This window comes from Magnolia sinica, chromosome 16 (genome assembly GCF_029962835.1).
Source record: "Magnolia sinica isolate HGM2019 chromosome 16, MsV1, whole genome shotgun sequence".
Taxonomy (NCBI): Eukaryota; Viridiplantae; Streptophyta; class Magnoliopsida; order Magnoliales; family Magnoliaceae; genus Magnolia; species Magnolia sinica.
Window position 1 is genome coordinate 4,120,713 of NC_080588.1, and position 72,089 is coordinate 4,192,801.

The 72,089-nt window shown below is 40.5% G+C and overlaps 3 protein-coding genes and 1 pseudogene across 8 annotated transcripts; 2 read left to right on the forward strand and 2 right to left on the reverse strand.

The window, feature by feature from the left end:
• Nucleotides 1–6,613: 6,613 nt before the first annotated feature.
• On the reverse strand, nucleotides 6,614–29,511 carry LOC131229705 (zinc finger CCCH domain-containing protein 18-like). 6 transcript variants are annotated; one of them, XM_058225694.1, is made up of 9 exons: nucleotides 29,346–29,511; nucleotides 27,557–28,541; nucleotides 26,902–27,069; nucleotides 26,609–26,788; nucleotides 10,983–11,059; nucleotides 10,369–10,539; nucleotides 8,887–8,995; nucleotides 6,954–7,055; nucleotides 6,614–6,873 (listed from the first exon to the last, which is right to left on the reverse strand). In XM_058225694.1, the coding sequence occupies exons 2-8, from the start codon at nucleotides 28,525–28,527 to the stop codon at nucleotides 6,980–6,982; spliced, it is 1,752 nt and encodes a 583-aa protein (XP_058081677.1). In that variant the 5' UTR covers nucleotides 28,528–28,541; nucleotides 29,346–29,511; the 3' UTR covers nucleotides 6,614–6,873; nucleotides 6,954–6,979. The 6 variants fall into 6 exon arrangements, with proteins under 6 accessions (XP_058081677.1, XP_058081675.1, XP_058081679.1 ...); XM_058225692.1 differs by having other exon boundaries at nucleotides 6,954–7,058; XM_058225696.1 differs by having other exon boundaries at nucleotides 6,614–7,055; nucleotides 8,887–8,986.
• Nucleotides 12,417–13,874, forward strand: LOC131229266 (probable pectate lyase 5). The gene has a single exon (XM_058225170.1). The coding sequence runs from the start codon at nucleotides 12,417–12,419 to the stop codon at nucleotides 13,872–13,874; it is 1,458 nt and encodes a 485-aa protein (XP_058081153.1).
• Nucleotides 29,512–56,116: 26,605 nt separating the features above from the next.
• Nucleotides 56,117–57,680, reverse strand: LOC131229837 (pentatricopeptide repeat-containing protein At4g26680, mitochondrial-like; annotated as a pseudogene).
• Nucleotides 57,681–66,143: 8,463 nt separating this feature from the next.
• On the forward strand, nucleotides 66,144–68,602 carry LOC131229867 (pentatricopeptide repeat-containing protein At4g26680, mitochondrial-like). Its single transcript, XM_058225910.1, has 2 exons — nucleotides 66,144–66,318; nucleotides 66,942–68,602. Exon 2 carries the CDS (start codon nucleotides 66,954–66,956, stop codon nucleotides 68,544–68,546), a length of 1,593 nt encoding a protein of 530 aa, XP_058081893.1. The 5' UTR covers nucleotides 66,144–66,318; nucleotides 66,942–66,953; the 3' UTR covers nucleotides 68,547–68,602.
• The last annotated feature ends 3,487 nt before the right edge of the window (nucleotides 68,603–72,089 follow it).

The window sequence follows — 72,089 nt, forward strand, 5'->3', positions numbered from 1 at the left end:
TCTTAGTAACCCAAGGTATTAGATATTGATACGATAAGATTGGGTTGGATCAGGATAACACCTATAACTAATAAACTGATATAAAAAAATCAAATATCTAGCCTGCAAATAATATTGTTAAAGTAGTAAATGTGGGAATCATGTAAGACCATCTGGACCATCCAAATTGTAGGGAACATTGTGGATGAACCATATCTCCACAATCAAAGTGATCAAGTAATCGTAACCATCCAATTGATTACTATTAAATGGATGTCATAAGTGAAATAGTGAATGGTCCAAATTCCAAGGGCAAAATCAGATGATCTTGTAGCCCTCGAAATTTACCAATTTACCACTCATGGCTATGGCTTCCAATTTATTTGGGTCTGGTCTAAGCCCAGCCTACCTTGGCCTGAGCTTAGGGTGAGAATGGAGACCAGTTGGTTCGACTTCCACAACTACATGGGCTTGAACTGGACCACACCTGCCTAAACCCAAGCCTAGGAATTGACGGGCTTGGCCCGAGAACCCGACGGAGTGACTGACTGCCTTCAGCACGTGTATGTGAGGTGATGTGTTACCTCGGCACGTGTGGGATGAATGCCGATGCGTGGACCCCACTTTCACCAGGCCCACCTGGAGGTGTTGCTAAGTAGACACCGTGGCTTATTTGGGTCAGTTGAATTTTGATACCATGAATGCCACGTGTCCAGTGAATAAGTGATTGCGTGTAGATCATCGAGAATCATGCAAGAATATATTTAGGTACTGAGTTTTTACAGGTGAGGAACATTGCTACTGATCCAGACCGTTGATCTGATATACCCTAGTCTGGATAGAGTCATAACCTGATCCAGACCGTTGATCTGATATACCCTAGTCGGGATAGAGTCATAACCCACTTCCAAAAAATCGGTCATATTGGAAGGTTGTAGTAGTCCAATCTTTGTGTTTAGTGTAGAATGCGGGCCACTGATCCAACGGCTAGGATTATTCCTTCAGGAGTAATTTGTACGTGATCAACTATCCAAGGGGAGACACATCAGATCAACGGTCAGATCACCAATCCATGGGCCTCACCTTAATTCCTCTTTACAGTAATCTTTTTCTTACAAGGAGCGTGTGGAGGGGTTCGATACCGCCACAAATACCCGTCCGTGAGGACATCTGATCCGTTCACCTGGTGGGGCCCACCGTGTATATGATCTCTCCAGAAACTCGGGATGTACCAAACTTGTAGGAGAAAAAAATAGTTGGCTTAGAACGACTTGCACGTGCTACACGTGCGTGTAAAGGTACGTGTGCAGCAAGCAACTGTTCCAGATTACGTTGTAAAGTAAGGTGGTAGTTAGTTCATCTCAATGTTTAAAGTTGTGGTGTCTCACTACCTTAAGGTGGCACATGCGCCCATCAATCCGGCCCGTCCAAATATTTCACCCATTCATGTACGTAGAGTAACATCAAATCGACTTTGATCGAACGGTTCTAAATATCTATATCCACTTGTGGATTTGGACAGCTGCAGATTTTATTTATGACCATCCGTTTGAAAGGAACAAATTACAAGGCAACGAACTGTCAGCCCACACTCCATCCAAAGTTTTTCCTGTGGTTTGGATGGCCAGATTACAATACATGTGTACCAAATTTGTGGTGCGTGACACACCACCAACTAAAGAATGGTAGCGGACTAGCTCCGCAACGTAGTTGATATATAAATATTAGAAAAAATTAGCACTGTAGACGCTTACCTTTTATGTATTTTGTTTCTTAGCCGCTGAAAACTTATGTTACCAAATTAGATTATTTAGATTAGTAAAAGAGAATTTTAGACAAAAATACTCCTGATTTTCAGGTAAAAATAACTATAAAAAGTAAGAATATTTTCATATTTATTGGTTCGTTCGTATAGGTAAGAGTCTAAATTATTAAGGTAAGTTTTGTTCAAATCGAAAAAAAAAAGGTGGGCGGAAGGTTGTGTCCATAGTAAAAAAAATTACCTATTTAAATAGGGTGGTGGACAGAGCCACAGAGACATGTAGCAAGAAAACATGCATGAAATCGAGGTGGGCCACGTTCTCACGGGTGAAGCATGAAGGTTAATGCACTGGCAGTCAAACTGGTGGGGGCCAGTAGCCTCCATCTCTCACCTTCGAGATCAGTGGCTCAAAGAAAAGAAGAGATGATCTCCTGCACATGGCCCACTCAGGTAGCCAATCCTTAACCGTTGATTTTGTTTCTTGTTTCTTTACATCATCAGCATGTCGATCTTGTGGATTTTGTTTTGGAAGATCAAGAACGTCCCATCTGTTTCTTCACCGTCATTTTCATGCATTTCACTGTCAATTCTCTTCACTTGATGGTCATTTTCATGCATTTCACAGTCAATTCCCTTCACTTCACGGTTATTTCCATGCATTTCATTCTGGCATCATGCATTCAGGTCTATTTCGCTTATTCACTGGCCATTTCCATGCATTTCACGGTCAATTCGCTTCAGATTCCATGGTCATTTTCATGCATTTCACGGCATTTCATAGTTAATTCCCTTCATTCAATTCCCTTGACTTCACGGTCATTTTCATGCATTTCACGCCATCTCAATTCCGTTTGGATTCATGGCCATTTTCATGCATTTCACGATCATTTCCTTCACTTCATGGTCATTTCCATGCATTTCACTGGCAAATTCTGCTTCCCTTCACGGTCATTTCCATGCATTTCACGGTCAATCCCGGCGATTTCGTTTTGATTCATGGTCATTTTCATGCATTTCACGGTCATTTCCCTATACTTCACAGTCATTTCCATGCATTTCACGGTCAATTCCCTTTACTTCACGGTCATTTCCACGCATTTCACGGTCAATCCCGGCGATTCCGTTTTGATTTACGGTCATTTCCATGCATTTCACAGTCAATTCCCTTCACTTAACGATCATTTTCATGCATTTCACGGTCATTTCCCTACACTTCACGGTCATTTCCATATATTTCAAGGTCAATCGCTTCACTTCACGGTCCATTTCCATGCATTTCATGCAATTATTTCGTGTTGATTCACGTCATTTCCATGCATTTTCACGGTCATTCCTGGATTCACGGTCATTTCATGCATTTACATGACTTTATGATTCACCATCATTTCCATGCATTTAACAATCATTCCTTCACTTCAGAGTCATTTTCATGCATTTCACTGGCATTTTCACATTCACGGTCATTTCCATGCATTTCACGAATCTTCATAGTCATGTTGATTCACGGTCATTGTCATGCATTCACGGCCAATTTCATTACACGGTCATTTACTCATGCATTATGACCTGTAAATTGACCTAATTACGGCATTTCATGCACTGAATCAACACAATCCGCGATGATGAATGCATGGAAATGACCTGTGAGGAATTGAACATCTGCCATGAAATGGCCTTGAAGTGAAGTTAATTGACCATGAAATGCATGGAAATGACCGTGAATCAAAACTAAATCGCCATTGACCCTGAAGTACATGGAAATGACCGTGAAGTGAAGGAAATGACCGTGAATCAAAATAAATTTCGATGATCGTGAAATGCATGGAAATGACCGTGAAGTGAAGCGAATTGACCACGAAATGCATGGAAATGACCGTGAAGTGAAGGAAATTGACCGTAAAATGCATGAAAATGATCATGAAGTGAAGGGAATTGACTGTGAAATGCATGGAAATGACCGTGAATCAAAACAGAATCGCTGGGATTGACCATGAAGTGCATGGAAATAACCTTGAAGTGAAGTGAACTGACCATGAAATGCATGGAAATGACCGTGAAGGGAATTGACCATGAAATGCATGAAAATGACCGTGAATCAAAACGGAATCGCCGGGATTGACCGTGAAATGCATGGAAATGACCGTGAAGTGTAGGGAAATGACCGTGAAATGCATGGAAATGACCGTGAAGTGAAGGGAATTGACCGTGAAATGTATGGGAATGACCGTGAATCAAAACGGAATCGTCAGGATTGACCGTGAAATGCATGGAAATGACCGTGAAGTGAAGCGAAATGACCGTAAAGTGAAGGGAATTGACTGTGAAATGCATGGAAATGACCGTGAATCAAAACGGAATCGCTGGAATTGACCGTGAAATGCATGGAAATGACCATGAAGTGAAGCGAATTGACCGTGAAATGCATGGAATTGACCGTGAAATGCATGGAATTGATCGCGAAGTAAATGAAATGAATGAAATTGACCGTGAACTGATTGAAATTGATCGCGATGTGAATGAAATGGATTTTTGACCATAGACCTGATGGAATCTTGAAAAATAACCAGGTTGGTTAGCTAAAGTAGCTTCTCCTACCCCAAAATCATATAGGGTACGTCAAGTAACTAATTTTGGTTTAGAAGATATTCTTGTTAAATGAAGAAAGAAAGAAATGAAAAAAAGAAAGAAAAAAAAAATTAGATGTTTATATATGCATATTTATATAAATATGTATTAGAGAAAATTGTAGGTAGAATAAAGTTCTCCATGTAGAAAAATAAAAAAATAAAAAAATTTCATAGACTGGTACAGACTACAGTTATAGCTATGGTTATAATCTGTAGCTATTAGTCAAATCACCTTCGATACATATCAAATACACTTCGATATGTATCGAAAATTGCAGAATTTTTGAGGCAAACTCGCTGAACAGGTCTGGAGCTTTTTTGATTAATCAAAAGACATATCGAAAGACCTTCGATACATATAAAAGGGTGTAGCAGAGGCTACGGTTATAATCCGTAGCTATAGAAAACACCGTACTCCTTTTTCTTTTTCTTTTTAAATTATTTTATTTTATTTTATTTTTTGCTGTTGGAATCCCCACTGCTTTTTGTGGGTCCTATTATGAGGTATGTGTTATATCCAAACCGTCCATCTATTCGGAGAACTTGTATTAAGGCTTGAGACGAAAAATAAGACAGATCTAGCTATCAAGTGGACCACACTGTAAAAGGCTGTGGAGGATTGAACGTCTACCATTGAAACCCTTTTAGGGGTCACAGAAGTTTTGGATCATTATGAAATTTGTTTTTCCTCTTCATCCAGGTCTTTGTGACCTTATGAATAGATTGGATGGAAAATAAATGTTATGGTGGGCCCTACAAAATTTTTAACGGTGAAAATCAATTTTCCCGCTGCTCTTTGTGGTGTGGTCCAGTTGATCTTTGGATATGATTTTATTTCTTTTTTTGATAATGCTCCGAAATGATCTCGAAATATGGATGAACGTTGTGGATATAATAAATACATAACTGTGGGGCCCATGTAACTTTGATATCTTTTGAACCGTTCGTACAACTCGGAGTTCGAGGAGCGTCAGCGCTCGTCTTCGAGCACCACCGATCCGCTTGAAGGAAAAAGCAGGGGCATTTTCGACCTTTGGCAAGCCGTCCGTACATCTGGGGCTTATTCTTGAGAGGTAAAAAGAAGTGGGCTTTAAAATGTAAATGGGCCATATATGGGTCGTACAGTTGTAAATTTCTCAAAGACAAATGGATAGGGTGGATTTCCCACAAACGGCATGGTGCCCCCACCTAACTTTTTTGGACTTAGGAACTTGGGAACTTAAGTGCAACGCTCATAAGGTGAGCCACCCTTGGGAGGACACTGCACCATATGCACTACGGACGCCTGTGAAGGGAGAAGCCTCGCAATAGGGCCCATGAATACAGGCTTTGATGCCATGCGCCAAGTGTTATTGGATCGAGCTTTGCGCCTATGCATGACATCCAATCCATCCAACAGGGTCGTCCCATCGTAAAAATAGTTAGGCCCAAAAATTGTGTCAATCTAGTCATCACATCGGCCACATGGAAGAAAGCAATAGACAACATTCATGTCCTCAAGGTGGATGTATTTTTATTTGAATTCTGATGATAGCTTTGGTAGATTTTTGAGACTATAGCAGGGTATTTTTTATAAGCTTTCCAACGGTACCATGATCACTCGATCCCATATATGCACAATCGGTTGCATTCCAAGCAAATAGCCATACAAATTTTATTTATTTATTTTTGTAGGATTTTGCTGAAATTTTCTGAAATGTACTTCTGATTTTACAAACCTTGATGAGATTGCTTCATTTCAAAACTCAAATATACATGTTGAAATTGCCCTTGATCATGTTTTAGTTCCCTCCTTTGCCATTATAATTAACTTGGTTATGTGACATTACCATTTCTCTCCAAAACTTGAATTTTGATTAAATGATGTTCTTTATAGCTAATTTTCCTTCTTTCGTGATTTGAATTACTGTCTTATACTTCAAACTAAGGGGTCCTTACTCATGCCTCAATGGTAGACTCACAAGAGTTTCAACACGAAGTCATGGGTTCAAGTACCTATTGTGGTGAAAACCCACAATAAGTGTGTGTAGGGTGTGAGTGCATGTATAAAAAAATCAAAATAAATTAAAATAAAAGGAGTCATTTGGATGACTGGAAGTGATAAATGATTTATAAGAGTAAATCATTTATGGCTCATCTTGTTTCGCTGTAAGCTGTGATTTACATGAGATGAAATCATATTTGAGTGGCAGCCAAACAAGGCTTAATTCAAGGCATTCTGCGACAAACAAACAGACCAATAGCATTTGTGTAAAATGGTTGTTTCATATATTTCTCAATGTCACAAAGATTCAACAAGTTTTTCTGAATCATTTGCATATCTGTAGTTTTCATTTTTCCCATCCCACTAAGGCAAACAATATATTACAGATTCTCATTCTCTTCTAAAGAGACTCAAAAGACATTTCTCACCTGCTTCTGTGATTACAATCATGGTATGGGATTTCTAACATGTATCTTCTTCTTTCCTTCTTTGCAACCTCTTGGGCTGTTTGGGTTAGAGCTCGGTTGATTCAAGACGAGCTGGGGAATTTGAAAAAGGTGTTGTATTGAAGCGAAGGAATGAACTGAATGAAAGATTCTACCTCTGTGATTTTTACTGTGTTAGGGATTAGTATAAGACTCTGGAAATGCTGTTTACTATTGCAGATGATGCGAATGGGCTTTCAGGGAGATTGATTCCTTGGCTGCTGCGATAGAATAAGAATAGAAAAAAAACAAAAATAAAAACAAAAAATAAGAACCAACATCAGGAAAGCAAAAAAGAAAGCAGGCTGTGTTAGTATGTGCAAAGGAATTGCAAGCTACAAAATGATGTTGCTAGTTGCTACAGTCCATGATGATGACTGTTGATGATTCCCTAAAATTGCAGCTACATTTCCTTCAAGTCCCAACTTTTGAAAGTATCATAATCGTAATTATGGAAATTCTGCTTTGGTCATTTCTATTTTGTTAGACTGGTAATGTGCAATTCAATCAAATAGTGAATCCAAACACGCACTTGGGTCTGCCACGAAGTGGGTGTTGGCAGGGCCTTTTAGGGGTGCTAGTCCTACAGGCATTTGTGGGTGTGGAAAACAGAAACCATTGATCCTGCTTTCTCTGCCACAAATCAATATCAGCTCCCTCGAGGCAGCTCACAAAAATGAAAGTAACGAGTTTGAGATTACCGCATCTGACCCATACCGAAATAGCGGAAACACCTGAAAAATACCTAAGTTATTTAAGATTGGATTTGTGAGTAACCCAAATGATTGTCCATGCCAGTGTTTGGACAGCCAGGTTACACAGGCATTTTTTGTGCTTTCTACAACAAATCAAGATAGGAAATGTTCAGTCGCACTCAAAATGCTGCTAATATTGGTTTCATTAGAAAAAAAATCCTGACATCGAACACAGCCCAAGCCATTCAACCGAAGCAAATGGAAAATAACACAAGTGAAATTTCTCAAATTGGAAATGGGAAATCGATTTCCACATCTTTTCAAGTAAAACCACTGAAATAGAAATCAGTTTCCTTACCTACTTTTCTTTTTTCTCCCTCAGATAGGAGTAAAAATCCATTGAAATCGATTTATTTTCCAAGTTTTCATCATCACAAAAATGCCCCAAGCACCTGTTTGGATTCGTGTAAAGCATCGAAAATGAAATAGTGTTTCTTGGGGAACTTTATTTTAAGGAAACTGTGGGAAAGGAAACATTCTTTTCCTTGTTTGTTTTTCAATAAGATTTTCTGAGAAAATTGGAGCATGTTTCCAGATACCGTTATTTTTCAAAATAAAAAATTTCTTGGGAAATATTTTGCTAATAGTTACAGGCATGTGCTACAATAAAACATGTGGCGCATGTCAGACGCTTGAGTATGAGCGATGGCATGTAGCATAAGCCGCACATCTAGGGCATTTGAAGTTGACCTGCGGTACACATGCACATGTGAGGTACTTGAAGCTATACAGTGGCACTTGTGGCACAGGTGATGTTTATGCATTTGACACATGTGGCACTTGTAGGTAGATGGTGGCACATGTATATTAGCGCACACATGGAAGGATTGAAGATGGACGATGGCACATGTGGGACCCCTTGCACATGTTGAGTGCAAGCGAAGATGGATGGTGGCACATGAGGGGCGCAACTGAGGGGTGCAACTGAGGATTGACAATAGTTCATGAAGGACATTGGCACATTCGGCAAATATAAGGTGCTTGAAGATGGACGGTGGTAAATAAGGATTTAAGTCCTGAGAAACCCATTTTCCTTCTACAGTGGAAACTGCCTTTCTCAGGGAGGAAGGTGGGCAAATGAATTAGCTGTTTTTTTCCAAAAATGGGGAAGTGGGAAATGGTGTTTCTCACAACTTTCTGCAAAGAAAATCTTTACAAACAATGTAAAGTTAGTTTATGAGAAATGGTGTTTCCTTTCCATGAATGCAAATAGGCCCTTGGAAAAATGAAGTTAGAGAATTTATAAGAGAACTGGATTTCACATTTTCTCTAGTCCTTTGTGTTTTGATTTTACCTGTCTTGGTCATTGCAACTGCTGTTTGTGTGCCTTGCTTTGTCATCGCTTGTAGAACCGTTGCTCGAAACATCAAGCAGATAATTGAACTCGTTGTCATCTGCACAAGCTTTTTGAGATGGAGAAATGAATAAACAATTAAAATCCAAAGGAGATTGGTGCCCAGTAATTGGGATTTTTACACTCCCAATTGGTTGATGAAATACAGGAACACCCATAGTTAGCAAAACGGCATATGGCAGTAAGGGAAATGTTCATGTTGAATTCGGCACCGATCATTAAAAAAAATTTTCAAAAATTAAAAAATAAATGGTAAAAAAACAAATCCAAAAATTCGATGAATGCAGACTTCAGGTTTAATATGGTCTGGATTAAAAAATGGAGTAAGAAGAAAAAAAAAAAAAAAAGGGCTTTATACGCTCATATTCGTGTATATCCCATATATAAATAAGGTTTAAATAGAAATTTTTAACTAAAAATTATTAGACTTATTATAAGTATGAACAATAATGCATATAGAAAGTAGAATGGTGTTCTCGGCTTCTCCCAAATCCGTCCTTTTCTAGTAATCATCATATAAATCAATCCATCCCTATAAAAATACTTCAGTTTCTATCAATTTTATCAATGGGTGATGACCACCCATCCCTATTTTTGAATTGACCCCAATTTTTTATTTTTTTTTTATAAAAATTGTTTTATTGAATATATATATATGTGTGTGTGTGTGTGTGTGTGTGTGTGTGTGTGTTTAATTTGGTACTGAGTTTTGTTTTTTTTTCCCCTATGTTTCGAAATGCATGCAGTTTTCAATGGTTGATCAATTATACAAGTATTTTTCAAAAATACAGAGTTTAACAGAGTTTTGCTAACTGTGGCCACAGTGCCACACCAACATGGGCCATCCCATCATTTTTAAAGTTAGGGCCCATGAAATCACCAATGGGTGTACTAGGGCTGTAGCTCTTGCCAAATTGCATGCCTTTCTTTCCCATTTGAAATGTGTGCCTACATGCACACCAATTTGAGCATGTGAGCATGTGTAAGAGATCATGCCGAATCATCAAGCAGGCCATGCACGTATTTAAATATGGTTGGTCAACCTGATGACCAAAGTGGCCTGATTTCTGGGCCATGACACCTAATGGGGCCCACTTGATGAACCAAGGTATTCAATAATGGTGACAGTGGCCCAAACAGCTACAGGCTATTGTGACTGTTATCGGCCCCTGTAACGGCCATTATTGCCCCCGTAACAGCCGTTACAACCCTGTAACATTCCAAAAATGTATCAGCCCTGTACCAACCCGTAACAAGTTTCCAAATCATGTGTTACGGCCCCGAATTGCATAATGGGCATCACCATATCGTTACGTAATGATTATTGCAGCTGTAACATGACTGCTTTGAATACCATGTGATGAATGGCTCTAGTTTGCAAACAAGCGCCTACGATTTGCAAGTGTGAGATAGATGATAGACCTTCTGTAACTTTTGATTCCTCCATCGAAAAGCTTAGAAGTGGCTGCTGAGTCAGTTGCTTGGGTGCTAACTGCAACTCGGAAAGGCGCCTCGTCTCAAACTCTAACATCAGTTCATGCTCTTTAATCAGCTGCGTACTAAGTAATCTAGAACCGGGGCAGACTCTCGGCACTAAAGCAGGACAAAATATCAAAAGTCAATGGACATTATAGGAAGATGAGAACGGGACTTGCTCGAGGTGAAGAACTGAATCCACCCACACACATGCTGACATAACAGTCGTGTGACAGATACAGGCAATGCATCAGGTGGGGACCACCATGAACATGCACTGGTCTACAAAGAAGGAAGTTCCACTCATCAGGTGGGCCACAAGTGCAAGTTAAATATGGAATACAGCCTACTAGTCATATTTTCCAACTGCCCATATTTCTGGTACTACTGTGGCCCACCCTCATTGTACACCAGGGCATGTTCAAGGTGATTCCCACCTGAGGAAAGCCCTGATCTCACACATGGGGCGCGTAGGCACGTGTAGAGACAGGTCCTGACACTGAATGAATCCTCCAAGGAAAATGATTGATTACATCTGCATTGGGTGCATCCATACTCACTTGAGTGAAGTTCCGCGTCTATATCTACAAAGTGAGAAGGACAGCACATTGGAGGGTCGGTTTTCCCTGTATACTTTCTGCAGTGTAAGAGAATATTCAAGAGTTACAATTCAACGGTCTGAAAATAAGGGACCTAAAATGAAAATGAAGCCTAATTCAATGTTGAGGAATGCAACTTCCACATCCCCTCTTCAATAGGGCCATGAATGGGTACCCGATGGACCCGACCCGACTTTAACGGACCCAAGTCCCCTCTTTTGGACCTGTTAAGAAATTGGATCTGGGTCAGGCCTTACATTTTTTTACCCAGTTAAAAATCAGGTCTAGTTGGGCACGGGTCAGGTCCATGTGATGGACCTGGTTAAAGTCGCACCAAGTCCCAGGTCAGGTCCAGTTAGTTTTTTATAGTAAAAATATATACATTTAATATTGATGATTTTAGAAACAAAGCCACACACATGTAAGAGAGACCATTTACACACCATACGGGTGTCAAAGTGGCACTTGTGTATGATCTAATTCATCCATCGGGTGGGCCCAACCATGAAAATGCTCTAATTTTTCCCAGGTTGAAACCTAGATCCAAAGATCTAATGGGTACCAATGAGTACCCGAACCCAATCAGATCTGGATTTTGGTATTCAAGAACTAGACCAGACCCAGAGGGCCCAGACCTAACAAGACCCAAACCCAATTATAATCCAGGTGGGGTACCATAAGGCCCGACCCAAAGTGACAGCCCCAATCTTTGGGCACCAAATACAAACACACCATACATGCCAACATGGCGCATGTGGCATCCAGGACTTCCATCCGAAGGTAGATAGCTACATGTCTGATGCTAAAAGGACAAACAACTGATTTGTTCAAGGCTGGGCTTAGGTCAAGGTCATTGGTTTGTGGCATCAAAGGTCAGGCCAGGCCTTGCCCATCACTGTCATATAGAAATTTTATATTGGGCCAGAATCAGTGCTGATAAACTTTAACTGGGTCGGGCTTAGGCATAAAGGGCCGTGTTAGGGAGTTCCAAATCCGATATGTTTAATAGCTAGGTATATATTTCAGGTCCTGAATCCAATCCGTTTAGTAATTGCGTCTATATTTCAGCTAAGACCCAATCAATTAGTATATGGGTCAGGTTTTGGTCAAGTCCAAGTACAAATCAGTTGGTTTTGGGTTGGGTCTGGATCAATCATAGACTAAGAGAATTCAGTCCTGACCCACTTCTCTATGGATTGGGTTTGGGTCGGCTTTAAGTTGGTTTGGTCTAATTTATAATTCCCTATTTAATATAGACTCCAGTTAACCCATTTTCCCAAATTATTGAACACCCCCACCCAGTTTCCAACCTTCCCTTTTAAAGAGTCAGGAAGAAGAAAAGGCAGAGGTTAGGCTGCATCATCCAAGATGCTCCTCAACACCTACATTCTGCTAATGTGGCTTGCAAATGCCTTTGCTTCCTCCTCTGCGGCGATCCCTCCCAACTTCACTCTCCCCCAACCACTGCCAGATCCTGAATCTGTTGTCCAGGACATCCAAAGAAGAGTGGAGGAATCTGTGGGGAGAAAGAGGCGAATGTTATTGGGAGGATATGCAGATTCATCTTCGTCGTTGTCGTCGTCGTGCCTGACTGGAAATCCAATAGACGACTGCTGGAGGTGTGACCCCAACTGGCAGAGCAGCCGGCAACGACTAGCTGACTGTGGGATCGGATTCAGTCAGAATGCGCTGGGGGGGAAGAATGGGCAGGTCTACATTGTGACCGACTCATCGGACCACGACCCAGTTAATCCTACGCCAGAGACACTACGCTATGCGGTGATCCAAACAGAGCCACTCTGGATCATGTTTGCGGGGAACATGCTGATTCAGCCAAAGGAGGAGCTGATTGTGAACAGCTTCAAGACAATTGACGGGCGTGGCGCAAATGTGCACATTGCAGGTGGGGGTTGCATAACGATGCAGAACGTGAGCAATGTGATCATCCACAACATCCACATCCACCACTGCATACCCAAGGGCAATGCGAATGTGAGATCAAGCCCCACACAGTATGGGTGGCGATCAAAGTCAGACGGGGACGGGATATCCATATATGGGGCACGGGACCTATGGGTTGACCACTGCTCTCTGTCCTACCGCACGGATGGCCTAATTGACATGATCATGGGGTCGACAGGGATCACGATATCAAACAATTACTTTTCCCACCACAATGAGGTGATGCTGCTTGGGCACAGGGACAGCTACCTGCCTGACTCGGCAATGCAGGTGACAATTGCGTTCAACCATTTTGGGGAGGCCTTGGTACAGAGGATGCCGAGGTGCCGGCTCGGGTACGTCCACGTTGTGAACAATAACTTCTCTCAGTGGGAGATGTACGCAATTGGCGGGAGCGCCAATCCCACCATCAACAGCCAGGGCAATCGGTACATGGCCCCAACCAACCCCTATGCCAAAGAGGTGACAAAGAGGGTGGATACAGATGAGAAAAACTGGAGTGGGTGGGATTGGAGAATAGAAGGGGATATAATGGTGAATGGAGCCTTCTTTGTGCCCTCAGGGGAGGGGTTAGGGGCCAGGTATGCCAAAGCTTCGAGTATGGAGCCCAAATCCGCAGCACTCATTGACCAGCTCACAATGAACGCTGGTGTCTTGGGCGGGACTAGGGATAACAGCACGAGCATCGCATACCCAGGTTTCAACAGTGATGGGTCCGGCACTAGTGTGGGGTTGGGGAGCGGCGGTGATGGTGGAAGTTACTTTGGAATGGTATTTGGGAGTGGGACTAGTAGCGGCGCCCCACCACCACCTTCCTTGTTTTTGTCTTATCTAATTATTGTATGGTTTTCCCTAATGATTTTGTACATGAGCTCCACACCATGGAAATAGAATTCAAAAGGTGCGATAATCATCAGGTCGGAAAAAATAAAATAAAATTAAGCAGGCAGCTGGATGTTTTCTTTCTGAAGGTCTTTAGATTTTAGTTAATTGCCTTAATTGAAGGACTTTTAAGGGCCGTTTCTAGACAGATACTAGTTGGTGGTCTAGGACAGTTTTTTTTTTTTTTTTGGATGGTCCAAATCCAACCCATTTAAAAGTTGAGTACAGGGATGGTCAGATCGGGCCAATTTTGAGAGGTTCAGACTTGGCTCATTTGATAATCAGAGAGTTGTTTTGAACTTAGACCTGACCCATTTAACAATCAGAGTGCAGTTTTGGACCCAGACCCAACCGAATGGAGCCAATTTAAGATCTGTTTATTATCGGATTGGATCCAATTACACATCCAGTTGACCCAAGTAATTTGCACACCTAGGTGGGCTTGGGCCTCAAAAAAGGACCACCTTTCTTGGTTGGCAGCTCAAGCATGGATTTACATTATCAAGTCAGGCTGAGGCTGACTCCTAACCCATCCCTACATACATGTATTCGGGCAACATCGATAATAAACATACTCATCTAAAGCATTACAAGCATGCATGTTGAAAATATGAATGCAACCAAGCTAAGCTAGGCTTCCCTAAGAGAGATATATAAGTAAACATACAACACAATCATATAAGTCATTGCACAAAAGTTAATAAGAAATTAGTTTTGCAACTTGAAATTCTGATGGTGCAACTTTCACAGAGATCAAGAAGATGACTGTGAAGCACCAGCCGCACCTACTAGACTTTGACAAAGTTCTTAAAGTGGTGTGTGATTCTTCTCACGTGGGCAATGGTCGTGTCCTTACTCCTTTGTCAAGAGTCGGGAAGGGCACCCAGTTGCATATTTCAGCAAGAAGCTCAATGACACATGAAAATAGTACTCTACCTATGACGTTGAATTCTATCCTGTGGAACAAGCCTTAAGCATTGGCGGCAATATTTAGTGAATTGATAGCTCATAGATCTTTTCTTTTTTCTGGGCTTTACCATTTTCGAGCTTTAATTGACCTTACGGCACAAAAACAATACTTATGACATCGAGTTTTATCTTGTGGTACAGGCCCTGAAAAACTGGAGGCCCTATTTGGTGCATCAAAAGTCTGTACTCTATTCTAACCATGAGCATTGAGGTACATAAACTCCCAAAAGAAGTTCATTAACGACACACCAAGTGGAGTGCATGCATTCAAGAGTTTACTTTTTAATTAATCCTAAACATCAAGAGGGCATATAGAACAGGGTAGTAGATGCACTCGGTAGAAAACATAGCTCTCAATTACACTTCCAGGATAGATTACATTGTCGATAACGACTATGAAGATTTTCGCCATTTCATTTGCTAGGTCAAATGATGAGTATCCACAGTTTTCCCTACATGAAAGTTACTTATTCTACAGTACAAGGTTATGCATTCAAAACGGCTCTTTGTAACAGCTAGTGGAGCATGAGCTGCATTCTGGTGGCCTTTCAGGTCTATTTGGGATTTTACAATAGTCGAAGATCAGTTCCATCGGCCAAGAATCAAGAAAGACATTACAACTATTATCTAACAATGCCGAGCATGTCATCTTGAACCATGGGAAAACCTTAACATAGACTTTTTCTTGGCGCTATCAAGATAGAGTGTGGCCATGATTCCACCTATGTAGTAGTCTATCCAATCTCCAACATGGTTCATTTTATCTCATGCAAGAAGACTTTAGATGCCATGGATATCGCAAACCTTTTTTTGAGGGATGTAGTCTGACCACATGGCGTTCCTAAGAACATTGTGTTTGATTGAGATACTAAGTTAATGAGTTACGTTTGGAAGAAAATCTGGGAAAAAGATGGGAACCGAACTAAAATTCTCAAGTGTGAACTATCCCTATTGACTAACAACTAGAAAGAGGTGGTCAATTGAGGCCTTGGAGAGTTATCGCGATGTCTCACAGGAGATCATATCAATATGTTGGACAATGTTCTACACCAAGCCAAGTTTGCCTACAACTCCTCAATGAACCATATGACAGGGTTAACTCCTTTGGAAATTATCAATTGACTTAAAAATTGGCAGCCTATGGATCTGATACCTCTCCCAACTACTACCAGACTGAATAAGGATTGAGGATTTTGTGCAACATATCAAAGGAATACATTAAGATGTCAAGTATAGGCAAGTAATGAAAACTATAAAGGATACACTGACATGAGGCGACACTTCGTACAATTCAAGGAAGGTGATTAAGTGATTGGAGTTTGACGGACGACGACAGCGACGGCGGTGAGTTTGACGACGACAACGGTGATGGCGACGACGGCGGTGAGTTTGATGACGACGATAGTGACGATGACATAGAGGTAATGTTGTCAAACTAAACAATGTCTATAAGCGGAAGAAACAAAGGAGATGACGGCGTATCGAAAGTTACACCATCAGAGGGCAGAGATAAAGGGAAGGGGCGCCTATTAGAAGCTGGACAATTACCAAACGGTAACAATGAGAGGGCTCCAGAAGTCGTAATCGGAATCCAATGGGTGAGAGTCGCAGGAAGTACGCTTCGTACCCCACCCTCTTCGTTAAAGGTTACCCTCATGGTTGGTTCCCACTTAATCTAGAGAAGATTTTTGGGTGAGCGGGAGCCGTCATGGACGTAGTTATGCCTACAGATAGAGTAACTGGCGTGTATCACGGATTCGCTCTAGTCCGCATGAGTAGCGAAGCTGAACTAGCCAGGGCGGTGGCCATGTTTCATGGAGTCAGCTATGATGGTAAAAAAATGTTGGTTCAAAGGGCACGATTTGGACCGGAAACCCCATCTGCTTCTGCTAACCTGAAGCAGCCCTCCCCCAAGAGCTTCCAAACCCTTGGATCATCAGAGCATCCTTCTAGGGCCGGCTATTCGACCTTCTATTCGCTCCAAGGGCCATTCTTTTAGAGACACTCTTATTCAAGGTCCAAACGGAAATATCTCGCCCACATCGGAGCCGGAAGGGACCCCGATTGTCCCGAACAACTCTGAAAGTAATGAGAATTTGGATGAGCAGTCAGACTTCACTGTTTCTGTCGACCAAGAGATTTTCGAGAAAAATCGAGCAGAATTGGCTAAATCTATGGTGATCATAACGGAAGAGGGCACATCGATATCGACAGTCAGGGAATGGATAAGAGAATGCACAGGCTTCCAATATGGTAACTCCGACATTAAGCCCTTAGGGTTATAATGCCCTTTGGATTAGAGTGTGTCTAGGCCTCAACCCAGACATGTTAACAATGGCGGGTCACTTGCATGCCTCTGGTCCGATTAGAAAAATCATGGCGTGGGATGAATTCTCAATCTTTGGCAAAGAAAACATTTGGATCCTCATTTGGGATATTCCAATGGAGTGTTGGTACAACGAATTCCTCATCAAAGCAGCATCACGCCTGGGATTTCTTCTCGAAATCGACTCCAAGACTCAACTGGGGGCGGAATTGGGCGTTATCAAGGCTCGGGTGAGAAGCGAGAAAGGCTCTCCCCTTCTGACCCACGTTCGTGTCAAGGTGGATAATGGGGTCATTTTGCTTCCGGTCCAGAAGGAATCCCCAGAGTCGATTCAACCCAAATGGGGAGATGTGTGGAGCTCTAGGGATCAATGGGGCAACCCTCGGTGCAGATGCAGGAGAGACCGTGGTAAGGAGTTCAGGCTCCATAATCCAGCAAAGGGCTGTTAGACCGCCTGCAGCGATCATCAATCAGGACAGCATCCAGCCTTTTCAAAGGGTACGTGGCAGCTTCTCCTCTACTTCTGCGTCTCGCCTGGCAAACGATATCCCTGGCGTCGGCGTGAAGATATCAACTGCGTCAGATATTGCGACACGTGTCCGGGAGCCAAAGCTCCCTTCTAGGTCGGAGGACCTTTTCACTCATTAGACAGCTATAGTGCAGACACGTAGCCTCCCATATCATCATATCCCGAGAAACATTAATTACGACGCAGCTTCAGCTAGAGGATCTCGAGGCGGGTCGCCCGATCTCCCAATCAATGGTAGTAGGGCCATCCAGATGGAAGATCGAACGTCATCCCCTACGCTGACATCTCTCATTGATATAGGTTTTGTTGAAGCGGGTTCATTCTCGACCCGAATCCAACTCTCTCCAAGCAAACGCGGCTCGCTCAAAGTATCCGAACCCGTTTCTGTAAACCCCAAACCTATTCTTTTACCACACCCAAACCCCAAACCCGACATACCTCATCATACTACCTACACCCAAACTCATTTCCCTGTTCCAAGGTCATCTTCCCGTAACCTTTCTCATTCGGTGTTGGGCGACGATATCTCCAGAGGAGATATGTCAGAAAACCTGCTCTCCGAGTCCATTTCTACTTCATCCATCCCTTTAACTCCAGCCAACTCCGCGTCCAAGTGCAAAGACTAGGCAGACTTGGGCCCCCTTACTATGTTCCAGGAGGAGATCTCCAGCAATGTGATAGTCGCAGAACCTTTTCAGATGTGCTCCGAGATCCCCCATCAGCAACAGGGAGACAACTCCATGGTGATCATGGAAGGCAAAAGTAGAGAGAAAATTTATGAAGAAATTCATGACAAAAAATGGATCAGAGATGCAATGGGTCAAGTGGGCCGCTCGCTGGGCCTCTCATTTGGTAACAGAGCAGAAGACTTTACTGGCCTATTCCAATACATTGAGAACAGGGGCAGGCCCCCACCTCCAACTAGGACCCCTGCCAAACAAGTCACCCACTCCGTCAGCAACAGAGAGCTTCTTAGGCTTCAACCTTCTCCGGCTTCAGCCTCCACATCTATTGTTAGATGTGGACAGAAGGGTACTCGGGGCATCTCAGTTCCCCAATGATCATTCTTTCTTGAAATGTTAGGGGAGTCGACTCCAAGTAGAAGCAGAGCTTCATCAAAGGTTCTATCAGGAGAGAATCCGGATGTCATTTATCTTCAAGAAACCAAAGTCCCTTCGTTCTCTGATCATCTTCTGGCTACACTTTGGGGAGGTCAGGATGCTAAGTTCGTCTCTTTGGATTCAGTTGGCTCTACGAGAGGCATCCTTATCACTTGGAAGTCCTCCAAATGGGACTTGCAGACTTCCTTGTCGGGTGCCTATTCAAAAGCAGTTATTCTCCAAGATAAGTTCTCCAATTTCCGTTGTATTATTATTTCTGTTTACGGTCCTAGTGACGATTCTTTAAGGCTCAACTTCTGGGACGAGCTGATTGCCATTAGACAGTCCTTTTCAGGCCCATGCTGTAACGTGGGTGACTTCAACGAGATTCGTTTTGCAGAGGAACACTCTCGTAAAAGGAGAACCCTTGTCATACAATCTTTCTTCGATTGGATTCAATATCAGGAACTAGTGGATCGTCCTCTAGCAGGAGCCAAATTTACTTGGTCTAACGGCCGCAGATCTCAGATTCAGTCCAGATTAGACAGGTTTCTCCTATCCACGGACTAGGTTGAGGAGTTCCCTACAGTGAATCAGTTTGCCCTTCCTAGAACGACTTCTAATCACTGCCCTATTCTCCTCTCGGTAATTGATGCTAATTGGGGCCCCAAACCATTCAAATTCAGTTCAGCATGGCTCAGCATCGACGGATTCAAGTAGAAAATTGTGGAGTGGTGAGCCTCTTTCTAGGTAGATGGTTCCGTTGGACACAGGTTCATGTGCAAACTTAGACTCCTTAAGGAGAAAATAAAAGATTGGAAGGAAGAAGATCTTCGGAAGAGAGAGAGCGAAACTGAAGCTTTATTTGTAGAGCTGCATCAGATCGACACCAGTGTTGAAGGCAATGTCCTCCCTATGGATGTTTTATCTAGACGCATTCAGATCATTCAACCCATTTCCTCCAGAACCCTCGGAGATGAATTATCTTGGAAGATAAAATCGAGGGCTAGGTGGATCTCAGAGGGCGACAAGAATACTAAATACTTCCACAGCCTAGCTAACATGAGAGCTCGAGCAAAAGCCATCCACAGCATCACCGTAGACGGCAGACAGGTTGAGGACAAAGAAGAGATATCTAAAATAGTTGTGGATCACTTCAGATCAGTTCTTTCCTCCGAGGGATGGTCCAAACCTCGATTTGACGGGATCCCTTTTCTCTCGCTCCTGAGATCGGAAGCAAATCCTCTGGAGGCTCCGTTCTCAGAAGAAGAGGCAAAAGCGGCCCTTGATGCGATGGAAGGAGACAAATCCCCGGGACCTGATGGGTTTCCCATGAGCTTCTTCCATACTTTCTAGGACAGTGTTCGTCCAGATGTCATGAACTTCCTCAACGAATTCCACTCCAGGGGAAAGCTACCCAAGGGTATCGAAGCTTCATTCATAGCACTTATTCCCAAAGTTGTTGGAGCAAGCTCTTTTTCCAAATTCAGGCCCATCAGTTTGATTGGTCGTCCGTACAAATTCAGGCCAAAATTCTATCCATAAGACTATTGACAGTTATGGAGAAGCTAATTTCCAAGTATCAGAATGCTTTTATAAGGGGTGGACAGATCATCGACGGTGTTTTAATAGCTAATGAAGTTTTTCACTCTTGTCACAGGTCTGGGAAGAAAAGTGTGTTTTGCAAGCTCGACATTGAGAAGGCTTACGGCCATGTGGATTGGGGATTTCTTCACTATATGCTTCTCCGTATGGGTTTTGGAGATAATTGGAGGAAGTGGATCAAGGCCTGCGTCGAATCGCCTCATTTTTCAGTCCTCCTTAATGGTGTTCCAAAAGGGCTCTTCCCTAGTTCGAGGGGTTTACGCGAAGGTGATCCCCTCTCTCCCCTTCTTTTTCTCATGATTGCTGAGACTCTCTCTCAGATGTTGCTAAAGGGTCAAAGCGCTAGTTTTTTCCGAGGTATTTCAATGGCAGGGGTAGTCACACCGATATCCCATATTCAATTCGCTAACGATATGCTTATCATGACGAAGCGGATTCTGAAGCCATCAACAATCTCCACATGACTCTTAGATGCTTCGAGGCAGTTTTAGGGCTGAGAATTAATATGGCCAAATCCAAGGTTTTTGGGATCAATTTATCGGATCTGGAATTAAACGCTTATGCTGAGTACTTGGGCTGCTCGCCTGCCCCGCTCCCGACGCTATTTGTTGGCATCCCTCCGATATCGATGTGGAACAAGGTTGTGGAGAAATTTCAAAAGATGTTGGCCAGATGGAAATGTAGGTACTTATCCATGGGGGGCAGACTCAATCTCATTAAAGCGGCCTTGTCCAACATCCCTACTTACTTCATGTCCCTCTTTATTTGCCCGCTATCTATTTTGCTTCGGATCGATAAGCTAAGAAGAGAATTCTTGTGGTGCGGCAAGGAAAATAAGAAGAATTTCCATCTCTTGGACTGGCAAGATGTATGTAGACATTTCCAGGATGGAGGCGCGAGCATCAAAAATCTGAAGGTGATGAACAGGGCCCTTTTGGGCAAGTGGTCCTGGAGGTTGGGTTCAGAGCCAGAAGCCTTATGGAGCAGTGTTATCAAAGGAAAATACGGATCGTCACCGGGAGGATGGTGGACCAAGGAATCTTCAACCTATAGAGCTTCACGCATTTGGAAAGGAATCCTTTGCTCTAAAAATTTTGTTGTTGAGAATATTGGCTTTCATTTGGGGAACGGGTCGGCGATTCAGTTCTGAGATGACCAGTGGTTGGGGGAAATGAGGTTGAGGGACAGATTCCCAACTATTTACCGCCTCGTCGTCAATAAGGATAGTGTTATCGCCAGCTTTTATTCTCAATCCGATTCAGGCATAGTTTGGGATATTAGTTGCTGCAGAAATCTTTATGATTGGGAGGTTACTGAGTACGCTGATTTAATCAATCAATTATCTAGGGTGAACCCGATCCAGTCTAAGCTAGACAAAATTATTTGGACAAGAGACAAAACTTCCCGCTTCTCGGTTAAGTCTCCCTACGCTGCTGCCCCCCCCCCCCCCCCCCCAAACCTTGGCCTCTCCTTTTATCTGGAAATATCCCGCCCCTCCCGAATTTATCTGTTTTGGCTGGCTCGCGTCTAAGAATCGGATTCTCATGATAGACAATCTAAAGAAGAAAGGTATGCAGCTAGTCAACATCTGCCTTTGCTGTATGGGCAGCGATGAATCAGCTGACCATCTTCTCGTCCACTGTCCCCTAATCTCTCAGATCCGGCAGGACTTTTCTTCCAGATTCAACGTTAGCGGCTGCGTTCCAGCTTCTGCCTCCTCTTTGCTTGCACACTGGCACGGCTTCAAGCTGGGTAAAATCAGATCAAAGGTGTGGAAAATGGCAATCCTTGCTATCTGGTGGGCGGTCTGGAAGGAGAGAAACGACAGATGCTTCAACAACTCTCAATCTTCAGCTCAAGTTGTGGGCTTAAGGGCAAAAAAATTACTAATTGAATGGGCAGCAAATGTTTCTTACCTTAAGGATTTTAATTTTCTGTTTCTAGGCTTGTAGCCTTTTTGGTTCTGCTATCGCAACAGCTCCCCCCTGTACTCTCTCCTTCATTTTTTTAATATAATCCCGTTGCTTTAAAAAAAAAAAAAAAAAGCCTACATGATTTCCTCGAGGAAAATATAACAGGCAACATTTAAGGAATGTGGGTCCCACTATGTCAAGAAGCAACTTGGAGAAAATGCATATCTCATCAAGCATCTGCCTGAATTGAAAATTTAATCCCATCTTCAATGTGGAGTATTTGACCACCTAGGCACATTCTTTGGACACCATCAAAATGAGAATAAAGAAGACCAAGCAATTCAAATACCTAAAGTGCCAAAACAGTGTGATGAAGTGGTCAAAGATTTACTTGATCAACTTATCATGTCTACACATCAAGGTGGGTATCAGTTTGGTGAAATGGAAGTGTGGTCCAATGTCCAAGTGTATATGGATTTCTAGTGATGAACTTCAACGCATCAACTCGGAGCTCATCGAGATAAACTTGTGTTCTTCCAAGCAGGGGGATCTGATGCAACCAACCATTTGGCCTGCAAATGACCTAGAGTGGATATAGTACGCCCACCCAATTACACATGTGAATCCACAACAATCACATGTGAGGATTCCACAACAATCACATGTGTGACCTTTGTTCTTTATTGACGAACTGTATTAGTTCATTTTAAATATTGTAATGACCAGGGTACCCTCACTTAAACTTAGGACATGTTTGTTTCACCAATTAGCCCTGTTATTAAAAGGAAATGTGTCATCATTGCGATTTTACCACCACCAAGCCAAACACGGGAAATGTCGGTCAAATGCAAGATGTATTTAGGAGACGGCTAAAGGAATTTGTAATCATTGCACTTTTTCATGCCATTATCATGAAAATCTCAAATCCAAACAGCAACATTGGTGGGTTTTGGTGATGACTTGACATTAAAGTAATATACAATTTTACCGCTAATACACCAAACGCAGGAATCGGTGGTCAAATGCAAATGTTGTCAGGAGAAGTAATTTGTAATCATCCCTCATTTCCTTTACATTCCCATGGTAATTGGTGAAATAAACAGACCCTAATAGTAATATTCGCAAATGGGATATTTCATCTTTTCTTACTAAGGCTTTTTTTGTCTTTAAGCCTATATAACTCGTTGATTGTAATCAACCTATGTAATAGACTATTAGCTAGCGCTTCATTGTAATCAACCTATGCAATAGTTTATTACATTGCGCCTGTGGGAGCTTTGTGCTCTCGTTGCAGGTCCCCATCCCAGATAAAGGAGGGTTGCATCAGGTTGGTAGCCAATGTCATTGTGCCATATCTTTCATCATGAATATTGTCTTACGCATATATAAAGTCTCCTTAGTGGATGTGTCTAGTACAATTAAGTTATTGGGAAATAAAGTTGCTTTGAGTTCGTGTTTCTTTGCCTTGAAAGAAGAAAAGAAAAGGGGAGCATGGGATCTCTAGTTCTTGACTAAAAGGATTGTTGGATTGTCCCCACAACCTTTATTCAGTTTTTCTTTGATCAACAGGCACCTCTCATTGCATCAAATGAAGTCCTATGTGTAGACATCCTGCTTCTAAACATAAGATACAAAAAAGTCTCAATATATTCAGAATTTCCGGAGTTTGATCTCAGTGAAGTCTGAGGTTTTTAATGGGCCAGGGTCAAGTCCAGGTTGGGTCCATATTAGGTTGATCCAAATCAGACCAATTTAGAAAATGGTCCAAGGCAAGTCAGATCAGTCTAATGTTGAGAAGTTTTGAACCTTTCGATCAAGCAATTGAGGCGAACATTTAGATCCGGACCCTGACCCACTACAATGGAAATCCAGACCCATTTATCATCAGTCACCATTGGGTATGTCGACCCAACCTATTTTTACCCCTAAGCAGTAAGCATAATCCAGGCCATTGATGCGTCATATCTAGAAGGTTCTTTATATAGAGCTCTCATTCTAGGACTTTAACTCCTCAAAATCGTAACAATCTTCTGCTAGCACCATACATGTTCCTTCCCACTCACTTTCGTCTTCTCTAGCATATTCTTGTGCATAGGTCTGGGTCCCATTTAGCAATTGCGGCAAACTTTTGGACTCGGAAAAAACAGGAAGGGTCCAAATTCATATCCAAACCCATTTATCATCGGGTCAAGTCTAAGGATCAGGTCTATTGTCTGGTCGACCCAGCCCATTTTTACCCTAACACATAATCCGTGGCATTGATTTGTCATATCTTGGAGGTTCTTGGCTCTATATAAAGATGAGCTCTCCTTCTAAGAATCACTCTGACTCAGAACTATAACAATTTTTTCTTAGCAGTATACATGTTATATCCCACTCATGCTCATTTTATCTAGCATCTTAGCAATGTTCTTGTGAATTGCATCTAATTGTGCACATGAATGAGGACTAACTCGAATAGCATTGAAGCATTGTGCGAGAGTAGCACGAACAAGGGAACAAAGGAATTATGAGGTCTGTGACAGCATGCTCACCATTCATTCCTCCGTAGATGTTTTGAATGGTCTATATAAGTTTTGCCAAAAGGAGGGAGCATGAGTTGTTAGGTGCAATGTTATGGAGAAGCCCTTGGTAGATAACAGATATAGAGATATGTTTATATAAACATTACCATCATGACTAAACATAAGGGCCTGTTTGATTGCCACTTAAAAATGAGTTCATCTCATTTTCATTAATATCAATTAGGTATTAGAGATGACAGTTATATAAGTTGTTGGTTATATTTTTAATGCCCACCAAAAACTTTGATCTCTAATACGCATTTTACGATTTTAAAAAAAGAAGGAAAAAAACAAAAAAGAAAAAGAAAAAGAGAGAGAGAGAGAGAGATGAACTTAAGGTTGGCAACCAAAGTTACGTAGATCGCGGGCTGCTACAGAACGTGGTACGGGAATGGGTATGCGGTATGCTACTTCCTCCAATGCGTGGTGTGCTAGGGATAGACCATGTGGGTTGCTCTAATAGATACACTAGCTAAAGATCCTGCATGCATAATATTACCATATATGCATGTTGTTGCACATCAAAGTATGATCTCTATGTTCTTAATATAGATTAAGATTACAAATTAATCTACACCAGAGTATAGAACCATAATTTCAGATTGGTTTAAAAAAAAAGCAATCCAGATCGTAAATTACCCATAATCCGGGTCACAGGATTTGGAACAGAAACTGTAGGGGGTTGGCGATTTAGGTAACTTTGGTGGCAACCAAACACACCTAACTTTTTATGACTTGAGTAAATTGCTTAGTGCTATCTTCCAAAGAAACTTTTGCATGTGATAAAGTTTCTATTTATCACTTAGTTTCTGTTTTCCAAGCTTCCTAAAATGCTTAGAGAATTGGTTGCACTAGAAAAGTGAAACCAATCCATACCCTTAATATAGCCAAAAAGATCGAGAATTAATCTCATAGTCATACTAGAAATTTTAGTTCGTTGCTCTATGTTTTGAACACTGTCATAAGCAGAAAAGCAAGGAAGATGCATCAAATGCTACAGGTGAGTTTGGATGCAATATCATATCAAACTGCAATAACTAGTTGATGTAGGACAATTAACCACTTGCTCTAAAAGCTCGAACTGTTAGAGTATCGCAAATTAATCCCTACATCTCATAGGTTAGGACCTCGGCCGAACCCCCCTCGTGGGCCCCAAATCACATGGGTACCGCCTCACATGGGCCGCCCACCCTGAGTGTGTCCCCGCATCCCACAGGCTACGCCACTCAAGCCCGGTGTGAAATGCAGATTAATCACCCCCGGTGAGGAGTCTTGAACACGAGACCTCCTCTGTGGGCCCCACCCACCCTGAGTGTGCCCCTGCATCCCACAGGCGACCCCACTCGAGCCCGGTGTAAAAATGCCCCTGCATTACTAGTTCAATAAAGTGGAACTAACCAGACTGATTTCCTTCCTTTGCATTCAGATTGAGGAACGGGGCTATGAATTTTGCAATTCAAATTTTCTTGTGCATCCAAACACAGCCAAATTGGAATTACCACCAAATTGGGATGGGATCCCCATTAGACCAGTGCCTAACCGCTTTGCATTTGGGGCAAATCAAGAAAACAGAAATGACACTAAGCAGCATTCTATTTTCCCACCCCCAATCCGAATTGCCATAAGAACAGGACCTTGTTATCTCTCTTATCCCTATTGAGATTTGCGCAAGAGGACTGCCAAAGGCATTTTTTATTGCATATTTCCAACCATTTTAAAGAAAGCATATGCATTTACCTGTCAACGAGCCTCGACTTTTCCTTGTAAGGCTTAACAAGAACACGAGAATCACAGACGAAATGTGGATTCCCCTTTTGTAAAATCAGCTTCACAGTCTCCGGAAACAAGAAAGTTACAAACCCAAACATCCGTTTCTGCTGGCAGGGAATCCTTACATCCTGAACGGGCCCAAAGCTCCTGATAACCAACAAAAAGTAAAAATAAATAAATAAAGACGAGCAAACAAATACTAAGAAACCCATCAGAGAAAAGAGCATGATTTCATATGACGGTTATCGATATTTCATTACATGAAGTAGTTGGAGACATCATCCTCAGTGAAGGTGCTTTCGGCAGGAAAAGTCAGATAAATCTGTCTAGACCCAGCAACTACCGCCGCCAGATCACTCCTCTCACTTCTATATTCCATATATTTCGGAGCATCTTCTGCTAAGATTACAGAATGCTGTCCATGTGGTCTGTAATCCAAATACCAAAATCCAACCGTTCAATGTTAGTAAAGGAAATACCATGAGAGAACATTGATGCATCTTATGGCCGAAAGTGATGAGAGGGGTTCTATAATCCTCGTTTTCATGAATACCTATACTGTTCCCGAGTTTCCAGATGCACAAGTGGTGCTCATGTTTTGGTGATCCAGCAAGTCCATCCAACAGCATGGATGGACCAGGTGGTAGATCCCAGACATTCAATCTTTGGCCTGTTTCCAGTTGAATGTGAACAGTTGTTGTATTTCTTTTTTAACCATCTATTTGCAGGCCACCAATGGAAGAGTTAGAAGTTTGTTCCAATGAAGAGATATTCAGGCCATGGCCGATATCCATGGGCAGTTTGAAGTGAATCTGGATACTGAACCATGAGTCCCACTAGTAAAAACTGAATTCTTGCAGAATATATATATATATAGATATATAAGTGACAAAGAAATACGGAGTAGAATTTAACCTGTCAATGAGCCGAATGCTGTTATTCAATCGAGCGAGCAACTTCGTCAGGCTGTAACCTGCCTTCCCATGTCTCTGGCTCTCCGTGAGATACCCCTCAGCTTGTAGAGTCTTCCCGTACTTCTCATAGTACATCATCGGCAGAGAGGCAATCGAGACAGGCATCCCTTTCCTTGATTTCAAGAGCTCCATAATCTCCAATTCCAGTTTCTCGAGCGACACGGGCGGGAAAACATGGTCTTTGTCAACCAAATCATTCGAACTCGGAATAAAGATTTGAGAGAAGCTATCCGGAAGGTCTAGTCCATGTAAGTACCTACAGTTTGTTCCATGCTTACAGTAGCCTTTCTTGAAGTAATGGCAAGCTTTGATGGGGAATTCAGGAAGGCTCGGCGATCTCCTACTCCGTGCACTCAAAGAATCCAATGTCGATTCGGGGTAGCAATAGTTACCCAAGAAATCAGCTCCGACAGGGCTTACATGCTCAATTTGATCCTCCATGCTCAAGAACTGAGCTGGATCATGAAGGAGGTAGTCATCTTCAAGCAAGTCTGCAAACGCAGCAGGATGAACGAAATCGAGGGCGTGAACCTGTTGCTGGTCGACGGAAACAAGCTGTGGCTCCCAATACTGGGCTGCAGCAGCCTGGAAGGTTGTGGGAGAAGAGAACGGACGAGACACCACCGGAGTGAAGGGTGTGAATTGTAGGGGGATATCAGAAATGGGGGGTGATGGCTGGATGAGAGCACGAGGAATTGGAGCCAAGACCGGCAGTTTCGAAGACAACCCAAGATCAGCTTTCGCCTTGCTAATCAAAGATAGCAACTGGGTGTCAGGGCCAAACGCAAGCCGTAGCATTTCCTTTTCACCATGATCTTGTAAAAGGAGGTAGCCGATGATCTTCGAGACATTCTCAGGGTCCAGTGTCTGGATTCTATTGGCAACGATTTTGGTAGACTCCGAGAAATCCATTTTATACACAATCTCTGCTGATACCAGACAATAATTAAAGGGGGGAAAAAAAAGAAACTGAAAATATTCTCAAAAATCAACAACCTAAAACATATTTACGAAACAAAAAAGATTGTTCAAATAATCATAGTTCTATCTCAGATTTTTCATTATTTCAACATGGTAGTAACTACCTAAGCCATGTGAATTAATAGCCTTGGAAATTGCTCTAAAACAGCAAAGAAAAAACACATTTTTTGTCCAAAAAAGGGAAGGAAAGAGATAGTATCAATGACACAACACATGGACTAAATATATGCTATTTCCAAATAAATTAAAAAATAAATGCAGTAAAAATAGTTTAAAGGTTACAATTAGCAATAGAAATCAAAAAACGCCTCGTTTGATGAGTTTGAGCATAAACCCATTTCCAAGAACTGATTTTTATAGAAGTATTTAAGAAAAAATCATTAAAATGGAACTGCATGCAGGACTTGAATAAGAAGGAACAAAAACATATTTTCTGTTGATTTCAGCACAGACCCACTTCAAAATTTCGATCTTTTCACACAAAATTAGAAGAGAAGATGTAAAAATTGGGATTTTTAAAGCAGAAAAGAAAGAAAGTATCACAAATTCACACGTCATATTTAAATTAAAAATACCAAGAAAAGATTGAGCAAAAACCCACATCCAAAAATCCAATCTTCTTATACAAAAACCAGATTTTGACACAGTTATTTCCAGAAATGGATTTTCAAGGAGCAAACATTTCTAGAAATGGGTTTTCAAGCAGAAGTGAATGAAAGTAAAAAAAAAAAAAAAGTGAAGATGGGTACCTTCTTTAACATGGATCTAGAGATATACACAGAATCTGTGTGCATATCTTATGTAAGAAGAACATCTGCTCTCTCCCGTGACTGAAGCTATTATCCTAGGAAAGGAGATATATGGATAGCTATAGAGGCCAAAGGATACTTTGTATTGAGTTCAAACCAACACCTTAGGGCCTGTTTGGCCGGGCAAATCCCATGAGATTAGGAGGGATGGGATGGATTTTAAGGTAATGATGGTGGTGTCAGTGGATTGGTTTAAGATCATGGGATTCCCATATCCCAGGACAAGTTCGCTGGGTCTGTTGGGCACGCCTGGTAAGGATTTTACCTTCCAATCCGTCCTACCAAGGGATGGGATTAATTTTAAGATAATGATGGTAATGTCAGTGTATTTGTTTTAAGATCCACGGGATTGCTTATATCCCGGGACAAGTTTCCCGGGTCTGTTTGGCTCTTCATCCATATCCTGGGGTATGGGGATCCCATCCCTCCTAATACCGTGGGATCGATCAGAGCAGCCAAACAGGCCCTTAGTGAATATATATCCTGGTGGGTTTTTTTTTTTTTTCATCTTGCATTTTGTAAATTTGAGGAAAATAAAAGATAATAATTTCATTTAAAAAACTAAAATAAATAAATAAATAAAAGAGAGAGAAGACATGGTTGCAAGTTGACCATATTTTAAAAGTGGTGGTGATTTGTATGTCAAGTGAGGCAATGGACCATATCAGGTAAGAAATGATCACCTACAAGGGATTATGTGAACTTTCACATGCAGCCATTTATCTCCTGTACCAACATGTATGCAATATATTATTCATGCAGTGGGTGGGCCACGCTATGATTATCACTTATCATGAAAATCAGCTGATACAATGTCCTATTCCCGTGGAGAGTAAGCGACACCAGGCCACACCATCATGATCACTTGGTATGAAAATCGAGTCGGTACAGCTACTGGGTGATGCCAATGGCCCCATATCAAAGGCTTATACCATCATTTAGCATATATTAATTCAAAATAAATCAATTAAATATCTCATCAATATAAGAGTTGTGGAAAAGATGGAAATTTTGATTCATGGCTGCTTTTTTGTTGAAATACTATCGTTTGATTTTATTTTATTTTTCACTTTAAGGGTCCAAAAAATGTCCTTTAATATTATGGTAAGATAATTAAGTAATTTTGTATTCACAATATTTCTAATCGAGACATATAATTTGGACAATTTAATTTGAATTATTTATATGCTAAGCATGCAAATTTTAATATTTGTGTATAGTTCATCACTCTAGTGAAGTATCAAATTTTATTTTATTTTTTTGAGTGCATAATGTAAGAAATTTTAGTACATCTAGTGTTCCAAAGTCCAATCGGACCTGACCCGGTGCAAGAAATGATCACATGCAACATTTATTGGTGAGGACTTTCATGTAAAACCATTGCTTTCAGGCACATGAATGCTGATGGAGCATTCAATGTCACTTGATATGAAAATTAAGGCAATTTACAATGGTAAAACTAGTTGAGATTGCAGTTTCTAACTGCGTATACAATTTTTTTTTCAGGCGCACACACCCAACACATGCATGTGCACTCACATGCCACGGTTGGCATTAGAAACCATGAGCTCATGTTAAAACTCTAAGGGCCTATTTGGGGGCATGGATTCCGAACCCTAGATTTCAAAACTGGGATACAGAACCGTGTTTTGAAATCATCTTGTTGTGTTTGGCACCTAAATTCAGAATTCTCTGTAATCCAAAAGTAGTTATGCATGATATATTTATAAAGGTTTGAATTTAATTACTAAACAAAATTTAATATCTCTAGTTAATGTATGTATGTAATGTTTAACAAAATAGTTGTAATAAGCCTATTGAAATATATATTTTGCCCTAAATGATAAAATTCCAAGTTCTGGATAGGTCACAAGGACAAGATCACATCCGAGTCACTAACTAACGTTTTTATCCATTGATTTACATGGATAATGTTTGGACGGTGTAGATCATCGTAATAAAGTAATTGTAGTGATGCAATTGATAATCTAATTATTTTGAGATATCATTAATGGGCCACGTCCCCAATAGACTAATAGCCTAGTGAGGCAAATATTACATATACAACTCTCGAAGGGATTTTAGATGTAATCCAAGCTTTTTTCTTGGGATTCAAACCCTTTTTTGAGGGATTTGAAACCCCCAATCATTTTATGGTGCCAAATGTTTCAAGAAATTTAAGATATCTTCAAAACCCTCCAAATCCATGGTGTTAAATGACCTCTAATTGCATATGCTCATTCAAAACAAACCATCCAATTTGCAGACCCATTAAAGAGGGATCATCATCATTGTAAATTGATGATCATTCAAATATAAGATTAATTGGACTATCCTATTATTTAGTTATCGGGTTTGTTGAGTATGGACAATTGATCACATGAAAGTAACTAAGGAGACCAATTTGGATTGTGAATTAGGTATATTAAAACAAAAACAAACGAAATAAACAAACAGTTGAAACCAACTTCACCCAATGAAATGAAGAATTTAAAAAAGTACTAAATTTGGATAACAAACCCGAACAAATGGATCAAAATCAAGCTCAGATCTTAAGAAGCACCATGGATGGATCATAGACCGAACATCACAATGTTGATCGAGCCATCATATCCATCCAATTGGTGGCTATCAATTGGACGGCCAAAAGTAGAATTAATGAGTCGTCCAAATTCAACAAGTGAATGTGCTCATTTTAATTTTTGGGTTATGAACCATCCACAATGTTCAGTGATTTGGGTGGTCGAGATTGCCTCACAACAGATTGTATTTGCCGTCATAGGAAATATTGGAATTCGATGGAAATGCACCTCAATATCTGAAATCACCAGAATAGGCTTACTCTAACTTACAATAACAGAAATGCTCTTGTTAATTTTTTAAATGTCCTGTTTATCTTTTTCTCTCTTTTTTTTCTATTTTCCTACAAGGAACTACCATGTGAGTTCATCACAACTCATTGAGTGACGGTTGGCAAAATAAAACTGTGGGTCCCACTTAAAATGATGGATTGTAACATAGAAATGAAATGAATCGAACCGTCCTAACTTTTGATGGGAAAGAATTCCATGGTTTGGATCAAATTGTCAGTCTGGCGGCTATGATTTTATGGTCTAGATTGAAATGCATAGATGGGAACGGAGGCGCAGTTGATGAGTCACCACAATTTAATGGACTCCCCAAAAAGCACACGATACTCTTCTAAGGGCTACTAGATAAGATCAAACTAAAATGCATAGCCGCAATTTAATAGATTGTGGGGACCGATCCATTGTACACGTGGCATTTAGGAATATCAATCAGACCATCTGCGTAGAAATAAACTCCAGCTGATAGAATGTTCCTGACCGTCCAATTAGTCAACATCAAGTTGATGTCTGAAAAGAAAATTGTCGGCAGTCCAAATGCAACAGATCAAATCAGATGGTCAAGATTGTACAATCAAGGTGACTATCAACCTATGCTCCATAAACAATGGGTCCATGATCAGACGGTCCAAAGCAATGCACATGTTAATCACATCTGCGGTAGGACTAGTGACTACCTAATTGCCTCCGTTCATTTCGGTGGCCATGAAAGGAACTACTAAGATTATTTCAACCGTCCATCGGTGGACCATTTGATGGATGGGCAATTGAAAAACGGTGGTGATTCATCCACCATGGCATACATCTGCAGCAAGTAATTTGAGCCATCAAAATCATGGTCCTGTGGAAGATGGGACATATCTCCATTCGAGTCATCAAAATCATGATCCTATGGAAGATGAGACATATCTCCAACTCCCACTTGACGAATCTCAACCAGCTGATTTTGCCTACCGTCACCTGTTTGGGAGCATGGCTTCCGAACACCTGTATTCGGAGCCTTGGATGAATCTTCAAGTTGTGTTTGGAATGCTAAATTTGGAATTCAGCCGCACGTGATATATTTACAATGATTTGGATTTAATTACTAAATCAACTTTAATATCTCTAATTAATGTAGGCATATAATTAGAGCTGTACACGAGCCGAGCTACCTTAAAAAGCTCACTCTGATTGACTCAATCTAACTCAACTTGACTTGGCTTGAACGACGACTCAAGGCGAGCAAAGCTTTATATGAAGCAACTCGTTTTGTAAATGAGACGAGTTCGATTATAATGGGTCTTGACTCGACTCGACTCGGCTCGAAACTCAAGCTCGGCTCGATTCGAATATATATATATATATATATATATATATATATATATATATAAACCTAAACCCTATTCTATTCGTCCATTCCTTTCTTATCATTTCTCTTCCTTACCCAACTTGTTGCGTCTAAGGTGTATGTGTGTGTGTGTATATATATATATCGAGAGAGAGAGAGAGAGTAATGGTCTCCTGCAAACCATCCTGCAAGATACCTTGGTGTGGTTCCATTCCCACAGCAAGAGACTCTTGTGCGGGCACGGTTGACTAACTACTACTAAATTTGTGGCCCCACTATAATATATGTTTTGTATCCACACCGTCCATCCATATGGAGAGATCATTTTAGGTTGAAATCCAAAGAATGAGTCACATCCAAAGCTCCAGTGGAACCTACTACAGAAAACAATGGAAAAAGTGACGCCACCGTTAAAAACTTCTAAAGGCCATGAAAAGTTTACAATCAAGTTTATATTTATATTTTCCCTTCTTTAAAAATGGATGAACGGAGTGGATGAAACAAATATTTCATGGTGGGGCCCATAGAGCACCGACCACCGGCCACGCCAATCTGGACGGGAAATCAGATTGCACACTGAATTACTCGGTTAGCTCTTATCGTACTGAGTAAACAAAGTTGGGCCACATTGAATGCATGTGGTCCATCTACGTCATCCATCCGTTTTTCCATCTGATTTAAGGGGTTAAGCCCAAAATTGATGCATATCCAAAGATCAAGTGGATCATACCACTAGAAACAGTGGGGATGATGATTTCCACCATTGAAACTTTTATAGGCCCCATAGTGATGTTTATTTTTCATCCAACCTATTCATAAGATCATACAGACATGGATGAAGGGAAAAAACAAATATAAGCTTGATCCAAAACTCCTGTGGCCCTCCAAGTATTTTTCAACGGTAAACATTCAATTCAAATATTTCCTGTGGTGTGGTCCATTTGAACATTGGATATACCTCATTTTTTAGTTCAAGTACTAAAATTATCTATTAAAATGTATGAACGGAGTGGATAAAATAGATAAATCATGGTGGACCTCACAGAGTTTACTCAGTACGCTAAGCATAGTGAGTTACTCACTACGCAATACGCTTCTTAACACCAGACCTCACTCTACGAAAATGATGTCACCAAGTTCTGCAGACTCCACTATGATGTATGTGTTATATCCACAATGTCCATCCATTTAGAGATATTATTTTAAGCCATGAACCAGAGAATGAGGCAGATCCAAATCTTTAGTGGACCGCACCACCAAAAACAACGGGGAGATTGATGCCCACCATTGAAACCTTTCTAAAGCCCACCATGATGTTTTTTCAAAATCCAACTGTTCAAAAGTTAACAAAGATATTAAAGAAGGGAAAATATAAATATAGGCTTGATCGAAAATTTTTTGTGGCCTTTAGAAGTTTTTAACGGTGGCGTCACTCTCCCCACTGTTTTCTGTAGTGGGGTCTACTGGAGGTTTGGATGTGACTCATTCTTTGGATTTCACCCTAAAATGATCTCTTTAGATAGATGGACCGTGTGGATACAAAACATACATCATGGTGGGGCCACAAATTCAGTAGCAGTATCGCTAGTCAACCTGTCAGTAGCCAATCTACTCTCTCTCTCTCTCTCTCTCTCTCTCTCTCTCTCTCTCTCTCTCTCTCTATATATATATATATATATATATATATATTGACTATTTGGTTTGGAAGTTAGGTTGGGTGTAGGTTGGGTCAGATGGGTCCGGTTGTTGGGTTGAGTTAGGTGTAGTTTGGGTGTTGGGTTGGGAGCAGGCCTAACTCGACTTGAGGTATGCTCGCCTTGACTTGATCCACTAGCTCGCCTCGACTTGATTCACTAGCTCGCCTCGAAAGGTTTGGCAAACAAGCCAAGCTCCAATGGTAAGCACGAGGTTGAGCTCGAGCTAGAGGGGAGCAGGGACGAGTGAAGCCAAGCTTAGCCCACCTCGACTCGACTCAACTCAACGTACATCCCTATATATAATGTTTGACGCAATAGTTATAATAAGCCCATTGAAATAATATACTTTGCCCAAAAATGATGAAATTCCAAGTCTCGAATGGGCCACAAGCACAGGATCACATCTAAATAACTAGCCAATGACTTTTAACTACTGATTTACATGGACAATATTTGGACGACACATATTATCATATTAAAGTAACTATAGTGATGCAGTTGGTAATCTAATTATTTTGAAATATCATTAGTGGGCAATATGCCCAATGAATTAGTAGCTCAATGACACACATGTTACACATGCAACTCTTGAAATGATTTTAGATGTAATTCAAGCTTCCACCTTGGATTTATAACCTCATCTTTGAGGGGATTTAAAATCCCATGGATTTGAAACCCCAAGTTACTTTAGGGGCGTTTGGCTTAAGGTATTAGATGGTATCAGGTGGGATGGAATTGCATTTGGTTCGGTACAATTCCATTCGGCATTTGGAGAGGATGGGAGAAGTTGGGATTAGGAGGGATGGAATTGTATTTAGTCTGGTTGAATTGCATTTGGTCCCATGCAGGATTACCATGGATTTTGAATTCTATTACACATGTGGGCCCGCATTGATGCCTGTGCTTATCCATGCTGTCCATCCATATACACCGTTTACATGTGACATTCTGGTTATATATGTGTACAAGTGAATGACATTCATTGTGAATTTGGTCCATTGATTACAATTCCATGGTCCACCAAACAGGATTTTGCTTAATCCAGTGTTCTAGTGTTTTCCTGTAATGAAATTTTTATCCCAAACATGGGATTGGATGACTACAATACCATGATATTTCCATACATGCAATCATTGTGCGATAACAATGTATCTAATACAATTCAATACCATTCAATTCCAGTCTAATCATTGTGCTGCACACATCAAGGAATTTGAAATTCCCTCAAATCCTCCCAAATCGATAGTGCCAAACGACCCTTTATGTTTAACTGATCCAATGACAGCCACCAATTGGACAGGCATGATTGCTCGATCACCGTAAATTTTTTGCCATTCTCTATCGACAGTAATGCCCAAATTTGCACCCAGACATATATATGGATCATGTGTCCGAGGAATCGCCATCATTTAAAATATAGTTGTATACTCCCAATGCATTATTGTCCACTAAAACCTTGTCTTTAAAATAATACTTGTGGGACCCCACACATGGAAGCTCTTGTTGGAGCGGATTAGGTGCGCCCAACGTCAACCAAGACAGTGTGGCCCTTACCTTGGGGCTCACCTTGATGTATGTATTTTATATTCTCGTTGTCTATCTATTTTGCTAGATAATTTTTGAGCAAGAGTACAAAAATGAAACAAATCCAAATCTCAGGTTAACTATATTATAGGAAATAGTGGTGATTGACTATTAAATACTTCTTGTGAGCCACAAAATTTTTAGATCTAGCTGATAATTGTTTTTTCCCTTCATCCATATTATTGTGACCTTATCAAAAGGTTGGATGGCAAATAAACATTACAGAAACATTAACTTGGGACCTAAGAATTTAATGGTGGGGCATTCAATCAACATTGTTTTATATGGTATAGTCCACCCAAGATTTGAATTTATTTCATTTTTTGGCCCATACCCTAAAATGATATGGCAAAACAGATGGACGGCTAGGATATAGAATACATACACATGGTAAAGGCTACACTGTCTCGAGTGAGGCCACTCCCCGAATTTGGTGGGTTACCATATCCCGTAAACGAGTGATTAAATAAAAGCACTAGCACTTCACACTCAATGAGTAAAAGTATCTTTAATAGAAAGTAATTTCAAATTCAAAAATAAAATTATATATAGAAACTTATTTTTAAACATCTACAACAAGATAAATAGACTTGACGAATCCCATCACCAAGAAATGGCCACAAATCTAAAGAGAAGATCATGCGAACTTCGCTTTTGTGTAGTCCAATCTAAGGAGAAGATCCTGCGAGCTTCACTTTTGTACAGTTCAGTGGGTTATAAATCAGCTATCAATGACATGCAAATTTCAGATTATACCTAAGGGAAAAACTCTGATACTTTGGTTGATTATGATATATGATATGTGAGTATTTCGAAATAGTAGGGATAAACTTTGATACTTTGGCTGGTTATGATATATGATATGTGAGTATTTCGAAATAGCATAAATAGAGTACGAATAAATAGTGTTATGGGAAAAATCAAACTGACCTATTACATAAGACATACAGCCATAGAAGGGGAATCTCAAAGTGACACTGACTAAAAGTTGCCCGAACAGACTCCTCAAGCCATCAACGTATCAACCGTGCAGATGAGCCGAAGGGCCAATACTGAGTTGAAGCCCAAGAGTTGAGCTTAGACACCTGACTCAACTGCCGATCAGATCAAATGGACCCTAGGTCCCCAACCTTAGAGGCGGGATATCCGGAGAGAATCTCACCTCGTACCAAGAAAAAAAAGATTTGGTAAGATTCTAACTGAAAATCACGCTGACCGAACCGAGCTCGGCAATATTTTCAAAAGCAAGTCCCCATTCAAATAAGGACCCTTCAGCGTATTTAGCATGTCTTATCAAAATACGCTAAAGCTCCATATCTCACTAAGATATGCAAGTCCAGGAGCTGCCCAAGTATCATATAAATACACCCATTACCATCGAAGAAGGGAGGTACAAAAAAACTCTAATTCAAGTTATGTTTTACAATAAAACAATCTTGCCCACTTCGGACTGCTATGTATCTTGGATTGGACCCATCCACGTTCAAGCTCAACAACATGAATGTGAGAGCCTTTGATCATTCATAAAGGCAGGCCGAGGGAGAAACCGACCTTAGAATACAAATAAGCCCAGGTACATTAACAAACGCCTTCTAAGTCATGGACATTTCTTCCTCGTTCAATCTCCTCCTTGGCCGCCATTAGCTGCACTGAGTCGGGGCCATTCCTTTGACACTCCATCAGTGAGTCAAATACATCTTAGATGACAAAATGCTCTTTATCCTCGTTGATCCTGAACACCATCTTCCCAAGAAGCAATCTGTTCAGGGGAGCCAAATATCCCGGTCATCAACCCATGTCATCCAGAAGACGTAAGCTCATACCAGACCTCCTGTTCAGAACTTAGGCCACACGACCCCTAGAAGCGAAATGTATTTTCACTTCAGCTGAGCGTCAGATCCTAAAATACCGATTTAAGTACCAAGACGCCACCAAAGTGATCGAAGTGCGAGAGGAGCCTAACACCAAAAGGAGATGTACAGAGTCAGATGAGGAATGTTTCTCACCATTCACCCCAATCAGATTCCGTAGTGCCGGAATTATCCACCCAGACGAGAGTCCGATCCATGATCCATCCCATCACTACCTCAATTATACCAGTGAATAAATGCCGAGGAACATCCGGACAAGGGGCAAGAAGTGCCCCATGTTGATTGGGCATCCATACAAATCCCACCTGAGTTACAACAACCCAAGAAACTCCAAGACTCTGGAAGTGAGGAAGATGATGCACCATCTAACATTGACTCGGAGCCCAACCCCCAGATCATCATGGTGCTTGGGCATGACGTCACTGATCCATCCACCAGCACCTCAGGCCCTACCTCTTCAAGGCAAGAGGTGTAGAGTGCCAATTGGTTCACCATCCCCTCGACAACAAAATCAATCGGCTTGCCGCCTAGCACAATGGATTTAAAAAAACACCGATGTAAATAGGACTCGGCACCCTGAACCACATTGGGGACAACCATGATCCGAAACACCAGCATGTTCGGTGTTCGAAAAATTCAAAATATAAAAAATACAAAACTTTCAAAACTCAAATACAACAGAAAACTTTCAAAACCCAAAAATAGTATAAATTTTATAAAATTTTTAAAAATAAAAAATCTTCAAAATGCTAAAAAAATCAGAAAACCTTATAAAAAAATTCCTTGCAATAAAGCGTCCAGCCTGCCCAATGCATTGCATGAGTTCGAAGTCGACCTTTATGATTTCGATATAGAATTAGACTTCGAACTCATGAGCTTGTAAGAGGCTAAGGACAGGGGAGATGATGATCCAACTCACGAACTTGAGGATCTCCTCAAAAAGTTTAATTCAAATACCAATGTTATACCTAGCAGTTTTGAGTTGCTGAATCTTAAAACCCTTGAGAATCCTCAGGAACTGCGCATTGGGAGAAGCCTATCCCCTCCTAAAGATAGACAGATAATGATAGAGTACTTGAAACTATGGTTATCTAACTTTGCCATTTCCTATGAGAATATGGCTAGACTTGACGAAGATCTTATGGTTCATCATCTACCCATGAAGCCTAAAATTAAGGTAGTCAAGTAGAAGTTGAGAAGAATATGACTAGAATGGATCTTGAAGATTCGGAAAGAAGTGATAAAGCAATACAACGTGGGCTTTCTAATAGTGTTAAATACTTGGAATGGCTCGCTAACATCGTCCTGGTCCCCAAGAAAGATAGTAAAATTTGAATGTGCATCGAATTTCAGGACCTTAACAAAGCTAGTCTGAAGGACAACATCCTGATACCCCACATTGATACTCTAGTTGACAACACGCAAGACACAAGATCTTCTCTTTTATGGACAGTCTCTTTAACCATATCAAAATGACAGTAGAATATCATGAAAAGACATCGTTCATTGCACCACGGGAATGTTTTGCTACCAGGTTATGCCATTCGGATTAAAAAACACCGAAGCCACATATCAAAGGGCAATGACAACATTATTCCATGACATGATGAACAAAGAAATCAAAGTTTACGTAGATGACATGATTGTCAAGTCCCGAAGCATCAAGGGGCAGTTTAAAGACCTCAAAAATCTCTTCGAACAACTGAAAAAGTTTAAAGCTCTGCCTCAACCCCCATACATGCATCTTTGGTGCAACTAGGGGCAAGCTAGTGGGATTCATGGTCAACAAAGATGACATTTAGGTAGACAAATTTAAACTCGAGCAATCATCGAATGTCATATTCTAAAATGGAAAAAAGATGTTTGAAGTTTTTTGGGAAGGATCCAATACATCTGCCATTTCATTGCTCAACTCATACTTGTATGCAAGCATATATTTAGATTACTCTAGAAAAAACGTGCTGAAAGCTAATGAAATAAAGACTATAAAAAAGCCTTCGATCGATTAAAAAATATCTTTTAAATCCACTAGTCCTAGTTCCACTAATGCTTGGGCGGCCACTCTTACTCTACATTTCAGTTGCTGTAGACACCATCAGATGCATCCTTAGGCAACATAATGACACTGGATGAAAAGAGTAGGCAATCTATTATCCTAGTCATTGTTTCACTAATTACGAAGCTAAATACTCTCAAATTGAAAAGACTTGCCTCGCTCTTGTGTGAGCCACTTAACACCTACACTAGTACATGATTGCCTGCCCCATACTCTTGCTCACTCGCATGAATCCTTTGAAATACTTATTTGAGAAGCAATCACTGACAAGTAGAGTAGAAAAATGATAGTTACTTCTTTCTGAATTTGGCATCATTTATGTCACTTAGAAAGCAATCAAGGGGCAAGCACTAGCTGAGCACCTCGCAACACACTCTGCTTGAGTACCAACTTTTAAAAACATAGTTTCCTAATGAGAATATCCTTTTTTTCTCGAAGGAGAAGAAAGATCATAAGTGGATGAATGGACTCTGTATTTCGATGATGCAGTAAACATAAAAGGAAGCAAAATAGGAGCCATCTTATACTCCCCTGACAATGTTACAATCCCTATCTCTCGAAGATTGATATACGAATGCACTAACAACATGCCCGAATATGAAGCATGCATTGCAGGACGAAGAGAGGCCATCATTTTGAATGTATGGAAGTTAAGAGATTCGGTGACTCCCAGCTAATCATCAATCAAATGAACGGTGACTGAAAGACAAATGATGACAAGTTGATCCCATACCATGTCTACCTTGAAAATCTTGTCAATGAATTCGACAGAGTCACCTTCACCTACATGCTACATGCTAAGAACTAGTTTGTTGATGCCCTATCCACTTTGGCATCCATACTCGAAATTCCTGGGGAAGCAGCCCGATGGGAGCTCACAATTTAACTACAAGAAGAGCTGACGTTTTACCCATAAATCAAAGAGGCCAAAACCCTAATAAGCGTCCCTAGTATGCATATATCAAGCGATACTTAAAGGATCAAACGTATTCTGAAGTAGAAACACAAATGGATCGCCACAAGATTCAACGCTTGGACGCACAATTCATTATCAATGGTGATATCCTGTCCAAGTGATTCTTCGCTATCAGATCCCACCACATTGCGTGGACGAAGCAAAGGCAGCTAAAATCATGAATGAAGTCCACAAAGGAGTCTATGACCCACATATGAATGACCACCTAATGGCCAAAAAGATCCTACGACTGGGATACCATTGGCTGATTGTGGAAACAGATTGATGTCAACATGTCAGGACTTGCTTCAAATGCCAGGAGCACGTAAATCGAACTCACACGCTCACTTATACAACCTGACATCTTTGCGGCACCATGTGGGGTGTCAAAATTATTGACAAATTTGGCCTCAAAACATCCAATGGCCACGAACATATCTTGGTGACGATTGATTACTTCACCAATTGGGCGGAAGTAGCCTCATACACCACCATAGAAGCATCTCATGTAATAAGATTCCTGAAGCATAACGTCATCAGCTGATATGGAATCTCGCACGTCATCATTATAGACAATGGTACCCCCTTCATCAATAAGAATGTAGAGACTTTCCTCGAACAACTCAAAATCAAACAATGACTCTCAAGTCCTTATCTTGCTCAAATAAGTGGAGCAGTTGAAGCAACAAACAAGAGTCTTGCAAGTGTCCTCGAAAAGATGGTGAAAACTCACCATGACTGGTCAAAGATGCTTCTTTACGCATTCTGTGCCTATTGAATATCCCTCCGTATAACAACAAGCGCCACTCCATACGAGCTTACATATGGAATGGAAGTCGTCTTGCCGATAGAAGTCAAGATTCCCTCATTATGAATATTGTTAGAAGCGAAGTTGAAGAATGATAATAGTTGCAAGCTCGCTACGATCAGTTACATTGGTTGGTAAAAGTGTATGCAAGCTCTATGCCATTCCCAGACTTATTAGAAAAGGATTACATGAGCATACAACAAGTGGGTCTGGACAAGAACATTCAACATGTGAGACCTAGTAAAGAAGAAAATCATGCCTCCTCACCTACCAGACCTAATAGGCAAATTCAAACCCATTTGGGAAGACCCATTCATTGTTCAAGAAGTGATCCATGGAGGCGTGCCCCACCTCACCAATATGAAGGGTGGAGACCTTCATGAGCCAATCAATGATGACCATGTCAAAATTCACTTCGGCTGGTAGACAAACCGAGAATAGCTATCCTGAAAAACAAACCCCATCCTCTATTTGCCTAACAAGAGAAAGAGAGGGAAACAATAAAATTGAAAACGCCTAAAAAGTCTGGGAAACAATAAGGGTGTATGTGAGAGAACGAGAACCCAATTAAAAAAAAAAAAAAACCATCCAAAGAAGAAACCCGTATTAGGATACGCACTTTCGAGCTTTCTACTATCCCGAAAAACAACCTCATCGGCTTACAAAGACGGAATAGAAAAAAAAAAAGGCACTAAAAAAATCATACATCTTAGCAACACGAGAGAGGCAAAAACCTGTAAAGGTGTCTCGAGTAAAAACAACGGACCTGACGAAAATTCAAAAGGACGTCAAGGGCAAAAGGGCAAAGGCTGTCAAGGGTCGGGTAGGCAAGATCAAATACCTAGGATATAGTGAAAACTCGAAAGGATGTCATGGGTAACAACAGTGGGAAAACCGACGTGGTGAAAACATGAAAAGACACTATGAGCAAAAATTGGCAAATGAAAAAAATATATATAGCAAAACGAAAAACAGAGATAAGGTCATCACTCGATCTGACGTAAGCTTGTTGGCTTAGACAAAAATGAAAACCATGACATTTCAAGAATTCTCAAACTCTGCCCTGATAGATACTCCTACCCTGCATTTCTGAGGATATAAACACACTTAGGAACCAATTATAGATAATAGAGGATAAACACTTGAAGGCAGTCACATATGTGATCCATGCCGTCCCAAAACACCTATAGTACAAGCCACATGTACATAATACAGGATGGGCACCGTAAAAAGTTTCTTTTCAGTCCTTTTACTTGATGCGCCATATAACAATCTTTTGAAGAAAAAAAAACAAAGAAACAAATACATGAGTATACAAGTATGCAAGTAAAATTGGTTTTTACATGTAATTAGTATACTACACTAATGCTTGACACAATTGTTGTAATAAGCCCATTGAAATATATACTTTGACCTAAAATGTTGAAATTTGATGTCTCGGATGAGCCACAAGCATAGGATCACATCCAGATTACTAACTAACAATTTTAAATGGTAGATTTACATAAAATAATTAAAGTAATACAGTTGATGATCTTAATAATATGATTGTTTTAGGATATCATAAGTGGCCATGCAACTCTTGAAAGGATTTTAGATGTAATCCATACTTCTATCTTAGAGTTCAAATCCCCCATAATTACTTCATCCCATCAGGGGATTTGAAATCACCTCGAATCCCCCAAAATTAATAATGCCAAACGACCCCTAATTAACATAACCCTACTACCCAACCAACCACCAATTGCAGAGGTAGAGAGAGAGAGAGAGAGGGTTGCAAAGGGGGAGACAGAGAGTCGATTGCAGTTAGTGTAAAGGTGATGGCTGATGCGTTTGTGCCTATTCCCCTCTTTTCAAATATCAGACCGTTGGGCTGTAAGTCACTTATAGGGAATTGACTTCTCACCCCTAACCCCATGAAGTTTCTTGGTGGTTTTGCCTGTAAGTGACTTACAGGTGAACTTCTTCCCTCAAACACAAAGTGACTTCCCACCAGGCATTCAAATTTTAGTATTTTTGGAAGGATGGTTTTTAGCCCTTTACATGTTTGTTGAAATGCTCATTTCACCCTATGAACAAAACCCATGTTTCGAAATCCCTCATTTGACGAGAGAAGAGTCCAAAATGTAGAAATCTCAAATTTCAACTGCTTTTGATGGGGTCTACTACTTGAACTACTTGATGGATGCTGATTTCTGTAACCACAAATAAAAAGTCCCGTGTTTCAAAATCCCTCCCAATATAAGATAGAAGAATCAAGATTCTTGTTCCAACTGCCTATTTTCACCATTGGACACCTTAGGCTGCATTTAGATACTTGTAAGTTTTTTTAAATTGTAAGAAAGTTACAGGCAACCTACTTACATGTGAAAGAAAGTTACAGGTAATCCTGTTTGGGTGTAAGCTGTAACTAACAGACAGGTAACTTAGTTTCTGTGTTTGGATAACATGTAAGTTAGTTACAGGTAAGATATTTTATATTCACACTAACCTGAGTTTTTGAGTCATTTCATCAAACACTTGGTGAGCAACATCAATATCGTCATCGAACTAGTTCGATTCGAGTTGGGGTTCCATTCGAGTCGAGTCGAGCTTGGGCAAGCTCAAACTCGGTTTGAAATTTTTTCGAGCTCAAAATATCAGCTCGACTCGGCTCGAACTTAGCTTTGAACTGAGTTGAATCAAGCTTTTTCGAGTTGAGTTAAGCGAGCTAACTTGGTTCATGTACACCCCTAGTGTGGTGTGAGTGCGTGTGTTAATAAAAATAAAAAACTAGATTTTGGACTCTATTGGGAGGAGAACGTCTGATGGACAGGGCCGACGGCTGACACCCATTAATTATAGGATGGTTATGGGGTGACCGATTAAGCGAAAGGACTAAATTATCAAGTGTGACAAATGAAATCCCTTTCTTAAGAATTTTATCTTTTAAAAACCCTTTTAAATTCCTCAAGACTCAAGCGATCCACCCCCAATGTTTACATTTTAACCTCAAAATGGTCTTTCTCAAAAATGATTCTGTTGATGTAGAAATCTGGTTAGCCCCTTTCTTAACCTCTTTACCTTTATAAGGAACAGACAAGGAAGACCCCATCTAGAGCAGGGGACCCTCCGATGCCTAAGTCAGGGACAGGATATGGGTCTACTTGAATATCGAGGGTTTAGGACTAAAAATAGTGAGTATCTTTCACCATTAGAGGTACCCTATTTATAGCTTTAGGAGATGTGGTGGCGTAGAGGGAATCTCCCTATTTAGTAGGTGTGTATTGGAGATGGATTCAGATCCCGTATTAGTAAGAGGATTTTTCGAGATCCTCGGCGAAGATCTCGAGGGTCCGAGGGTGTCGTAAATATCCTCTGAGATCCTTGGAGAAGACCTTAGATGGATCTTTTTAAGGCGAGATCTACTTGTTTGAGGCTAGCGGAGATGTGCAATAGGAGGCCGACATGGTCTTGGCCGACCTGACCTGGGAGTGGCATGCCGCTTTAAGTTATGCCGACCTAGGACATACCGACTTGGGTTGTGCCAACTTAGACTATGCCGGCCTGTCTTTTTAGTCGGGCAGAAGGACGGGTTGTTCCTGACAAACTCTAGAGATCTTGGAATCGACGAAGGTAGTGCCATTTCGGGAGTTTGGGTAGATCGATAAGCGTTCCAATATGGTGACAAGATGTCGAGCTCAATCTTACTTCTTGCTCAGGTTTTGAGTGTGGGATCGAACTCACTGTCGTCTCCAACCTAGGGGAGTGCAATATTCCGACCTAACCTTTCATCATTGGTCGGCCTATTTTCCCTATAACAGATTCTACAGAATAACTGTATTACTCCAAATGGCCCATTATAACCATCATATAGTAATTGCTTTTAAGACCCTTTGAGATTATTTCTTAACCTTTCTTAAGGGTAACACTTTGTTCAAGTGTGCCAAGATTTAGAAACTCCAGTCTTTGCCAAATTCGAGAATCAAGATTCTAATTTAAATTCTTAAATTGTAGTAAAATCTATAAGTCCAAAATGTGAAACACTCAAATGCCAACATAGAAGAAGAAATGTGTTTTCTCTGAGAAGATTAAACTGTACAAATCAACAAGACCTCATTGATGATTGACATTTTATAAAGGTTCTTAAATAATAGTAGCTAGGCTAAGAAGATCACTACCTAAAAGAGAACTAAACTAATTCATCTTCTTCCCTTAAGAGGCTTTGGAGGCTGCAATTGTTAAACCCAGATCTTAGATACGTATTACTCTCCAAATCTATCATCTTCATGATTTTTAAGTTTCCCATGTGTACTTAGTAATTGTCTGCCTTCAAATCCGAAGCTTCCCACGTGTACTCAGTAATTGTCTGTCTTCACATCCTAAGCTTCCCATCCTGTTTTGTATCATAAATATAAATTTACTATTTTGATAGATGACTCATATTTTGCATAGTAGTGTAGGGGAAGTTACTTATAAAGCCCCAACGAGCATGTCCAGCAGGGCTTGCCCCATTGCATGGGGTCCAACGGAATTGTATGAGACCCAATCTGAAATCCAATCCAAAGACCCAACCGGGCCGAGTAATGTATTTTGGGTATTTCTATGTAGAAGGGATAAATATTCTCAATAGGGGTCAAATTAGAGTAGCATAAAAGAAGCTTTTTTGAGCAATAGAAAGTTTTAGGGCTGTAATCCTCCTCCTCCTCCTCTTTTTTTTTTAAAAAAAAATATATATTTTTTTTAAAGGATAGTAATGCAAGGGCATTTTCACATAGGGCTCGAGTGGAGTGGCATGTGGCATGCAAGGGCACACTCGAGGTGGGTGCCCTGTGTGAGGCGGGTGGCTCATGTAAAGCGGAACCTATATGAAATAGGGCCCACGAGGGGGGTTTAGACGAGGTCCTAACCCATGTGATGTATGGCCTGGGCTATGAGATAAAGGGATTGATTCGCCATGCTCTATCTGTTCGAGCTTTTAGAGCAAGTGGCTAACTGTCCTGCATTAGATAGTGAATTTGACGGGAACTCATCCATAGAGTAGGCACAACAACGAACCGCATAAATCTGCTCTATTTTGTGTATTGGTTTCCTTTGTTACATCATTTCATTTCTTACATTCAAATTAAGAAAAAATGTAAAACCGAAAATTCCTAGAAGAAATAGCTCCATAACTCATTCCCTCGTCTTAAAGCTATGACTAGGAATTCTTTTTACCGGCACACTGTACTTGAATATTTCACCATCTTTCCCAAATTGAGAGAAAATTTTAGCCATAAAAATGAATCCTAAAGAAGAGAGCTAACTACCTAATACTTGCTCTGCATTGTATTCCTACACTACGCTGGCCTTGCATGATTTAGTGACCCAAACCATCAACAATATGGGCCACACTTTGGGAAAACACTAACCCTTCAATTAGTGGCCAGCAACTAGAAGGTTAAGGAAGAAAACAAAGAAATAGTCCACACTTATATAAAAAAAAAAAAACGGAGCCCGAACTTGACAAATATGATCTTCCAATCTAGAGGACTTGTGTGTGAGAAATTCACACTATGGTCCATTATACTTTGGGTCTATTCCAAGCTGGAAACTCAATCTATTCCAAGGAAATGATTTAGCTGCAATTACTGCTCATACTAATGAAAACAGACTGGTGAGTCTAAGTTGTCTGTAGCAAGTGTACTTACATCTTGTTCTGACGGGTTCCTTTCTAATTCAATACCAAATCACTTTACAGAGGCATTCTTTTTTCAATAAAAGAAATTACCAAATTGCAATGACCATTATTGAGGGATAACAATCCAAGTTGCGATCGCATTAGTTTCAAGTTGGATTTGGAAGGAAGCAAACTGCAATTTGAGACCATCCTCATTGTGATGGAGTAAAGGAAACATTGAGTACTTAGCAACTAACATTACAACAAAACGATGGACTGCATCAGAACTGATATGCATGCAGTATGACCATGAGAACATGCAACACTAGGAAACAGAAAAATAAAATAAAAAAGGCATTAGGGTCATCGACACAACAATTATGCCGAGTATACTCACTGTACCGGTTTGAACAAGTGGGGCCCATGGTTCATTGATCTGGTTATGTCTATTGGCTTTCCTTTCTGAGGACTGGCAGTGACATTTCTCTTAATATAATAGCTATAAAGTTCAGCATTCCCAAGCTCGATAGCCTCTCTAAGGTTCTATGCACCTTAGCAAGATTACGAAGGAAACTTTTTTTTTTTTGGGGGGGGGGGGGGGATGGCAAGGAAAGAAACATTGTTTAGGGCATTTCAATGATTGACAAGACAGGGAGGGATAGAGTCAAGAGAAAATAGAAATTGAAAGTAAGTGTATAAAATCCTTAGTTAACTTTGCTTTTAGTGGTAGTACACTAGATTGTTAAGCAGAATATGTTGTTATTTTGAGCAATCGCATCCATCCTTATGAATAGGGGGTCCTAGTGATGTACCAAAGCAGAATGATGATATACAAGGCAGTCTCTTGTGGATGGGCATTTTGAACATTAAAGTAGTAACGTACTTTTGGACAATCAAACTAATTTAAGTAAAAAAATAGAAAACGATGTGACAGTAGTGTTAGGGGTCGTTGCACAAAACCTTAGGATCTAGCCTCCCAAAAACACCAGAATTATGGGATAATTAAGCAATGAAATAAATCAAAGCACAAACTATACGACATAAGAGACTTTTATGTGGAAAACCCTCAAATAAGTAAAAACCACGGGACCTCATCTAAATCAACAATCCACTATGAAATAGAACGTTACAACTGATTACAAGTACACCTTGCTTGGATCAAACCTTCTTCACTCACGCAGGAGTAGATAAACAATAAGAGAATAAAAGAAAAATGGAGAGATCTCAATGATCACGATGACGCAGAAGTGCTGAGACGTCGACTGCGAAGTAGATCATCTTTACGAGCAGAATCTCCCTTCCACAAGCTTCCTCTCTCTCTCCTTTCTCTCTCTCTCTCTGTCTCTCTCTCTCTCGCATTGGCAGTCAAAAACCCTTAACACAATAGCTTTAGAAAGCCTTCTTCATACCCTATAAAAGCCCTAGAGACCCCTATTTATAGTTTAGGCAACTCTGTTTCGCACCTCTTGCGAAACCGCACTAAATTTATGCAGTCCACACAAAATCCAGATATGAATCTGCATAACTTCGACCGGTCGAGCACCTCCCTCGACTGGTCAAGCTTCTCGAAATTTTTAAACCAAAAGCTCGCTGGACTTTGAGTCGAGCGCCATTTGACTGGTCAAGCACCACCCTCGACCGGTCGAGCAAGGCACTTGACCGGTCGAGCCATGAGGAGGAAATCCCATCAAATCTCCCCCTTTTCGACTCAGGAGAAATTCACCTTCTTCAAGTCAGCCCGATTTCTACAAACCTCAAATTTGCCCTTGAGCAAAGCCTTGGTCATCATGTTTGATCCATTATCGTCTGTGTGGACCTTCTCAAGCTGTAACACCTTCTGTTCCAACTTATCCTTAATCTAGTGATACCGAATCTCTATGTGCTTCGACTTGGAGTGCTGACTTGAATTCTTGCTCAAGTGTATAGCACTTTGACTATCGCAATAGACCACATGCTGCTCCTGCTTTAGGCTAAGTTCCTATAAAAACCTCTTCATCCAAAGCATCTCTTTACATGCCTCTATGACCGCAATGTACTCGACCTCTGTTGTCGACAATACTACGACCTTCTGTAGCTCGCTCTGCCAAGAGACCGCTTCCCCTGTAAATGTGAACATGAACCCCGATGTAGACTTTTAGAAGTTTATGTCGCCTTCCATATCTGCACTATGTAGCCCTCTAACACAGGTATTCCGTCACCATAGCATAAGCTCAACCTGGATGAGCCTCTTAGATACCGCAGTATCCATTTCACCGCTGCTCAATGTTCTTTGCCAGGATTGGTAAGATACCGGCTAACAACACCAACCGCATATGCTATGTCTGGGCGCGTACACACCATAACATACATCAAACTTCCTACTGCTAATGCTAAGGTATCTTCTGCATCTCATTCACCTCTGCCTTCATCTTGGGACACTGCATGTTGCTTAATCTGAAGTGACCATCTAGTGGAGTACTGACCGGCTTCGCTGCATTCATATTGAACCGTTTTAGGACTTTTTCAATGTACCGCTCTTGTGACAACCAAAGCTTCCTGCTACTTCTATCACGGATTATCTCCATTCTTAGGATCTGCTTAGTTGGGCTAAAGTTTTTTATTGCGAACAACTTGCCCAACTCCTGTTTCAGCCTGTCAATCTTCTTGATGTCTTTTTTCATGATGAGCATGCCATTAACGTATAATAGCAGAAATAATAAATCACCATCTGAGAACTTACACGTGAACACACAATGGTCCGACTCCGTTCTGTCATACTCATGCTTTAACATGAACGAGTTGAACTTCTTGTACCATTGCCGTGGAGCTTGTTTAAGCCCATACAAGCTCTTCCTTAGCCTACACACCATATGTTCATTGCCCTTGACTTCGAACCCCTCTGGTTGATGCATGTAGATCTCTTCTTCCAAGTCACCACGGAGAAAGATAGTTTTAACATTTAACTACTCTATCTCCAGATCTATGCTAGCCGCTAACCCAAGCGACACCCGTATAGATGTCATCTTCACCTCTAGTGAGAATATCTCCTCAAAGTTTATGTCTTTCCTCTTACTAAACTCTTTCACCACAAGTCTGGCCTTGAACCTCGTTTGTGAATTCTTCTGCTCAATCTTCTTTCTAAACACTCACTTATTGCTTAAAACTTTTTTGCCTTTAGACAGTTTTACTATATCATAGGTGTAGTTCTTATGCAAGGATTTCATCTCCTCTTGCATAGCTTTCAACCACTCCCCCTTATACTCATCTGCTAGGGCCTCAGAATAATCTTCTGACTCTCCCCCATCAGTGAGCATAATGTACTCATGCGACGAGTACCTCTTGGACGGATGTCTGTCCCTAGATGACCTCCTCACTTGTGGCTCAACAGGTAGATCAAGTGGCAGTTGCTCCCTTGGTCCATCTTCTGTAGAAACTCCCTCGTCCTCTGCACCTTGCTGTACTCCCCTGTTATCAGGCACTACTGGAGGAATAACCGAATTCATGTCCTCTAGCTCATCTGAATTAGGCTGGTTCTTCTCTGGCTTACCAATGTCTTCTATACACTAATCTTCAAAGAAAACCATATCTCTGTTCCTGACGAGCTTCTTCTTGGTCGAATCCCATAATCTATAACTGAACTTTTCATCACTGTACCCCAAGAATACACACTGCCTGATCTTCATATCGAGCTTGGACCTCTCGTCCTTTGGTACGTGAACGGATGCTCTACATCCAAACACCATGAGATGACTGTACGATGGATCCTGTCCAGTCCACACATTCTCAAGTACTTCTCCATTCAATGGGGTTGATGGAGACCTGTTTATCAAATACACTGCCGTGTGCATTGCTTCTCCATAGAACATCTTGGGCAACTTCTCATGGGATAACATGCATCTGATTCTCTCTACAATGGTGCGTTTTATTTGCTCGGCCACGCCATTATGCTGGGGGGTGCTAGGAACCGTCTGTTCATGTCGTATACCCAGGGACTTACAATACCTGTGAAAGTCACCGATGTATTCACCACCATTGTCAGTGCGGATGCACTTCAATGATCTACCTGTCTCTCTCTCTCGATCATAGCATGAAACAATTTAAACACACCAAAGACCTCGTCCTTGGATTTTAAAGCATAAACCTAAACCCTTCTAGATGTATCATTTATAAAAGTGACAAAATACAATGCCCTACCTAAGATTTTTGTCCTCATATGACCACAAACATCAGAATAAATCAAATCTAATGCATGCACTTTATTAACATAAGAAGCAGATTTAACAAATGAAACTCTATGTCGTTTCCCTGATAAAACAGTCAATATAGGTTTTTAAAAGTATACCTGTCACGTCTAGAAGTAATTGCTCCTTTGCTAGTAGCTGAAGTCCTTTTTTACTCATGTGTCCTAAACACCTGTGCCACATGTCAATAGCCGAATCTTTCGCTGTGTTCAACCCACCCTTGCACACACTGACACTTACCTTGTAAAGGGTGCAATACTTCTTTCCTCTTACCACGATCAATGAACCCTTGATGAGCTTCCAGCGCCCACCAATAAATTGGCTTTCATGGCCATCAACATCCAACCTTCCCGTCGATATCAAGTTGAGGCGAAGGTCTGGAATGTGCCTCACATCCCTGAAAACTAATGTGCAGCCCACATTACTCTTTACATAAATATCATCGACCCCTACGATCTTTGATATGCCAGAATTTTTCATCTTCACGGTCCCATAGTCACCTGATTATAGCTTGTGAAGAAATCCCTACTGGAGTCGCATGAAACGAGGCTTCCGAGTCTATCACCCAGTCGGTGTCCTGACTCGTAGCTGTGAGACAAACATCATGATCTGCTGAAAGAATAACTAAAATGTCGCTATTTGAAGTGACCGTAGTGGAATCTGATTCATCTTCCTTCTCCTTTCCTTTTCCTTTCTTATCGTTATTCTTATTACGACATTCATGCTTGTAGTGGCCCTTCTTGCCACAATTCCAGCATTCAACATCCTTTCTGACGCTTGACTTGCCTCTTGATTTATCTTGGGCCTTCCCACCCTTTCTGTTCTTTCCTCTCCCCCGTTCTTGTGTCACAAGGACCTCTTGCTGAGTATACCTCTGAGAATTTCTCCTAGTCTCCTCATTGAAGAGACAGCTAGTTACCTATTCTATGGATACCTTTTTGTCTGGCGCAGAGTTACTTAAAGACACCACCAATGTCTCCCAAATATCAGGCAATGAGCTAAGTAATAGTAAAGCCTGTAATTCATCGTCCAGAACCATCTTCATAGTGGAGATCTGGTTCAATATATTGTTGACTTCATTCATATGCTTAGCCACAAAACCACCATTTTTAAATTTCAGATTCACAAGTCGTCTTATCAGAAAAATCTTATTGCCGACTGTCTTCTTCACATACAACCCTTGCAATTTCAGTCATAGGCTAGCGGCTGAGGTCTCCGTAGACACATGGTGGAATACGGAATCGTCCAACCATTGTCTAATAAACCCCACCACTTTTCGGTCCAATTTCTTCCAATCATTATCTGTCATATCCTTTGTTTTTACTGATATGCCTAAGATGGGAGCATACAAGTCCTTGCAATAAAGTAAGTCCTCCATCTTATCCTTCCATATATATGGTCCAGTTAGAACCATTGAGACTGATCATCCTTAATGAGCCACCTTCCATAATTCAGAATCGATCACACTTCGTTCAATAAACCTAGATGCTCTGATACCACTTTATTGGGGGTTGTTACGCAAAATCTTAGGATCTAGCCTCCTAAAAACACCAAAATTATGGGATAATTAAGCAATAAAATAAATCAAAGTACAAACCACATGACACAAGAGATTTTTACGTGGAAAACCCTCAAAGAGGTAAAAATCACGGGACCTCGTCCAGATCAACAATCCACTATAAAGTAAAACGTTACAACCGATCACAAGCACACCTTGCTTATATCAAACCTTCTTCACTCACATAAGAGTGGATAAACAATAAGAGAATAATGTAAAAACGGATAGATCTCACCAATTACGAGGTAGTATAAGCGTTGAGACGTCGACTGCGAAGTAAATCACCTCTACAAAAAGAATTTCCCTTCCACAAGCTCTCTCTCTCTCTCTCTCTCTCTCTCTCTCTCTCTGGTCACCTTGGCCATAAAAAACTCTTAACACAATAACTTTAGAAAGCCTTCTCCATACCCTAGAATAGCCCTAGAGACCCCTAATTATAGTTTAGGCAACTCCCTTTTGCACCTCTTGCGAAACCGCCTCAAATTTACGCAGTCCGCACAAAATCTGAACATGAATTTGCATAACCTCAACTGATCAAGCAGGGTCCTCGACCGGTCGAACACCTCCCTTGACTGGTCGAGCACCTCAGAATTTTCAAACCAAAAGCTCGCTGGACTTTGAGTCGAGAGCCACTCGACTGGTCAAGCACCACCCTCGACCGGTCGAGCCATGAGGAGGAAATCCCATCAAGTAGAATATTAGCAACTGAAGCAATAGGTCCAAAGCATATGTATGAGATTAGTTTCTATAGAACGAACCTCCAATTCCTCTTCAAGAAAGAGCCTTGGAGTTCTAGGAGTGGATTATCAACCAGGCTATTACAGCTGTGAGCAGGAGTTCTACGAGTGGATTATCTACTGTTCTAGAAAGTTCTTGGAGTCTATTTCTAATTGTTTTAATTAGAATAAAGTCCTATCATCTCTTACTTTCTTTAGATCAGGATTATTTGATTAATGAGAAATGATCAGGTACTGCCCATAGTACCATAAGCTTAACGTAATGCACAACTTTTTCCACCAATGCATCACATGTTTATCATATCTGCAAAAATGTGAGCCCATTCATGAAAACTAGTTTGAAAATAAAGCTGATCCATTCGCGATGTAGGCCAAACCTGTATGTTAGAACAGTTATTGGCCATTCCTTCATTTTGATGGTGGGGCCAATTTGATGTTTGGATTGGTCTGAATTTAATACCAAGTGATATTCATTATGAGGCTAACCATTTGCTCCTCTCAGATTTCCTAGCCATGACAAATTGGTGGTAAAAGAGGTGAAGTACCGTAAGCTCATAGTACTAGGCCATTAACTGATCATTTCTCTTGATAAAAATGGAAATAAGAGAAGTTTGTAATATTTCATGCCAAGTCTACACGCAACTTTTAGAAGGGCTGCAATTCATACAAATGAACAGGGTTCAATCTTTTGAGAAAAGAAAACATAGCTCTAGCATGTGTTTTCAACCATGAATTGCTACTAATCTAAACATGTGTTGATAAATCTTTTAAAATATAGTTCTAGTTGCTAGGCTATCTGGGAATCTCAATGTTTCTGTGTTCTTCTTGATTTTTCCATCCAAACTTGTATTTGTGGTGATAGTGAGAGTCAAATAGGTAAACGTCTAATTTTTGGGGAGTTTATTGTGCAGCTGCATCCAAGTTCCATATTGTTTTGCATCACTTTTGGAAAATGACCTACCCTTCGAATGACAACCACTTTCCTGAACCTTCTCATTCAGCACCAACTGTGGGAGGGGGGAAGCTTCATAAGTGTATATTTTTCTCCAAACGAAGAAAAAAGATTTCTAAAATGTTGTCAAAAGAGAGTTTGATTAACTATTTCTTCATCCCCCCAACACTTAAACCAAGCATTCAGAAAGGATTAAATCAAACGACAGACGTTGTCAAAAGGGAGTCTGGTTGCAGCCTCCTAGAGAACACTTTTAAGCATCATGAGTGTAGATTTTCCCCAAATGAAGACAAAAGAATTCTAAAGAAACGGTAGATAGAGATGATGGTTGGCCTTACTCACTGGTCTTTGGAGCTAACTCTATCTACCACATATTTCCATACTGGAAATAAAAATATATATTTTTTGAAGATTGAAAACAAATATTCATAAAATTGTTCATGTAACAGTTTGAGATTGATAACCAATAATACTAACTTTATCAAAACCATCTGGAAGAGATGTCTCCCCTCCAACTCCATGCACAGCCGCATGCCCATGTCAGTTTTTCCATGCCAACAAAGGCCCTCAAAGAGCGCCGTCAACACAGTTGCATCAGGAATCATTGATCTCTCCAACATTTCCCGCAAGACTTGAACCGCTCCTCCAAAATCCTCATTCTTAGAGAACGTTGATATCAGTATCTTAAAAGTGTCTGCATTTGGATGACAACCGTTCTTCTTCATGCTCTTATAAAGCTGAAATGCACGCTCAGAGTTCTGCCTCTTGCACTGCCCGCCAATAAGAGCAGAAAATGTCGAGGTATTAGGAATTAGATCCTCCCTATTGAGTTCTTTCACCAGAGATGATGCCTTCTTTGTCTTCCTGATCTCCTTACAAAGTCTCAAAATCAAGGCATTATATGTCAGAATATCGACAACAACCCCATTCCTTATCATCTCCCCATAGAGCCGAGAACCCATCTCGCTATTATTCATTTGACTGTATCCGTTTATCAAAGTATTGTAAGTAACAGTGTTAAGCTTCACATCCATGGCTTTCATCTCACTAAATAGCTTATTCGCATCATGTAATTTTCCTTCCTTGCAGAATCCGTGTATAAGTATGTTATATGTAACAACATTCAGGTGCAAACTGTTCTTGGGCATCATGGTTTTAAGCTTCATGGCCGAGCTTAGAAGCTCTTGGTTACTATGTCCAACAATCAATGTATTGAAAGTGGTAACTGTCGGTCTACAGCCCATGTTCTCCATTTCCTTAAACATCTTTATAGCCTTTTCGAGCTTTCTAGATTTACAAGAGCGGAAATAACCATATTGAGAGTATATACATTCAAAGATATTTGGCAACGGCTCATTTCTCTATAAAAGGCTACAACGATATCTATCCTATGCAAATCGAGCAAAGAGCTCATATATGCATTGCAAGATTCGATGGTTAGGAGAAAACCATACTCTTTTATACGACGGAATGTGTTTGTAGCATTCCTAAACTTCTTCATTTGAGCGTATGTTTTGAAGAGTGAATCGAATACGCAAGGAGACGAATCACACAAGCGAGAGGAGTAGAGTACGGAATCGAATAGCTCGGAAGCAAAATTGATGGTTTTCAGGATGACGGTTTTCTTCAAAAGTGATTTGGCAATAGCAAACTTCTTTGCCTTGGTGAGAATGTGGAGGATTATGGAATGGCTTTCAAGGGTGTGGGAATTGGGTCTCTAGAGTTCGACCCAATCAAAGAATTCGAGAGAGAGGACATGGTCTTTCAAAATTTTCAAGAGGATGTGCTTGATCCTAAATGGGGTTAAACTTGAAGCTAACACGTTGAGTTTAGCCCAATTGGTGTGGATGAGATGGTTGTGAGCGACATTCTTGAAGTCGAGATCCTGGCCTTTTAGTTCAGGAATCGTGCGATGGGGCAGCCAAAGAGGAGAAGAATTCCTTCTTCCATAAACACCAAGAGGGACAGAATTTACATCTTTATTCCTGAAATGGGAAAACATTGAGGCTGCGTTTGGATGCCCATATGTTTTTTAGTTGTAAGTTATAGGCAACCTACTTACATGTGAAAGAAAATTATAGGCAATCCTATTTGGGTGTAAGCCGTAACTAACTTACAGGTAACTTAGTTTCTGTGTTTAGATAACCTGTAAGTTAGTTACATGTAAGATGTTTTATATTCACACCAACCTGAGTTTCGAGTATGGAATTGTTTAAAAATTAAATTGTCACATAGAAAAGTTTGAATAAAAGTATGTAATTTTATTGAGCACATTTAAATGACTAGTTTGACTGATTCTTAAGCTAAACTAATCATTATGTGAGAAATATTATTTTTATTATAGAATATAAGTCTGAATAAAAGCTTTCATACGTCATATCAATCGGAAAATTGTAAAATTATTATAAAAGTTGTATGTTCACATGGTATAGCTTACCCAAACTTTTTATCAGGCTTTATTTTTTATGTATTCTATTTATCCTAGAGATTTGCACTTAATTAATATGTTTAATGAAAGATGTATACTATGGTGGCCCAAACACACACTTATGGTTAAGATCACATTTCTATTATTGAATGTGGTGCGGTCCATCTGAGTCATAAATTTAATTAACTTTTAACATTATAACTAACATTGACATGCATTATAGAACCAAATAGATTGAGTTAATTTTAGATATGTAACATGTTGGGTCTTATATATGTAAGTGTTTTATGCTATACCTGTAGGATTTGAGTTTTCCCGCAATCGGGTATGTGCGTGTGTGTACGTGTGTGTATAAGTATATTTGTGTATATGTATATATATGTAAATGTGTGTGTGTGTATACTTCTATCATACCCCAAACTCGGAAACCGGGCTCACAAAACTCCCGATCACTAAATCCAGTGCTGATAGCCTCCATAGTACCACAATCTTGGCACCCGGTGCCTATACGCCAGATTCCAATCCTGGGATCCTAGAAGAAGGATTTTCAGTGTAAATTTATTTCATAAGAAGCATAACCACAAATTTACCCAAATCATAAAGGTAACATCATCATCACATATCCATTAAAATAAAAAAAATAAAAAAATAAAAAAAACAAAAAAAAACTTAAGTACAATACATGAAGGGGAAATACATATATCGATAATTAAAACTCCAGAAGACAGCTACACGCTCCAAGCTCAACGCTGTTGTGACCTAATGCTACCTACACGCATCTATCGTACATAAGCTTATAAAAAGCTTAGAGGGTGGTGTAAGTATGTGCGCAATATAAGAGTGCTCGAGATGTAATACGAGAGCAATGTGGAAACATGCTAGTAAGTCCATAAATATCATCAACCTTATCCAGGCTATGCGATGTAAAAACATAATAAGTCAATATCATATACTAAGGAAGCAATGTAGATCAGCTATGCAATGCAGAACATAGTAAGTCAAATATCATATACTGAGGATGTAATGCAATATGCAAATCTTGACGAGTGCACGAATACTGTCAGCCATATTTAGGCCATGCATCAAACCTACGCGTATCGTGCGATCATGTGGGGGCAACTCCGTCACACAAGGAGTCCCATAAACATCTCGGCCCAATGGCATATGCTTTAATCAATCATCTCTCACAACATGCATACGAATGATGGGGTCTACAGAAGGACGGCAAATCTAGTCCAAATATCAAGATAGGCTTTAAATAGAGGATACACCAAACCTGATACTGCATATCCTTCCGTCTACGGCAAGGGGTGATATAGACTGCTTTGCCAAAGCTCACTGATTTAAAACGCATCACGACAGTTAAGGAAGGGATCCAACTTATAGCCACCACAACATCGGACGATGCTTCGAATGTGGGATAAAGTTTTACCTTCACTGTGTGCACAGTAGCCTGCCAGCAAAGTAGCCTGCCAACCACTGGTAGCTCGCCCAGGCCCTTAGGCCCTGCCCACATATGCTCACCCACATGTGCAACAGTGATGGAGCGTCATAATATCTCTCACTGAGGGCAGAGCCGAGTCTAAGTACAATAAGTGGGCTTCCTTACCCTCTCAATCGCGCAATAAACTGAACTTCCCTATGGGGCCCAATATATACACAAGGTGGGCTCCAAGGTGTGGGTAATTCTACAAGGCATGGTGTAAGGCACCATCATCAATGAGGGCCCAACGGTTTAGGTAGCCCAATGGGTATCACTAACATCAAGGTGGGCCCAACGGTTTGGGATAGCCTAATAAGAGAAGATGGAAATGGGCTTGATAATAGGCTCTAGGGTGGTTTGCAACGTGAACATTTAACCACCATTGCACCTAGAGTACGGCCCGCCATAGAATCTAACTTACAATGGGGAAAGGGCCTCATACATCACAATGGGCCTCATAGAATCACAACGGGCCTCATACAATCACAATGGGCCACATACAATCTCAATGGGCCTCATACAATCATAATGGGCCTCACATGGTTACAATGAGCCTTACACAACGGTCTCATACATCACAATGGGCCTCATATACATCACATTGGGCCTCACACAAGGGCTTTATACATCGCATTGGGCTTTACTCATGGGCCTCATATAGATCACATTGGGCCTTATACTTGAGTCTCGAATACATCACAATGGGCCTCATCACATGGGCCTCAAATACATCACAATGGGCTGCATCACATGGGCCTAAAAAATATCGCAGTAGACCTCACTCACGGGCCTCAAATATATCTCATTTGGGCCTCGAACATGGGCCTCAAATACATCACATTTGGGCCTCATACCCAGGCCTTAAATACATCACAATGGGCCACACAAATGGACGGCATAGATGAAACATGTACAACATGATGGGCCCACGTCTAGCCCGTCTGGACGGATGGTGCAAATATAAAGCACATACTACATGGTGGGCCCCACCCGTCCAGCAAACGGACAATGCGGATAAGATCCATACATCACAGTGTGTCCCACACGGCAAAAAACAGATGGACGGTGTGAATATACAATATATACATGAGGTGGGTCCCACCATCCAGAGGGCTGGACGGTGTGGATAAGACCCATACGTCACAGCTGGCCCCACATGCATCGTCTAGGAATGGACGGTGTAGATATAAAATACAAACATCAATATGGGCCCCACCCCCACATGTGTAGCACGTGTGGGGTGGGTCCCATGTCCTTGCCAATTGGATGGACGGTTGGGATATAACATATACCTCATGATGGAGGCCCACAAACCTTGATGACGTCATACAATAGCTAATAGCTGGTGTGAGGTACTCCTGCCAATCTGCTTCCATCCCAAGCCCCACGTGTAGGGTGGGTCCCACACAGATGAACAGCTGGGATATAAAACACACTCATCATGGTGGGCCTCAAAACTTGCTAACGTCATATGGCAGCTATATTGTTGGTGTGAGGTACTCCTGCTAATCTGCTTCCATCCTAGGCCCCACGTTTAAGGTGGGTCCCACACAGATGGACGGCTGGGATATAGAACACACTCATCATGGTGGGCCTCAGAACTTGCTGACGTCATACATCAGCTATATTGTTGGTGTGAGGTACTCCTACCAATCTACTTCCATCCCAGGCCCCACGTGTAGGGTGGGTCCCACACAGATGGAGGGCTGTGATATAGAACACACTCTTCATGGTGGGCCTCAAAACTTACTGACGTCACACAACAGCTATATTACTGGTGTGAGGTATACCAGCCAATCCAATTCCACCGTCCAGAATTTGGATGGTGTGGATGGAAAAATGCAAACAGCTGGTGGGTCCCACCGTCCTACCCATGTGGACGGTGTAGACTCCACACACATCAGGATGTAGGCCCCACCGTCCATGTGGATGATGGGTGAGATACACACATCAAAGGGGACCCACCATCCCTGAATGGTGCAAACGGTGTGGATCAAAGCATAGATCATAGTGGGCCATACAATCAAGGAAGAGAGAGAGAGAGAGAGAGAGAGAGAGACGTGTGTGTGAGGGAGGAGCTCTGCCACTATGAGCTCCTCTCAGTTTATAATGCATACATCAAATGGGTCTCACCACAAGTGGGCCCTCAAATAGAGATTAATGATGGAAATCTTAAGATTACCCACCGATTGCACTCCTTCTTGGTCTCTTAGCTTCCTTAGCTCCTAAGCTTCTTCTTTAATATAAGATGATGAAGATTGAATGGTGGAGATGAGGATTTAGGGGTAGGGAGTGGACCACACTTCGCAAATTTTGGAGCTTCCCAAGCTTAGACAGTTGCTCTCCTTTGGTAGCTTGGAATGGTAGAGAGAATGAGAGGGAGAGAGAAGGTGATGGGATGAAAGGGATGGGTGGTATGGGTTGTGTAAGAGAGTAACATGAGAGGCATGGGTTATGTTGACTTTTGGGTGATAGAGGGATGAGTGTGATGGGATGTGTATTTAACTAGTATTGATTGATTGATGTGATGGATGGTAGAGATTCTTTTCTCAGGATTTGCAACATGCGATGTTTTCTCGAAATAAATGTGAGCCCACAACTCCTAACCTGGGTATCGCATTGGCGCGCGAGATGCAGCGACGACGCGGTCGCAAGGGTACAAGTCTCAAGTCAAGTCAACTCAAATCTATAGGATGTGACTTAGGGTCACGTACAAATACTGATCATAGGTCGCAGTTTATCGGAATTCAACTGGGAAGATCGTGGGAGTGTACGGAATAGTATGGACTATGATACAGGCCTTACACACACACACACATATATATATATATGTATGTATGTATGTATGTATGTATGTATATGTATATGTATGTATATACATATACATATTTACACACACACATATACACGCACACACATATTTATATACATACATATATATATATATATATATATATATATATATATATATATATATAAACACACACACACACACACACACATACACACACACACACGCAGTATATATATATATATAACTATGTATGTTAGTTCATCTTGTAGGAGTAATAACCCTTAAAAAGACGCATAGTATTCATGATTTAATACCCTTTGCAAGTGCACTTCTCCTAGATAATCCTTTACCAAATCTTTTTATTCTCGAAGAATCTAGAACAGATTTTAATGAGCAAGACGAGAATGAAGTCAATAAAGTAGGGCAAGCTCCTCCACCACCACCTCATCCAGTTAACATGGCCAATGCTGGACATATCACGCGACTCCCATTATCCACAACCATTATTCGAGCTAATATCACAAGACCAAATGTTCAGCCATGGGACGCTGCCTTTTGGTTGGTAGCACAGATAGCAGCAGTGCTAAAACAACAGTAGGATGAAGCTATGATGAGAGGCAAAGATAAGAGAAAAAGACAATTAACTACACGTTTGAAGATTTAAGACATGGTGGAGATTGTTGTATTTGATGTCTTAAATCTAGTCAGATATAGGGTCTGTCGATGCCATCAACAGTCTATTTGATGACACCTTTGATGGCATCAAACAATTCTCAATCCCATCGAGAGTTTCTTGATTTTCTCCAATTGGTCGCTGATCTATCTGGCACTTTTTTCGATGGACAATCATCCTATCTGATATATTCATACACCATTTGTATCCATATCATCGTACATACATTTTAACATTTAGCACTTTGTATTATTTTAATTGCCATGATTATGAATCATGCTAGGTAATTTCACTAAGACTAGCCAACTTACCATTTTATTGATGAAAAAACCATACAGACGAGCCATTAGCATATGATGTGGCGCAAGAACTAGAAGGATCCACCACACCTGAATACGACCCGTGTGAAACGCCATACTTGTCTGAAGACGAAGTAATGACATTAGACCATTTCTGATTATGTGATTTATTTGCTATAATAGTTTGATTAGTGTATAATACATATTGATATTGATAACAAGATTTTAAGAAATTGTTTAAATTTATCTCATTGAAATAATGTTAGTCTGGAATAAACATATTTATAGTATGATGATATAATAAATAAATGATTTTTAAGGTTTATATTATTTTAATGGTCGTCAAGATTTATGTCTGGTTGATTAATAGCAAGTGTTATGTATGTGTGATTGGAATTGGGGTGGAAGTTAGACTGAATGTAATTATCACCTCTGATTAAATTAACCAAGGAATTAAGTTAGTACACTTTATGTACGAGTTATAAACTGAAACTCGGGTTTACGAGTGCACACTCTGTACCCGGATTTTAGGGTGTGACAACTTAGGTTGCGTTTAGATGCCTGTAATTTTTAAAGTTATAAGTTATAGGTAACCTACTTACAGGTGAAAGAAAGTTACATGTAATTCTATGTTAGTATAAGCTATAATTTGCTTATAGGTAAATTAGTTTCTGTATTTAAATAACTTATAAGTTAGTTACAGTTAAGACGTTGTCTATTCACACCAACTTGAGTCTGGAGTACGGAATTGTTTAAAAATTAAATTGACATATAAAAAAGCTTGGATAAAAATATGTAATTTTATTGAACCTATTTAGATGAATAGTCGGACCAACTTTTAAGCTAAACTAATCATTAGGTGGGTCCTAAAAGTATAAAAAACATGTAAAAGTTGGCCCACTTATATGTAACTTAAAAACTTCTGAGGGGCCACAAGTTTAAAATCAAATTAACATTTATTTTTCCCGTCATCTAGGTCTTTATGTCCTAATCATGAGGTAAGACATCAAATAAATATCATAGTCGTCACTAGCAGGTTTTTAATCATGAACACCTAAGATTGAGATCTGCCTATGTTTGCTCATTTTGAGATCAAGCCCTAAAATGATATTAAAATTGATGAATAACATGGATAAAACACATGCAACATGGTGAGGCCCACAAAGCGCCAACTAGTAGTGATATAGTTATCGGTTAACGTCGCTAGTCGAACTTGAGTGGATCCATCGAGGTGTGTGAGATCCAAAATTATGGAGCCCATTGTGATGTATTTTTTTCACATCAACATCATTCATCCGTATTGAAACCTCATTTTAGAACATGATACAAAAAATAAAAAGATTTGAATCTCATGTGGATCATAGTATAGGGAACAATAGTAATTGACCATTAAAAACTTTTTGTGGGCGCAAAAGTTTTTGGATCAAGATGATATTTGTTTGATATTTTCGTCCAAGTCTTTGTTACCTTATCAAAGGAAGTGGATTGCGTATTGAGTAAACTCTTTAAGGCTCACCATGATTTATGTATTGTATCCAATCCGTCCATCCATTTTACCATATAATTTTAAGTCTTGATTAAAAAAAAAAAAAAAATGAAGAATATCTAAAGATCAAATGAACCAAACCACAGAAACAGTGTGAATTGAACTTCTACTGTTGAAAAATTCTCAAGGGCCACTGAAGTTTTGGATCAAGCTTATATTTGATTTTTCCCTTCACCCATGCTTATATGATCTTATGGATAGGTTGGATGGCAAATAAACATCATTATGGGGCCTAGCAAAGTTTCAGTGGTGGAAATCATTATTCCCACTATTTCCTGTGGTATGGTCCACTCGAGCTTTGGATTTGCTTCGATTTTGGTCTCAACCCCTTAAATGAGTTGGAAAAATGGATGGACAATGTGGGTAAATCATATACATTCACCGTAAGCCCAACTGAGTTTATACGATAAGAGATCTGATTTCCTTGTCAATAGGTTGGATGGGAAATCGGTTTGGGTACTGAGTTACTAAGTATGCTCTTATTGTACTTAGTAAACTCAATTAGGCCTACCTTGAATGTATGTCGTCCATCTACACCATCCATCCGTTTTTCATCTAATTTAAGGGGTTAAGCATATACAAAGATGAAGTGGATCATAACACAGGAAACAGCTGGGATAATGATTTCCAACTATAAAACCTTTATAGGCCCCACAATAATGTTTATTTGTCATCCAATGTGTTTATAAGATTATAAGATTATGCAGACATGGATGAACAGAAAACAAAAATATAAGCTTGATCCAAAACTTCTGAAGCCCTATGAAATTTTCAACAGTAGAAGTTCAAGTCAACTGTTTCCTGTGGTGTGGTCCATTTGAAAATTGTATATGCTTTATTTTTGGGCTCAAGCTCTAAAATTATCTGGGAAAATGGATGGACGGAGCGGATAAAATAAGTGAATCATGGTGGACCTCACAAAGTTTACTTAGTACGCTAAGCCTAGTGAGTTACTAGGCAAATCACTTCCGTTGGATGGAAAATAAATATTTTAGTGGACCCGTAACGTTTTTAATAGTAGGAATTTAGTTAAGATTGTTTCTTGTGATGTGGCCCAGTTGAGATTTGGATTAGCTTATTTTTTTGGATCCTATCCTAAAATGAGCTTTCCATACGGATGGACGGTGTGTATGTAAGGAAAGTATCCGAAAAACAGCCCCTTTCCGCACTCACGCAGAAGTAAAGACAATGAAGGAGAGGAAAAAAAAGAAAAAAGAAAAACGAGTAAGGGTTGGGGCTTACTTGCCAGGGCAGAGAGAGGGAAGGAGACGCTGAGAGGGAGAGAGAGAGAGAGAGGGAGAAGGAGACGTTGGGTGACTTGGGTCAGAGCAGGTAGGTGCACTTTCAATGCAGCTGCGTTTCCACCACCCTCTGCCAAATTCGAAATGGATAGCCGTTGCCTGTAACAAAGTAACCTGTGAGCTGAAAAACACCTAATTCCTCTGTTACATATCTTGCAATCTTACCTGATAGAAAGTTACAGGTTGAGACTTTGTTACCTGTAACATTTCTCCCCCAAACACAAACTGTAAGGAAGTCACCTGTAACTTTCTTACATTTTACACAAGTTACAGGCATCCAAACGGCCCTTATTTTCAGGTTGCTGGATGTTTCCCTAAGACCCGTTTTGAATTCTATGGTTGTTTGATCACCACAATTTCTCATACATTGTAGAGTTCATGCTCTATTCCATCTCTCTTATTATACAAAAGGGTCTGAAATCCCACCAGCCGTCTAATCAGACCATGTATCACCTTGGTTTTTTTTTTTTTTTGGTACCATTGATGTTTTAGGGAGATAGATTTTCAACTCTATCTGTTTGATAATAACAAAGATTTTGAAATGCTACTCGGCTGTCTAATTTGCCTTGAAACATCTTCTTCTTCTTCTTTTTTGGGACTCTTTGTTGGTACGGGGAGGTGAGTTTTCTACACTCCATCAATTCAAATGAATACCAACTCCTCATCTGCTACTAGAACCTTTGTTTTCAAACCCCTTGATGATAATGAAGAACCTCATTTTCAGATGCTAATGCTGTAGGTGGAGAGGAGCATGAATCCTCTGCAGCTGCGCCGATTCTCAATGTTAACCCATTTCACGAAGAAAGATGCTAATTCTGTCCCTCTTGGTGTTTCTGGAAGAAGGAATTCTTCTCCTCTTCCACTGCCCCATCGCACGATTCCTGAACTGAAAGGCCAGGATCTCGACTTCGTGAATGTCGCTCACAGCCATCTCATCCACACCGATTGGGCTAAACTCAATGTGTTAGCTTCCGGTTTAACCCCATTTAGGATCAAGCACATCCTCTTGAAAATTCAGAAAGACCATGTCCTCTCTCTGGAATTCTTTGATTGGGTCAAACTCCAAAGACCCAATTCGTACACGCTTGAAACCCATTCCATAATCCTCCACATTCTCACCAAGGCAAAGAGGTTTGCTATCGCCGAATCTCTTTTGAAGAAAACCGTCATCCCGAAAACCATCAATTCTGCTTCCGAGCTATTCGATTCCGTACTCTACTCCTATCGCTTGTGTGATTCATCTCCCCGTGTATTCGATTCACTCTTCAAAACATACGCTCACATGAAGAAGTTTAGGAATGCTACGGACACATTTCGTCGTATGAAAGAGTACGGTTTTCTCCCAACCATCGAATCTTGCAATGCGTATATGAGCTCTTTGCTCGATTTGCATAGGACAGATATCGTTCTAGCCTTTTATAGAGAAATGAGCCATTGCCAAATATCTCCGAATGTATATACTCTCAATATGGTTATTTCCGCTCTTTGTAAATCTGGAAAGCTCGAAAAGGCTATAGAGATGTTTAAGGAAATGGAGAACATGGGCTGTAGACCAACGGTTGCCACTTTCAATACATTGATTGTTGGACATAGTAACCAAGGGCTTCTGAGCTCGGCCATGAAGCTTAAAACCACGATGCCCAAGAACGGTTTGCACCCGAATGTTGTTACATATAACATACTTATCCACGGATTCTGCAAGGAAGGAAAATTACATGATGCGAATAAGCTATTTAGTGAGATGAAAGCCATGGATGTGAAGCCTAACACTGTTACTTACAATACTTTGATAAACGGATACAGTCAAATGAATAATAGTGAGATGGGTTCTCGGCTTTATGAGGAGATGATTAGGAATGGGGTTGCTGTCGATATTCTGACATATAATGCCTTGATTTTGGGACTTTGTAAGGAGGGGAAGACAAAGAAGGCCTCATCTCTGGTGAAAGAACTCAATAGGCAGGATCTAATTCCTAATGCCTCGACATTTTCTGCTCTTATTGGCGGGCAGTGCAAGAGGCAGAACTCTGAGCGTGCGTTTCAGCTTTATAAGAGCATGAAGAAGAACGGTTGTCATCCAAACACGGACACTTTTAAGATACTGATATCAACGTTCTCTAAGAATGAGGATTTTGGAGGAGCGGTTCAAGTCTTGTGGGAAATGTTGGAGAGATCAATGGCTCCTGACGCAGCTGTGTTGACGGAGCTCTTTGAGGGCCTCTGTAGGCGTGGAAAAACTGACATGGCCATGCGGCTGTGCATGGAGTTGGAGGGGAGACATCTCTTGCCAGATGGTTTTGATAAAGTTAGTATTATTGGTTTTCAATCTCAAACTGTTACATGAACAATTTTATAAATATTTGTTTTCAATCTTCAAAAAATATATATTTTTATTTTCAATCTGGAAATATGTCGTAGATAGAGTTGGCTCCAAAGACCAGTGAGTAAGGCCAACCATCATCTCTATCTACCTTTTCTTTAGAATTCTTTTTTTTTCGTTTGGGGAAAATCTAACATAATGATGCTTAAAAGTGTTCTCTAGGATGGTGGCTGACAACCAGACTCTCTTTTGACAACTTCTGTCTTTTGATTTAATCCTTTCTGAATGCTTGTTTTAAGTGTTGGAGGGATGAAGAAATAGTTAATCAGACTCTCTTTTGACAATCTCTGTTTTTAGAAGTCTTTTGTCTTTGTTTGGGGAAAATCTGCACTTATGAAGCTTCCCCCCTCCCACAGTTGTTGCTGAATGAGAAAGTTCAGGAAAGTGGTTGTCATTTGAGGGGTAGGTCATTTTCCAAAAGAGAAGCAAAACAATATGGAACTTGGATGCAGCTGCACAATAAACTCCCTAAAAATTAGAAATTTACCTGTTTGACTCTCACAATCACCACAATTACAAGTTTGGATGTAAAAACCAAGAACACAGAAACATTGAGATTCCAAGATAGCCTAGCAACTAGAACTATATTTTAAAATATTTAACAACACATGTTTAGATCAGTAGCAATTCATGGTTGAAAACACATGCTAGAGCTATGTTTTCTTTTCTCAAAAGATTGAACCCCGTTCATTTGTATGAATTGCAGCCCTTTTAAAAGCCGTGTGCAGACCTGGCATGAAATATTACAAACTTCTCTTATTTCCATTTTAATCAAGAGAAATGATCAGTTAATGCCCTAGTACTATGAGCTTACGGTACTTCACCTCTTTTACCACCAATTTGTCATGGCTAGGAAATCTGAGACGAGCAAATGGTTGGCCTCATAATGAATATCACCTGGTATTAAATTCAGACCAATCCAAGCATCAAATTGGTCCCACCATCAAAATGAAGGAATGGCCAACAACTGTTCCAACATACAGGTTTGGCCTACATCATGAAGGGATCAGCCTTATTTTTCAGGCTATGTTTCATGAATGGGCCCACATTTTGTGCAAGTATGATAAACATGCGATGCATTGGCAGGAAAAGTTGTGTATTACATTAAGCTCATGGTACTATGGGCAGTACCTGATCATTTCTCGTTAATCAAATCCTTATCTAAAGAAAGTTAGAGATGATAGGACTTTATTCTAATTAAAACAATTAGAAATAGACTCCAAGAACTTTTGAAAACAGTAGATAATCCATTCGTATAACTCCTGCTCACAGCCGTAATAGCCTAGTTGATAATCCACTCGTAGAACTCCAAGGCTCTCTCTTGAAAAGGAATTGGAGGTTCATTCTATAGAAACTAATCTGCTACATATGCTTTGGACCTATTGCTTCAGTTGCTAATATTCTACTATCATCATTGCTTTCTATTTTTTACTTAAAATTAGTTTGATTGTACAAAAGTACGTTACTACTTTGATATTCAAAATGCCCATCCACACAAGACTGCCTTGTCTATCATCATTCTGCTTTGATACACTTCACTAGGACCTCCTATTCATAAGGATGGATGTGATTGCTCAAAATAACAACATATTCTTCTCAACAATCCATAGCAGACTACCACTAAATGCAACGTCAACTAAGATTTTATACTCTTTCTTTCAGTTTCTATTTTCTCCCGACTCTATTCCTCCCTGCCTTGTCATTCATTGAAATGCCCTTAACAATCTTTCTTTTCTTGCCTCTCGCAAAAAAAAAGAAAAAAATTCCTTCCTAATCAAGATATAGCGTATAGAACTTTAGAGAGGCTATCAAGCTTGGGAATGCAGAACTTTATAGCTATTATATTGAGGGAAATGTCACTGCCAGTCCTGAGAAATAACCGGATCATTGAACCATGGGCCCCACTTGTTCAAAATGGTACCGTGAGTATACTCTGTGTAATTCTTGTGTTGATGACCCTAATTCCTTTTTTATTTTTCTGTTTCTTAGTCTTGCATGTTCTCATGGTCAAGCTGCATGCATATCAGTTTTGATGCAGTCCATCGTATCGTTGTATTGTTAATTGCAAAGTACTCGATGTTTCCTTTTATCCATCACAATGAAGATGGTCTCAAATTGCAGTTTGCTTCCTTCCAAATCCAACTTGAAACTAGTGCGATCACAATTTGGATTGTTATCCCTCAATAATGGTCATCGCAATTTGGTAATTTCTTCTTTATTGAAAAAAGAAAGCCTCTGTAAAGTGATTTGGTATTGGATTAGAAAGGAAGCCATCGGAACAAGATTTAAGTACACTTGCTGCAGACCTCTCGGGCTTACCAGTCTGTTTTTATATGTATTAGCAGTAATGGCAGCCAAATCATTTCCTTGGAATAGATTGAGTTTCCAGCTTGGAATAGACCCAAAATATAATGGACCATAGAGTGAATCTCTCACACACAAGTCCTCCAGATTGGAAGATCATATTTGTCGAGTTCGGGCTCTGTTTGGTTGAGTGTGGACTGTTTCTTTGTTTTCTTCCTTAACCTTCTAGTTGCTGGCCGCTAATTGAAGGGTTGGTGTTTTTCCCATTAGGGAATTTTTATATGCATGGGCCATCCACTTTGTGGCCCATATTATTTTTTTTGAAAGATGACTGACTTATATTAAAGAGAAAAAGGAAACAAAAGGAGAAGAAGGGAAGCTGAGAAAGCGAACCCAACTAAACTCCGAGAAACAAAAGATTACAACCCTTAACACTGTCTACGCAGTTGGCCCATTCAATGATAGAGCGTTTGGCTTTACTAGCTACGTTCTCAGCTGAGTGCTCCCTATCCTGAAAACATCTTTCATTCCTTTCTTCCCAAACACACCACCAGATTGCAATAATGGCAATTCTCCAGATCCACCTTTTCTGTTTATCAAATCTTATCCCGTGCCAGGCTTTCAACAGAAGATCCACAGACGCAGGGAAACACCAGCTAATACCGAACCGAGCAAGAAAATCTGTCCAAATGAGACTGATAAACGGACAATGAATGAGCAAGTGGCCCATATTATTGACGGTTTGGGTCACTAAACCATTCAAGGCTGGCATATTGTAGGAATACAATGCAGAGCAAGTATTGTGTAGTTAGCTCTCATCCTTAGGATTCATTTTTATGGCCAAAATTTTCTCTCAATTTGTGAAAGATGGTGAAATATTTGAGTACATTGTGCTGGTAAAAAGAATTCCTAGTCGTAGCTTTAAGATGAGGGAATGAGTTATGGAGCTATTTGTTCTAGGAATTCCCGATCGTAGCTTTAAGATGAGGGTATGAGTTATGGGGCTATTTCTTCTAGGAATTCCCAGTCTTACATTTTTTTCTTATAAATGTCAGAAATGAAATGATGCAACAAAGAAAACCAACACACAAAATAGAGCAGATTTTCGTGGTTTGAAGTTGTGCCTACTCTATGGATGATTCCCCATCGAATTCACTGTCTTTAATATATATATATATATAAAGAAAAAAAAAGGATTACAGC

Excerpts from the sequence above, each read along its gene's own strand:
- LOC131229705 (XM_058225692.1), bottom strand. The coding sequence starts at position 28,527 with ATGGATTTCTCGGAGTCTACCAAAATCGTTGCCAATAGAATCCAGACA. Across the intron at positions 11,060-26,608 it reads AAGTCGAGGCTCGTTGACAG|AAAGTATACAGGGAAAACCG; the intron begins GTAAATGCATAT and ends CTTACACTGCAG. Across the intron at positions 10,540-10,982 it reads AGACGCGGAACTTCACTCAA|TGCCGAGAGTCTGCCCCGGT; the intron begins GTGAGTATGGAT and ends GTCCTGCTTTAG.
- LOC131229867 (XM_058225910.1), top strand. The coding sequence starts at position 66,954 with ATGAATCCTCTGCAGCTGCGCCGATTCTCAATGTTAACCCATTTCACG.
- LOC131229266 (XM_058225170.1), top strand. The coding sequence starts at position 12,417 with ATGTGGCTTGCAAATGCCTTTGCTTCCTCCTCTGCGGCGATCCCTCCC.